The sequence below is a fragment of the Rutidosis leptorrhynchoides genome, chromosome 9, assembly GCF_046630445.1.
Source record: "Rutidosis leptorrhynchoides isolate AG116_Rl617_1_P2 chromosome 9, CSIRO_AGI_Rlap_v1, whole genome shotgun sequence".
NCBI classification, from domain to species: Eukaryota; Viridiplantae; Streptophyta; class Magnoliopsida; order Asterales; family Asteraceae; genus Rutidosis; species Rutidosis leptorrhynchoides.
Window position 1 is genome coordinate 346,266,154 of NC_092341.1, and position 72,089 is coordinate 346,338,242.

General features: G+C 34.2%; 1 protein-coding gene across 1 annotated transcript; it reads right to left on the reverse strand.

The window, feature by feature from the left end:
• Positions 1 to 22,060: 22,060 nt before the first annotated feature.
• On the reverse strand, positions 22,061 to 22,546 carry LOC139869162 (uncharacterized). The gene has a single exon (XM_071857484.1). It carries the CDS (start codon positions 22,544 to 22,546, stop codon positions 22,061 to 22,063), a length of 486 nt encoding a protein of 161 aa, XP_071713585.1.
• Positions 22,547 to 72,089: the final 49,543 nt, after the last annotated feature.

The following is a 72,089-nucleotide window of genomic DNA, read 5'->3' on the forward strand; positions in this document are numbered from 1 at the left end:
GGGTGGCGGTTTAATCATTTAACTAAAAACAGAAAAACATAAAAAAATTTCGAATAAATGGGTTTTGTATGGGTGGTCCTTGGGTGGTAGTGAAACAGAAACATAAATGTAGTAACAGAAATACTTCGGTTTGGGCTGTTGATTGTCGAGCAGTTGTAGGGACTGAAATAGTAGCAACAGTAACATGATTAAAGGTTGATGATATGGGTTTTGATGGTGGTTGAGAGTGTTGGTGGTTTTCATGATGAACAAGAAATGGAAAGGTGATGATGGGTTTACAAGGAAGAAGAAGAAACCGAGAGTAGCAAGACAATGGTTTCGGTTATGGTGTGTAATTTGAGTAATTGTTGGAGTTGTGTCGTTCATGGTGGTTTTGTGGTTTCAAGGTGATGGTCTAGTGCTATCAAACGAGCAACGAAAGCTTCAAAAGTGAGGGTATTTGTTTCTTGATCAAATGAGAGATAGAAAAAGAGAGGAACAAGAGTGATGGTAATAAAATGGGTGGGTGGATTTACAGAAAGTACCAATCAAACACAAATCGGACAGAAAAAAATAAATTAGATAGTGACATTAAACAAATTTGTATAATTGATTATAGCAGACAGAAGGATTAATTTGTTATGTAGTGAGATTGTGGATGATAAGCATCTACGAACAGGAAAAGTACTGATATAGATATGTAACCAATTTTGCAGCTTTATCTCTTTTTATATACGTAGTATATATTACCCTTAATATTAATAATTAATAAATCTAAATATATTAATAATAATACTTTTAATATTATTGATATTAATAAAAATAATAATGTTAATAATATTAAATAAAGAAAAAATATATTGATAATTGCTAATAATAATGTTAATAATAATATTACTAATAATAATTATATTAAAGACAATAATACAAGTTGTTTTATAATAACAATAATTGTAATAATTTTAACAATAACAATTTGAGTAATAGTAATAATATTAATATAACAACTTCATTATTCTGTATATTATTTTACATTTTTAATTCAGATGTTTAAATTATATTTTATTATTTCCAATTATTATATATACATACATATCTATTTACAAATAGTGGTTCGTGAATCGTCGGATATGGTCAAAGGTTAATTGAATATATGAAACAGTTCAAAATTTTTGAGACTCAACCTAACAGGCTTTTCTTATCGTGTCAAAAATATAATATCGTATCGAGATTTCGGTTTAAAATTAGTCGAAAATTTCCGGGTCACTACAGTACCTACCCGTTAAAGAAATTTCGTCCCGAAATTTGAGTGAGGTCGTCATGGCTAACAATAAAAATGTTTTCATGACGAATATGAGTTAGAGTTTTATCATTATTGATTAATATAGATAAAACATTTTGATTACGCGAAGAGCATAAGTGAAGCTATCACAAATTAGTGAAATGCGTAAATGTATATTCGTTTTAACCGATGACCTAGTTATGATTGATTTCCAGAATTCATGGGATTTTAAAGAAAATCTTTGCGATAAGATTTGGTTCTTCGGCGATTAAGGAAATTATGATCTCCTTTGATTAAATGCAATAATCTGTTTCGATTGCTCTGTCGGATATCTCACTATAAATCCACCCCCTTCGTTTTCTTATTTTCCACAACTCTCAATTTCTATTCTTTCTCCCTTGATTCATACTTTAAAACATTCGTTAATATGCTCCATCCCATTCTGATCCTTGATATCCTCTTAACTTTCATATCTGTCATTCTTCTCTTTCATCTACCACCGGAGGATTTTATTTACTTCTACTACTATCTTGGGGTTATAGTGTTATTAATTTTCCCGTGCCTTTACGTGGCAATACGTATTGGTATGCACAGTTTGTAATTTATGTGTTGTTGTCGAGCTTTATATTTTCTTTTATATTCAAGGGTTCCATACTTTTGTCTCCTCTTCCCGACTTCCAGTCAAGCGAATAATGGTCCAGAATTCGTATGGATTTTGAAATGAACATAGTTAATGTACTCAGAAAGAAATCGTAATGGCACGATCTTGCTTCGTCAAATTACCATAATTCAATGGAAAATATAGAACTATCAGGAAGATATGATCTTTATATGTTTGGAGGTTAGGTAGAATGTAAGAGTCGTGTAACATGGCACATGATGATGGTACTGTGAATCATCACATTCCATTAGAAACTCAGCATGACTTACTGTAATATAATCACGTTGATCAAGTGTCATTATATTATATTAACTCATGCATCAATTCCCAATATTACTTCAATTACATTCATATTTTAAGCTCGAAGTTTACAGAATATAGAAACTAACAGTTTCTATATGATATAACACTGATAGCACGAAGAGATTAATGATTTCAGATAAGAATAGTTATAAAAATATCTTCAGAAATATGAAGGATATTTATAATGAAAGATACGATGATATCTTGGAATTTCTAATACCGAAGGATGGTGAAGAAAATTTTTCGCAAGATTTTAACATGACTTCGGAGTAAGATATTCTCTAAAGATTTCAACGGATCCATAATTACCTGGATTCTTTGAATATAGGGTTTGGTCCTTGTATTTGTCCTTGATCTCCTTCGTGGTTAACTCAATCCGTTTTCCCGTTCCAACTTTTCTGAGCTTTTCCAACGTATCCTTCTTTATCATCAAACTTTTGACTGTTAAGGTCGTTTACAGTTTTTGCTGCTTCATTCAGCTTTTTCAAACTTTAAAGTATTGATTCGTAGACTGGGTGCTTTTCAGAATTTCAAAATGAAAGATCATAGTTCTAAGAAATAAATGTTATATGGATACATATAACTGTTGATGTGAAAACGTTGCGAGACTCACAATACAGATTTGCTGATTCCCGGTAATTGGTATGGCAATTCTTGTTACAAGATGCGGATGAGTACATGATGAGACTGCAATAGATAAATATAGTGATTTGTCAGAGAGATTTAAGCCAAGGAGCAACGAGGTTGCTGGTACATCTGTTGATAATATGGTAGAATATAAAAGGTTCCCCGGTAACAACAAAAGAGCACGCATATATATATCAAGATTATAATAAGGTTGTTTCGAACGAAAAGTCGAAGTTGATTTGCTGGAGCTGTGACAAAATTAGCTATCTCGAACAGGAGTTGCAAGATTATTTTCGGTAATAATAATGCCAAAGAAGCTAGCACAGATACGTGTTAAACGTTTACTCAGGTTTCGAGTATTTTCAGGTGCATGACTATATGCATCAATCTTTTCTTCCGTAGATGAAATGCGATTGGTTCATCCTCTCGATTGAGATGTTTTCAAGAATCGTGAAAGGTTTGAACGTAGATTGTAATCGTCAAGATACAAATGAGGTTTAAAATGAAATCAAGTGGCAAACTTGAAGAATTGTTTAGTTTCATATATTATAATCAATATTTTAATTCATTTTAATTATCCAATGTTATTAGTCCACAGTCGATAGTGCACAGTTGACAGTCCAATAATTCATATATAGTTTAATATATAATATTCGAATTAATTAATACGTATCATGACCCATGTACATGTCTCAGACTCGATCACAACTCAAAGTATATATATTATTATAGAGTCAACCTCAACCCTGTATAGAGAACTCGATCATTACTGCATATAGAGTGTCTATGGTTATTCTAAATAATAAATATATATATATATATATATATATATATATATATATATATATATATATATATATATATATATATATATATATATATATATATATATATGCGTCGATATGATATGTCAAAACCTTGTATACGTGTCCTGATATTTAAAGTGCATAAAATAAATAAAGAAATTAAATGACGATAAATAAAGTTGCGAGAATTAAAATTGCGATAATTAAATTGCGATAAATAAATTGCGATAAATAAAATGTAATACGGAATTAACAGTTAGCTAGGAACAGTTAGCTAGGATTTTGTTAGCGTGGATTCTTAACAGCATTTCTCATAGTTAATTTGTTTGTTTCTAACAAATTTTATTTTATCCAACGTTTTCTTCATTATGCCACTTGTTGGATTCTGATAGATCAAAATCCAAATATAAAATTGAATGGAAATGGTTATTCTGCGGTGAATGGATACGTATATATGTGAATGTAAGTAGGATAGTAAATGACCTTTGAATCAGATTCGAAGAATGTACAGTGTAACTTATTAATGTGAAATCTTAAATATTCCTCGGGTATTACCTACCCGTTAAAATATTTTCATCATTAACAGTTTGTACAAAAGAATTTTTTTAATTACAATCTTTATGAAAACATATTTACATATATATTTTCTTCAGATGTAATCATGGATTTAATGAGTCAATATGATATTAAACTCATTTGATTTACCGTTAGAACAAGGATATATAATCTCTAAAACATTAGAGATTACATAATCTCCATGAAGAACGAAGATAATTGATGTGGAACGATATGTAGAACGATGATTATACTCGAGGTACAGAATGAGATGTTGAGGCATGGATTGTTGATGGTACTGGTGCTGTTATTGATGGTACTGTTGGTGCCGGTGATGTTGCTGAAGCTGGTACTTTTTTTTTTTTTGCACCATGTTTTCCAAATTGATTACTCGAGAGCGAAGTTCGTTGACTTCTTCCATTATTTCGGGATGATTGTTGGTTCGGACGAGCGGATGAATAAGATTTAGAATTTTAGATAGAATATAATCGTAGCGTGGTATTCGGGATATGAGGTGAAAATGGTGTTTCAGACTGGTTCGCCGGTAAGTGTTTCAGGTTCTTCGCCAAGAGGTGAATTTGGTTGGTGGAAAGGATCGCCTTCTTCTATTCTTCATTGATTAAGTCGATTACGAACCCATCAGATGAATTAGGGATGGCTGACTGGTTGCTCCATTCCGGTTACACTGCTTTCAGAGTTCGAGTGGAAATCCATATCGGAATAGCTGTCGGAATAACTATCGGAATAGCTATCGGAATCTGAGGGACTCGAACTGGTTGAGGGATTTATCTCGTACTATCAGATGAAGGATTTTCGATAAGGAATAGATTATAGGATGTAGATTAGTACCTTACAATACATAGTTTACATATGCATATATAATAATAAAATCCCATAAGTTACGGAGGAATCTACAGAAGCTGTCAGACAAAGGTAACAATAACAGATACGCTAAGATATGAATTTATCTATACACTGTCTATACAATAGAGGCAGTAAGACATGTCTAGACTAAGAATGATAAGCAGGTAATTTCCTAAGGATGATAAGCAGATGATTTTCAACACAAAATGATAAACAAAACTTTTGACATGCAGACACGGTCGAAGTCCAGACTTACTAATGCATCCTAACAACTATCAGTTAGAGACACTAATGCAAGACCCGGTTCGCTAAGACCATCGCTCTGATACTAACTGAAAGGACCCGTCCTAATCCATCTGGACGAAGTCACCAACATCTGGTTCCATTGCGATGATCAACTCCAAATAATGTCTTTAAAATGAGCAAATGCACATCGGAATGTTTCTTTCATACCTGAGAATCAACATGCTTTCAAGTGTCAACTAAAAGGTTGGTGAGTTCATAAGTTTATCATAAAACAATAAAATTCATCATTTTGATAGACCACAAAATTTAAATGTGCATGGTACAAATGGGCCCGAATCTTATACCGACCTGTAATGTACATGCGATATCTTTTAAATACAGTACACCTTTCTCGTGTACGAAATCATCTTTCATAAATCTTAGTAACCGTACACATATCCTGTACAAAAAAAATAACATACACATAACCTGTGTATAAAATCATTCTCTCGATACATAACATTCACTTTTCATTACTTTCATAGCTTGGCTTGGTAACTGACCTTAACATATAATGCGCATAATAATATCCCCAAAACAGAACATCTCATCTGTATAATAATCATATAAACTTCGAAGTACTAAACACCACGCCCACTAGCCCTTCCGTCTAGTGAACATTCTGGGTGGGGGTGTTAAACCCGGTAGCTACCTTTAGGATTCGCGTCAATTAGGTGTGCACTAATTCTCAAAATTAGTGATGTTCCCTAATTCTTAGGTTACCAAGCAATAATAATCAGGAAAAAAATATTCATATCAATTGTGGCAATTATCACGTCCACATAATTCAATGGTGGTAATTATCACGTCCACATAATTCATTCGAGGAATGTTTTGCTTGTGTCTATCTCGTCAAACATTTATAAAAGCATTTCATGTATTCGCAGTTCAAAAATGTATTTCAAAAGAATTTAATAAAGCAGTTGTAAAAGTAGCGCATGTATTCTCAGCCCCAAAAATGTAAAGAGTAAAAGGGAATCAAATGAACTCACGCATATAAATATTGTAAATCAATTAATAAAGCATTTGCATGTACTCTCAGCCCAAAATTGTAATAAGTAAAAAGGGAGTAAATGAACTCACCATACTTATTTTGTAGTAAAAATACATATAATGACATTGAACAACTGAACAATGCAGGGTTGGCCTCGGATTCACGAACCTATATCATTTATATATATATTAACACATATAATGGTAATTGAACAAATTCGCATATTATTAGTGATATACTTTTTATATTAATAAATTTAAATGTTCCATTACTTAATTAACTATATTTATTTTATATACTTAAATAAATACTTAATATTTATCATAAAAATATTAATATAGTTTTGTTCTATAGATATAAATTATATTTTTATATAACTATTAATATATTGTTGTCGATTTCCAAAAGCAGCAAAAAAAATCGAAACTAACTCTAAATTTCGCTTTCATACACAGTATATCGAAAAGTATAACTCATGCAATTCCAAAGTCTTAGTCACCCACTTCTTTCTTTATAGAATATAAGGTCATACTTCTATTTGCTTTATATTAGTATTAATTAAAATTTCGAATTCATTGGCCATCTGTTTTTGTTTGTTTAATGGCCACGTACTATTAATCTTGTTTGTCACCAAGATTTTGAGTGGGTAATCCACCATCTATTCTCATAAAAAAAACACGGGCCTTTTGAGCCACCTTTTATGTCCACTAAAAAAAATATAACACTCCAATCATACTTCCCACTAAACTTTGTCATCTATAAATAAATCGTTATGGTTTATGCATTACCTTGGTAAGTTCGATCAAAAACAGAAATAGCGAAGTGGATGTAGCATTATGGGTATGGTTCAACTGATTTTATTCATGGATAACAACCATTAACTCAAGTGGTTTTTCGGTTAATAGAAGCGAGTAAGCAGCAAAAACAGTTTCATCTTCTTTACTTCCTTCGCTTGAACTGTAGCAAATACAGCAGTATCTCAGTGACAATTCTAGCAGTTTTTGGTGGTGGTTTAGGGTAGGTTATACTCGTGGGAATAGATGCTACAGCAGCTGCATATGTATATCAATTAACAATAGTTAGAATCCTAGATCATTTGAAGGTGTTGGGTGGCGGTTTAATCATTTAACTAAAAACAGAAAAACATAAAAAAAATTCGAATAAATGGGTTTTGTATGGGTGGTCCTTGGGTGGTAGTGAAACAGAAACATAAATGTAGTAACAGAAATACTTCGGTTTGGGCTGTTGATTGTCGAGCAGTTGTAGGGACTGAAATAGTAGCAACAGTAACATGATTAAAGGTTGATGATATGGGTTTCGATGGTGGTTGAGAGTGTTGGTGGTTTTCATGATGAACAAGAAATGGAAAGGTGATGATGGGTTTACAAGGAAGAAGAAGAAACCGAGAGTAGCAAGACAATGGTTTCGGTTATGGTGTGTAATTTGAGTAATTGTTGGGGTTGTGTCGTTCATGGTGGTTTTGTGGTTTCAAGGTGATGGTCTAGTGCTATCAAACGAGCAACGAAAGCTTCAAAAGTGAGGGTATTTGTTTCTTGATCGAATGAGAGATAGAAAAAGAGAGGAACAAGAGTGATGGTAATAAAATGGGTGGGTGGATTTACAGAAAGTACCAATCAAACACAAATCAGACAGAAAAAATAAATTAGATAGTGACATTAAACAAATTCGTATAATTGATTATAGCAGACAGAAGGATTAATTTGTTATGAAGTGAGACTGTGGAAGACAAGCATCTACGAACTGGAAAAGTATTGATATAGATATGTAACCAATTTTGCAGCTTTATCTCTTTTTATATACGTAGTATATATTACCCTTAATATTAATAATTAATAAATCTAAATATATTAATAATAATACTTTTAATATTATTGATATTAATAAAAATAATAATGATAATAATATTAAATAAAGAAAAAATATATTGATAATTGCTAATAATAATGTTAATAATAATATTACTAATAATAATTATATTAAAGATAATAATACAAGTTGTTTTATAATAACAATAATTGTAATAATTTTAACAATAACAATTTGAGTAATAGTAATAATATTAATATAACAACTTCATTATTCTGTATATTATTTTACATTTTTAATTCAGATGTTTAAATTATATTTTATTATTTCCAATTATTATATATACACACATATCTATTTACAAATAGTGGTTCGTGAATCGTCGGATATGGTCAAAGGTTAATTGAATATATGAAACAGTTCAAAATTTTTGAGACTCAACCTAACAGGCTTTTCTTATAGTGTCAAAAATATAATATCGTATCGAGAGTTCGGTTTAAAATTAGTCGAAAATTTCCGGGTCACTACATATATACCAATAGTATATACATCTAGAAGCTGTGTATTGTACGAGTACGAATACGGGTGCATACGAGTAGAATTGTTGATGAAAATGAATGAGGATGTAATTGTAAGCATTTTTGTTAAGTAGAAGTACTTTGATATGTGTCTTGAAGTCTTTCAAAAGTGTACTAATACATCTAAATACACTACATGTATATACATTTTAACTGAGTCATTAAGTCATCGTTAGTCGTTACATGTAAGTGTTGTTTTGAAACCTTTAAGTTAACGATCTTGTTAAAAGTAATTAATTCATTGTTATTATACTTAAATGAGATGTTAAATTGTTATGTTAACATGATAACATGGTGTATGAATATATCTTAACATCATATATATGTTAAAATACTATTACAATGATAATCGTTACGTATATATATTGTTTCGAAATTCTTAAGTTAGTAGTCTTGTTTTACATATGTAGTTCATTGTTAATACGCATAATGATATATGTAATTATCATTTCATGATGTTAAACATAGTGTATTAATATCTTAACATGATACATATGTATTTAGTAAGACGTTGTTGTAACGATAGCCGTTATACATATCGTTTCGCGTTTCTTAATTCACTACTTTCATTTTATGTATATAACTCATTGTTAATGTACTTGGTGAGATACTTACTCATCATAATATCATGTTAAATATATATATATATATATATATATATATATATATATATATATATATATATATATATATATATATATATATATATATATATATATATATATATATATATTTATATATATATATATATATCATGTTGTTTTTACAAGTTTTAACGTTCATGAATCGCCGGTCAACTTGGGTGGTCAATTGTCTACATGAAACTCATTTCAATAAATCAAGTCTTAACAAGTTTGATTGTTTAACATGTTGGAAACATTTAATCATGCAAATATAGTTTTCATTTAATATATAATCATGGAAAAGTTCGGGTCACTACAGTACCTACCCGTTAAATAAATTTCATCCCGAAATTTTAAGCTGTTGAAGGTGTTGACGAATCTTCTGGAAATAGGTACGGGTATTTCAGCTTCATTTGATCTTCACGCTCCCAGGTGAACTCGGGTCCCCTACGAGCATTCCATCGAACCTTGATGATCGGTAACTTATTTTGCTTGAGCCTTTTAACCTCACGATCCATTATTTCGATGGGTTCTTCAACGAATTGTAGTTTTTCGTTGATTTTAATTTTGTCTAAAGGAATAGTGAGATCTTCTTTAGCTAAGCACTTTTTCAGATTCGAGACGTGAAAGGTATTATGTACATTGGCGAGTTATTGAGGTAATTCAAGTCGGTAGACTACTGGTCCGACTTGATCTAAAATCTTGAATGGTCCAATGTATCTTGGATTTAGTTTCCCTCGTTTACCAAATCGAACAACGCCTTTCCAAGGCGAAACCTTAAGCATGACCATCTCTCCAATTTCAAATTCTATATCTTTCCTTTTAAGGTCCGCGTAGCTCTTTTGTCGACTCTGAGCGGTTTTCAACCGTTGTTGAATTTGGATGATTTTCTCGGTAGTTTCTTGGATTATCTCTGGACCCGTAATCTGTCTATCCCCCAATTCATTCCAACAAATCGGAGATCTGCACTTTCTACCATAAAGTGCTTCGAACGGTGCCATTTCAATACTTGAGTGGTAACTGTTGTTGTAGGAAAATTCTGCTCGTAGCATGTCTTCAAGCATTTGTATCGTCCTTTCTCTCTGCCCATCAGTCTGTGGATGATAGGCAGTACTCATGTCTAGACAAGTTTCTAATGCTTGCTGTAATGTCTGCTAAAACCTTGAAATAAATCTGCCATCCCTATCAGAGATAATAGAGATTGGTATTCCATGTCTGGAGACAACTTCTTTCAAGTATAATCGCGCCAATTTTTCCATTTTCTCATCTTCTCTCATTGGCAGAAAATGTGCTGATTTGGTGAGACGATCGACTATTACCCAAATAGTATCATAACCACTTGCAGTCCTTGGCAATTTAGTAATGAAATCCATGGTAATATTTTCCCATTTCCATTCTGGGATTTCAGGTTGTTGAAGTAGACCTGATGGTTTCTGATGTTCAGCTTTGACCTTAGAACACGTCAAACATTCTCCTACATATCTCGTAATATCGGCTTTCATACCCGGCCACCAAAAATGTTTCTTGAGGTCCTTGTACATCTTTCCCGCTCCGGGTTGTATTGAGTATCTGGTTTTATGTGCTTCCCCAAGTACCATTTGTCTCACATCTCCAAACTTTGGTACCCAAATTCTTTCAGCTCTATACCGGGTTCCGTCTTCTCGAATATTAAGGTGTTTCTCCGATCCTTTGGGTATTTCATTCTTCAAATTCCCTTCTTTTACAACTCCCTGTTGCGCCTCCTTTATTTGAGTAGTAAGGTTAGTACGAATAATTATATTCATAGCTTTTACCCGTATAGGTTCTCTGTCCTTTCTACTCAAGGCATCGGCTACTACATTCGCCTTCCCCGGGTGGTAACGAATCTCGAAATCGTAATCATTCAATAACTCAATCCACCTACGCTGCCTCATGTTCAGTTGTTTCTGATTAAATATGTGTTGGAGACATTTGTGGTTGGTATATATAATACTTTTGACCCCATATAAGTAGTGCCTCCAAGTCTTTAATGCAAAAACAACAGCGCCTAGTACCAATTCGTGTGTCGTATAATTTTGCTCGTGAATCTTCAATTGTCTAGACGCGTAGGCAATTATCTTCATTCGTTGCATTAATACACAACCGAGACCTTGCTTTGAGGCGTCACAATATATCACAAAATCATCATTCCCTTCAGGCAATGATAATATAGGTGCCTTAGTTAACTTTTTCTTCAACAATTGAAACGCTTTTTCTTGTTCATCCTTCCATTCAAATTTCTTCCCTTTATGCGTTAATGCAGTCAAGGGTTTTGCTATTTTGGAAAAATCTTGGATGAATCTTCTGTAGTAACTAGCTAATCCTAAAAATTGGCGTATATCTTTCGAAGTTTTTGGGGTTTCCCATTTTTCAACGGTTTCAATCTTTGTCGGATCCACCTGAGTACCTTCTTTGTTCACTATGTGATCGAGGAATTGAACTTCTTCCAACCAAAATTCACACTTTGAAAACTTAGCGTACAGTTTTTCTTTCCTCAATAACTCTAGCACTTTTCTCAAATGTTCTTCGTGCTCTTGATCATTCTTTGAGTAGATAAGTATGTCATCGATGAAAACAATGACAAACTTGTCAAGATATGGTCCTCACACTCGGTTCATAAGGTCCATGAACACAGCTGGTGCGTTAGTCAAACCAAATGGCATAACCATAAACTCATAATGACCGTAACGCGTCCTAAAAGTTGTTTTCGGAATATCATCCTCCTTTACCCGACGAGCCTTGTTGTAACAACCCAACTTCGATTTACCAAAAACACGCTAAAAAAAAATTTCTGCTGTAACACAACTGGACGGCGTCCAGCACTTAAGACCGGGACTGCATCCAGCATAGCTAGACGTCGTCCAGATTGCCTGGAAGCTGCTGTCCCCCGGGTCCAACTCACGTGAGCGGAAATGCCGCTTCCCGACACTTTTAAACTAAAACCTTTTTACAACGTATTACAATATAATAAAATAAGAGGTTTCCATCATCAAAACAAGTTTTACAACATTGGGCCCACAACGACCCGTCTTACGCGTTTTGATCAAAAATACAAGTTTCGACCAATACAAGTTTAATTTCCAAACGACACTAGAGCATGGTGTTTGGGGTTAAACTACCCAAATCTTGGTCGAACTTCCAAAAGCTAACCAAAAAGAATCCCCTATCAAAATAAGCGGGAGACCACTAATCCAACCGAATACCTTTGCCTTTGTCCACGCCGGAGCCTAAAAAGGTAAACAACGAGAGGGTAAGCTAACGCTTAGTGAATGCAATAGTTATACAGTTACATATATAAAGTACCTATTTGCACACTTACACAAATACCGCATACATGCTAGCAACACAAAGGGCTTAACATCTCAAGTACGAGGCTATTAACCTCCTATATCACAAGCTAGCATAACAAGGCATATATATATAACTCGAACCATATAATATGCTTACAACTCAACACAATAACCATGGTTAACCAATCGTACAAGGGAATGGCGCCCGCGAAAGGCCATCGGAGTTCACAACATCCATTAGTGTACTTAGCACCTCGTATCACTAACCCCCATGTGGCATCTTAACACCTCGATACTTCACCCTCGGGTGGCGTCTTAACACCTCAACACTTCACCCTTTATTATGGAGTAGCGTCTTAACACCTCGACACTTCACCCCTAGGTGGCATCTTAACACCTCGATGCTTCACCTCGAGTGGCATCTTAAGACCTCGATGCTTCACTCGTCATGTGAAACGTGGTGTCTTAATACCTCAACACTTCACATCTCATGCTACAACAAATAAATACATTATATACCTACGCATATAATTATTCCACTCACCTTAGAGTCTTTTGCGAAAGATAACCGAGCTCGCAACTTCAATGTAACGTACCTATTACATTTAGCACATAATCAATCACAACTCAAGTTGGTCAACCAACTTACTCCCCATTCTAGTGCCATTTTGACCCAAGATGCAATTCCGACCCATTTGCACCCCTAACCCTAATATTTGGGTCAACACCAACAAAACCCTAATACTAGCCAAAATATGGTCTTAAACACTTTATAATCACAAGTTTAGTGTGTTCTCATACACATTTAATAACCTAGGTCGCCCGAGACCCATTTGACCCATTTTGAGGTCAACACTCCCATTTGGGTCACCCACAACCCAAATGACACCCACTAACATTAACTACAAAAGTGCTAGCGATTTACTAAGCCTTTAAGACCCATTTACACACTTTAACTTTTCAAAACCCTAGGTTAGTCATCTTTTGGGTCTTCATGACCCAAACTTACCCAAAACCCCCAAATCACTAACAAATGGGTTTTAAGTGCAACACTAACCCAAACCTAACCCTTAACACAATTTAAAAAAATAAGTTAGGTTTTATAACTTACCAACACAATCACCACGTAGCTAGCGACTAGATGAACAACATTAGAACTCGCACTAAGACCCGATTCAACCTCTTTCTTCCTTTAATGGAGCTCTCTCACTCTAGAACCTCCTCTCTCTCTAGGATTTAATGGAAGATGATAAAGTAGATGGAAAAGGAGTAATGAGGCTCACCAAAACTGATCTAGGGTCTTAAAGTCGTCCACAAAGTGAAATTACCAAACTACCCCTTTTTAAATAACAAAATACCAAAGCTGGCTCGTCAGGCCATTTGGACGGCGTTCAGATTTCTGGATGGCGTCCAACACTTCAAAACTGGACGGCATCCCACCTTGTTGGACGGCGTCCAACTCAACTGACAAAAACTAGATCTTACACTTGTAGTTGATCAAATAAGTCGTCGATTCTCGGTAGTGGATAACGGTTCTTGATGGTAAGTTTGTTCAACTCTCGGTAGTCGATACACAACCTGAATGTACCATCCTTCTTTTTGACAAATAAAACAGGAGCTCCCCATGGTGATGTGCTTGGTCGAATGAAACCACGCTCTAAAAGTTCTTGTAATTGGCTTTGGAGTTCCTTTATTTCGCTGAGTGCGAGTCTGTATAGAGCACGAGCTATTGGTGTAGCTCCTGGTACAAGATCTATTTGAAATTCAATGGATCGGTGTGGAGGTAGTCCCGGTAATTCTTTCGGAAATACATCGAGAATTTTTTTGCGATGGGAACATCATTGATGTTCTTTTCTTCGGTTTGTACTTTCTCGACATGTGCTAAAACAGCATAGCAACCTTTTCTTATTAGCTTTTGCGCCTTCAAATTACTAATAAGATTTAGCTTCGCGTTGCTCTTTTCTCCATACACCATTAAGGGTTTTCCTTTTTCCCGTACAATGCGAATTGCATTTTTGTAACATACGATCTCTGCTCTCTCCTTTTTCAACCAGTCCATGCCAATTATCACATCAAAACTTCATAACTCTACTAGTATCAAATCAATCTTAAATGTTTCACTAACCAGCTTAATTTCTCGATTCCGACATATATTATCTGCTGTAATTAATTTACCGTTTGCTAATTCGAGTAAAAATTTATTATCCAAAGGCGTCAGTGGACAACTTAATTTAGCACAAAAATCTCTACTCATATAGCTTCTATCCGACCCGAATCAAATAAAACATAAGTAAATGTATTGTCAATAAGAAACGTACCCGTAACAAGCTCCGGGTCTTCCTGCGCTTCTGCCGCATTAATATTGAAAACTCTTCCGCGGCCTTGCCCATTAGTATTCCCTTGGTTTAGGCAATTTCTAATAATGTGGCCCGATTTTCCACATTTATAACAAACTACGTAGGCATTATTTGTTCCGACATTATTTGTTTCTTTATTTTTGTTGTTCTTTGGTCCGTAAACCTCATATTTTGCCACGCCATGCCCACTTCTCTTACACTTAGTGCAAAATGTTGTGCAGAACACATTCGGATGGTACTCTGCACATCTGAAGCATGGTTGTTTCTGTTGTTTATTGTTATTGAAATGGTTGTTGTTGCGATTGTTATTATTGTTGGGACGGTGGTTGTAATGGTTATTGTTGTTGAGATGGTTGTTGTTGCGAAATTTGGTGCGATTGAAGTTGTGATTGTTGTGTTGATTGTTAAAATTGTGACCCTTGTCACTGGTTTCTTCCCACTTTCTCTTGATTTGTTTCGTGTTAGCTTCTTCGGCCGCCTGCTCTTTAATTCTTTCCTCAATCTGATTTATGAGTTTATGAGCCATTCGAATCGCTTTTTGTATAGAGGCGGGCTCGAGTGAACTTATATCTTCTTGGATCCTTTCTGGTAACCCTTTTACAAATGCGTCGATTTTCTCCTCTTCATCTTCGAACGCTCTTGGGCACAATAAACATAACTCCGTGAATCGTCGTTCGTATTTGGTAATATCGAATCCTTATGTTCGTAATCCCTTAAGCTCTACTTTGAGCTTATTGACCTCGTTTTTGGGATGATACTGCTCAGTCATCAGATGGTTGAATGCTGACTATGGTAGTGCGTACACAGCATCTTGTCCCACTTGTTCTAGATAGGTATTCCACCATGTTAACGCAGTATCGGTAAAGGTATGCGTAGCGTACTTTACTTTGTCTTCTTCAGTACACTTACTTATGGCAAACACCGATTCAACCTTTTCGGTCCACCGTTTCAATCCAATTGGATCCTCGATTCCATCGAATTCCTGAGGTTTACAGGCAATGAATTCTTTGTAGGAACATCCTACACGATTTCTTGTGGCGTTATTTGCATTGCTAGATTCAGAGTTATTGTTGTTGTTTTGCATTGCAGCCTGTACTGCTGCTATGTTTGCTGCAAGGAAAACACAAAAGTCTTCCTCGCTCATGTTCAAATTCTGATGAGTCGTCGGTGCCATTTCCTTCAAAAATAGCCCAAAAGAATTATGTTAATCATATAGAATATTAAGAGTAGTCAATAGTATTTCGTAGCATAGTATGAACTCATTTATAAAAGCTTTTTCTTCATATTAGCGTTTTATAGTTTTAATTCGGGTAGTACCTACCCGTTAAGTTCATACTTAGTAGCTAATATACAATTCAACTACTACTTTTCTATATGAAAAACTGATTATAATAATATTTCGCGTTCAAACTATTATACAATATTTTACAAAATTACAATACCGCTATTATACATATAGCATGAAATATAGTACACAATAACTTTTATACAAAATAGTTGTGAACAATCCTAGTTAATACGCAAGTCGTTCAGCAAAGGCAATAAAAACACGTAATTCATAAGTCTAGAAACAAGTCATGCATTCTGGTTTTACTAAGACTACTTCCCATCCTTGGTCTTGTGGAACATAACCGTTGTGGCCGTTGACAAGACAGCATGTTGTAACATCGTCAAAGGGACGATTGTTTCGTAATGCCCAACAGCCCCGTAATAATTTAAAAACCTTATTTCTCACCCCAACTACTGAATCCGTCACTTGTGGGAAGGTTTTATTTAAAAGTTGTAATCCGATGTTCTTTTTCTCACTTTAGTGAGAAGCGAATATCACTAACCCGTAAGCATAACATGCTTCTTTATGTTGCATGTTAGAAGCTCTTTCTAACTCACAAAGTCCTACGTTGGGATAGGTTGAGTCAAAATAGGTTTTTAACCCGTAGCGTAAAATTGCATTTGGGTTCCCCGCATTTAACGCTTTAAAGAAAACACGGCGTAACTTACGGTGTCCCCAATGTGATATACCCCATCTTTCAAATGAAAGCCTTTTATAAACTAAGGCATGCCTGGAACGTTCTTTAAATGTTCTACAAACTAATTTTGCCATAAATAATTGTGCCGACGAATTCTGAGCGACTTTAGACAAGATTTCATCAATCATGTCCCCGGGTAGGTCTTCTAAAATTTTTGGTTGTCTATCCTTAACATCCATTGTGTTTTTATACTGTATAATAGACGAGAATTAGATTCGTAAAAGATAATTATCAAATAATACAAGCAATTTTTACATACAACATGAAAGTACAAGCACACTTATATTACATATATTACACCGCATGATTACAACTCTTTATTCCGACTCACTTATTTCTTCTTCTTCAGACTTGGTTTGTTTCGCTAATTTCCTAGGGATATATGGTGCTCCCCTAATACGAGCCGTTCTTTTCACAAATGGTCTAGAAGGACCCGGTGGCTTAGATGTTCCCGGGTTATAGCTAAAACTTAAGAAATACGGGTGTTGACAGTATTTTCCATCGGGACATTTCATGTTAACATAGAGGTCATCGGGGTTGGACTCGTATTTTTCTATTTTTATGTCTTTTCCCTTATTATTTTCTTTTGCCTTTTCAAATTGTGTCAGGGTAATTTCTATAAAATCATCGGAATCATCATCGGGATCTGATTCATCGAAAAATTGGTAATCTTCCCAATATTTTGCTTCCTCAACGGAAACACCATTGACCATTATTAATTTTGGTCCATTGGTTGAGGATTTTCTTTTATTTATCTGTTTTTCAGTGGTTTCTAATATTTCCTCCCCCGAAACCTCTTCTTCTTCGGGTTCCTCTTCTTTCGGTTCCTCTTCTTCCGGTTCCTCTTCGGGAATTTGTAAATCTTCCCAATATATATTCGACTCTTCATTATTATTAGGTGAGTCGATGGGATTTGTATTAGAGGTAGACATCTATCACACAATATCAAATACGTTAAGAGATTAATATATCACATAATATTTACATGTTAATAATATATAGTTTACAACAAAAAAATGTTAAGCAATCATTTTTAAAGAAAACACGGTCGAAGTCCAGACTCACTAATGCATCCTAACAAATTCGATTAGACACACTAATGCAAATTTCTGGTTCTCTAAGACCAACGCTCGGATACCAACTGAAATGTCCCATTCATATTGATTATAAACGTTCCATATTAATTGATTTCGTTGCGAGGTTTTGACCTCTATATGAGACGTTTTTCAAAGGCTGCATTCGATTTTAAAACAAACCATAACTTTTAAAATATTACGACGATGATCAAATAATGATAATCTAAAATATAGCGTTTTCACACGACCATTACATAATGGTTTACAATAATATTACACATCAATATATGCCTTCGAATGCAGTTTTTAAACAATATTATACAAGCATGGACTCCAAATCTTGTCCTTAATTTAGTATACAACAGCGGAAGCTCTTAACAATCACCTAAAAATAAACATGCTTAAAACGTCAACAAAAAATGTTGGTGAATTATAGGTTTAACCTATATATTTATCAAATTGTAATAATAGACCACAAGATTTCATTTTTATAACACATCTCATATTAGGCATTTCGCAAACTGCATAGAGATAAAAATCATCCATATGGTGAACACCTGGTAACCGACCTTAACAAGATGCATATAGAATATCCCCTATCATTCCGGGACTCCCTTCGGACATGATAAATTCGAAGTACTAAAGCATCCGGTACTTTAGATGGGGCTTGTTGGGCCCAATAGATATATCTTTAGGATTCCCGTCAATTAGGGTGTCTGTTCCCTAATTCTTAGATTACCGGACTAAAAAGGGGCATATTCGGTTTAATAATTCAACCATAGAATGTAGTTTCATGTACTTGTGTCTATTTTGTAAAACATTTATAAAACTGCATGTATTCTCATCCCAAAAATATTAGATTTAAAAAGTGGGACTATTACTCACTTTCACAGATTTTTACTTCGTCGGGAAGTAAGACTTGGCCACTGGTCGATTCACGAACCTATAACAAATATGTACATATATATCAATTTATGATCGAAATATATTCACAACATTTTTTATTACGTTTTTATGATTTAAGTTTGTTAAGTTAGCAGTCCTCGTTAGTAACCTACAACTAGTTGTCCACAGTTAGATGTACAGAAATAAATCAATATATATATCTTGAATCAATCCACGACCCAATGTATATACGTCTCAGGCTAGATCACAACTCAAAGTAGATATATTTTTGGAATCAACCTCAACCCTGTATTGCTAACTCAAATATTACTGCATATAGAGTGTCTATGGTTGTTCCAAATAATATATATAGATGGGTCGATATGATATGTCAAAACATTGTATACGTGTCTATGGTATCCCAAGATTACATAATATGTATAATACAATATAAATTAGTTAGGATATGTTTAGTCTAGATTTGTTACAAAATTTACGTAGCTAAAACTAGCAAATTTATCCAATTTTGTTTTACCCGTCATTTCTTCGTTTCAAATTCGTTTTGAGAGATTCAAGTTGCTATGGTTTCATAATGAACTGAAATTTATGAAACTAAACCAAAAAAGTATAAGTTTATAGTCAGAAATACAGGTTACAAGTCACTTTTAAAGAGGTAGTCATTTCCGTCAAAAAAACGACATCTTGATGACCATTTTGAAAAACATACTTCCACTCTGTGTTTAACCATTATTTTTGGATATAGTATCATATGAAATATGAAATATGATTTTTCCAGAAAACTAACTTCCAATTCAAAGATTAAGATACTTTTTTTTACCCAAAGCAGCCCCCGATTTCACTACGACTGCGTATGTCCGATTTTACGGTGTTCTTCGTGTTTCCAGGTTTTAAATTATTAAGTTAGCATATCATATAGATATACAACATGTGTTTAGTTGATTTTAAAAGTCAAGAAGGATTAACTTTGTTTGCGAACAAGTTTAGAATTAACTAAACTATGTTCTAGTGATTACATGTTCAAATCTTCGAATAAGATAGTTTGATATATATGAATCGAATGATGTTATGAACATCATTACTACCTCAAGTTTAGTAGGTAAACCTACTGGAAGTGATAAGAAATGATCTAGCTTCAAAAGATTCTTGGATGGCTTGAAAGTTCTTGAAGTAGAATCATGACACGAAAACAAGTTCAAGTAAGATTTCCACTCGAAATAAGATAGTTATAGTTATAGAAATTGAATCAAAGTTTGAATATGAGTATTACCTTATATTAGAAAGATATCTTACTGTAAATAAGAAAGATTTCTTGAGCTTAGATGATTACTTGGATTGGATTAGAAAGCTTGGAAGTAATCTTGCAAACTTGAAAATGTTCTTGGTTTTATGAAACTAGAACTTATAGAATATATGAAGAACACTTAGAACCTGAAGATAGAACTTGAGAGAGATCAATTAGATGAAGAAAATTGAAGAATGAAAGTGTTTGTAGGTGTTTTTGGTCGTTGGTATATGGATTAGATATAAAGGATGTGTAAGTTTGTTTTCATGTAAATAATTCATGAATGATTTATAATATTTTTTGTAATTTTGTGAGATATTTCATGCTAGTTGCCAAATGATGGTTCCCACATGTTTAATGACTCATATGGTCTGCTAAGGAGCTGATCATTGAAGTGTATATACCCATAGTATATACATCTAGAAGCTGTGTATTGTACGAGTACGAATACGGGTGCATACGAGTAGAATTGTTGATGAAAATGAATGAGGATGTAATTGTAAGCATTTTTGTTAAGTAGAAGTACATTGATATGTGTCTTAAAGTCTTTCAAAAGTGTACTAATACATCTAAATACACTACAAGTATATACATTTTAACTGAGTCGTTAAGTCATCGTTAGTCGTTACATGTAAGTGTTGTTTTGAAACATTTAAGTTAACGATCTTGTTAAATGTAATTAATTCATTGTTATTATACTTAAATGAGATGTTAAATTGTTATGTTAACATGATAACATGGTGTATGAATATATCTTAACATCATATATATATGTTAAAATACTATTACAACGATAATCGTTACGTTTATATATTGTTTTCAAATTCTTAAGTTAGTAGTCTTGTTTTACATATGTAGTTCATTGTTAATACGCTTAATGATATATGTAATTATCATTTCATGATGTTAAACATAGTGTATTAATATCTTAACATGATACATATGTATTTAGTAAGACGTTGTTGTAATGACAGCCGATATGCATATCGTTTAGCGTTTCTTAATTCACTACTATCATTTTATGTATATAACTCATTGTTAATGTACTTGGTGAGATACTTACTCATCATAATATCATGTTTAATATATATATATATATATATATATATATATATATATATATATATATATATATATATATATATATATATATATATATATATCAAGTTGTTTTTACAAGTTTTAACGTTCGTGAATCGCCGGTCAAATTGGGTGGTCAATTGTCTACATGAAACTCATTTCAATAAATCAAGTCTTAACAAGTTTGATTGCTTAACATGTTGGAAACATTTAATCATGCAAATATAGTTTTCATTTAATATATAATCATGGAAAAGTTCGGGTCACTACAGCATGTCTTTGACAACTTTTACAACGCTTAATTATTTTTGCAACATCGCGATATAGGGATGGCCAAAAGTAACCCATCCGCATAATTTTTCCGCGATGGTTTTATAGCCTGAATGCAATGCACAAGAACCGTTATGCACTTCATCAATGATCATTTCTGCTTCAATTGGGCCCACACATGGCATCATTGGACCACAATATGATTTGCGATATAAAATGTCATTTTGAATGATATACATTGGTGCTCGCTCTCTTACTAAGCGAGCTTCGCGCTTATCATTTGGCAAAATATCACTGCGGATGTATTGCAGGATTGGTTCCATCCAATTTGGCTGTTCTTCTACAACAGACGCCATCATTAAGTCATTATCTATTGACTTGCTTGGCAATTCCTCAACCCAAACTTGTTTTTGAAAAGAGCGACCAACTTACTCAAAGCATCCGCCTTCTTATTTTGACTTCTTGGCACTTGCGTAAGTTTAAAATGCTCAAACCGCACTGCCAATTCTTTCAACAACTGCAAATATTTCTGCATTGAGGAATCATGTGCCTCAAAAGAGCCATTAAACTGATTCGCCACTAACTGCGAATCTGTAAATGCTCGTAACTTGGTGATATCCATTTTCCGCGAAATATTTAAACCAGCAAGCAATGCTTCATATTCCGCCTCATTATTTGTTACATCAAAATTAAAACGTAATGCGTATGTATGCTCTTCACCACTTGGGCTTGCTAATACTAAACCCGCACCATCGCCTTCTGCACATGAAGCTCCATCGGTAAATAAATCCCAAGTTTCTCCAACCGCCAGTTTTAACTTTGTACGCTCATTAATCACCTCCAACTCCCCAGTCATTTGAAATGTCCCGTTCTTATTGATTAAAGTTGCGAGGTTTTGACCTCTATATGAGACGTTTTTCAAAGACTGCATTCATTTTAAAACAAACCATAACCTTTATTTCATCAATAAAGGTTTAAAAAGCTTTACGTAGATTATCAAATAATGATAATCTAAAATATCCTGTTTACACACGACTATTACATAATAGTTTACAATACAAATATGTTACAACGAAATAAGTTTCTTGAATGCAGTTTTTACACAATATCATACAAGCATGGACTCCAAATCTTGTCTTTATTTAAGTATTGGACAGCGGAAGCTCTTAATAATCACCTGAGAATAAACATGCTTAAAACGTCAACAAAAATGTTGGTGAGTTATAGGTTTAACCTATATATATCAAATCGTAACAATAGACCACAAAATTTCATATTTCAATATACATCCCATACATAGAGATAAAAATCATTCATATGGTGAACACCTGGTAACCGACATTAACAAGATGCATATATAAGAATATCCCCATCATTCCGGGACACCCTTCGGATATGATATAAATTTCGAAGTACTAAAGCATCCGGTACTTTGGATGGGGTTTGTTAGGCCCAATAGATCTATCTTTAGGATTCGCGTCAATTGGGGTGTCTGTTCCCTAATTCTTAGATTACCAGACTTAATAAAAAGGGGCATATTCGATTTCGATAATTCAACCATAGAATGTAGTTTCACGTACTTGTGTCTATTTTGTAAATCATTTATAAAACCTGCATGTATTCTCATCCCAAAAATATTAGATTTTAAAAGTGGGACTATAACTCACTTTCACAGATTTTTACTTCGTCGGGAAGTAAGACTTGGCCACTGGTTGATTCACGAACCTATAACAATATATACATATATATCAAAGTATGTTCAAGATTACATGATAGGTCGAAACATTGTATACGTGTCTATGGTATCTCAAGATTACATAATATACAATACAAGTTGATTAAGTTATGGTTGGAATAGATTTGTTACCAATTTTCACGTAGCTAAAATGAGAAAAATTATCCAATCTTGTTTTACCCATAACTTCTTCATTTTAAATCCGTTTTGAGTGAATCAAATTGCTATGGTTTCATATTGAACTCTATTTTATGAATCTGAATAGAAAAAGTATAGGTTTATAGTCAGAAATATAAGTTACAAGGTTTTTTTGTAAGAGGTAGTCATTTCAGTTGAAAGAACGACGTCTTGATGACCATTTTGAAAAACATACTTCCACTTTGAGTTTAACCATGATTTTTGGATATAGTTTCATGTTCATAAGAAAAATAATTTTCCCATAAGAACAACTTTTAAATCAAAGTTTAACATAGTTTTTAATTATCAAACCCAAAACAGCCCGCGGTGTTACTACGACGGCGTATGTCCAGTTTTACGGTGTTTTTCGTGTTTCCAGGTTTTAAATCATTAAGTTAGCATATCATATAGATATAGAACATGTGTTTAGTTGATTTTAAAAGTCAAGTTAGAAGGATTAACTTTTGTTTGCGAACAAGTTTAGAATTAACTAAACTATGTTCTAGTGATTTCAAGTTTAAACCTTCGAATAAGATAGCTTTATATGTATGAATCGAATGATGTTATGAACATCATTACTACCTCAAGTTTTGTGGATAAACCTACTAAAAAATAGACAAATGGATCTAGCTTCAAAGGATCTTGGATGGCTTGAAAGTTCTTGAAGTAGAATCATGACACGAAAACAAGTTCAAGTAAGATTTCCACTCGAAATAAGATTGTTATAGTTATAGAAATTGAATCAAAGTTTGAATATGAGTATTACCTTATATTAGAAATATATCTTACTGTAAATAAGAAAGATTTCTTGAGGTTGGATGATCACTCTACAAGACTGGAAGTAAGCTTGCAAACTTGGAAGTATTCTTGATTTTATGAAACTAGAACTTGTAGAATTAATGAAGAACACTTAGAACTTGAAGATAGAACTTGAGAGAGATCAATTAGATGAAGAAAATTGAAGAATGAAAGTATTTGTAGGTGTTTTTGGTCGTTGGTGTATGGATTAGATATAAAGGATATGTAATTTTGTTTTCATGTAAATAAGTCATGAATGATTACTCATATTTTTGTAATTTTATGAGATATTTCATGCTAGTTGCCAAATGATGGTTCTCACATGTGTTAGGTGACTCACATGGGCTGCTAAGAGCTGATTATTGGAGTGTATATATCAATAGTACATACATCTAAAAGCTGTGTATTGTACGAGTACGAATACGGGTGCATACGAGTAGAATTGTTGATGAAACTGAAGGAGGATGTAATTGTAAGCATTTTTGTTAAGTAGAAGTATTTTGATAAGTGTCTTGAAGTCTTTCAAAAGTGTATGAATACATATTAAAACACTACATGTATATACATTTTAACTGAGTCGTTAAGTCATCGTTAGTCGTTACATGTAAGTGTTGTTTTGAATCCTTTAGGTTAACGATCTTGTTAAATGTTGTTAACCCAATGTTTATAATATCAAATGAGATTTTAAATTATTATATTATCATGATATTATGATGTACGAATATCTCTTAATATGATATATATACATTAAATGTCGTTACAACGATAATCGTTACATATATGTCTCGTTTCAAAATCATTAAGTTAGTAGTCTTGTTTTTACAAATGAAGTTCATTGTTAATATACTTAATGATATTTTTACTTATCATAATATCATGTTAACTATATATATAACCATATATATGTCATCATATAGTTTTTATAAGTTTTAACGTTCGTGAATCACCGGTCAACTTGGGTGATCAATTGTCTATATGAAACCTATTTCAATTAATCAAGTCTTAACAAGTTTGATTGCTTAACATGTTGGAAACACTTAATCATGTAAATAACAATTTCATTTAATATATATATAAACATGGAAAAGTTCGGGTCACTACAGTACCTACCCGTTAAATAAATTTCGTCCCGAAATTTTAAGCAGTTGGAGGTGTTGACGTATCTTCTGGAAATAAATGCAGGTATTTCTTCTTCATCTGATCTTCTCGTTCCCAGGTGAACTCGGATCCTCTACGGGCATTCCATCGAACCTTAACAATTAGTTTTGCTTAAGTCTTTTAACCTCACGATCCATTATTTCGACGGGTTCTTCGATGAATTGAAGTTTTTCGTTGATTTGGATTTCATCTAACGGAATAGTGAGATCTTCTTTAGCAAAACATTTCTTCAAATTCGAGACGTGGAAAGTGTTATGTACAGCCGCGAGTTGTTGAGGTAACTCAAGTCGGTAAGCTACTGGTCCGACACGATCAATAATCTTGAATGGTCCGATATACCTTGGATTTAATTTCCCTCGTTTACCAAATCGAAAAATGCCTTTCCAAGTTGCAACTTTAAGCATGACCATCTCTCCAATTTCAAATTCTATATCTTTTCTTTTAATGTCAGCGTAGCTCTTTTGTCGACTTTGGGCGGTTTTCAACCGTTGTTGAATTTGGATGATCTTCTCGGTAGTTTCTTGTATTATCTCCGGACCCGTAATGTCTATCCCCCACTTCACTCCAACAAATCGGAGACCTGCATTTTCTACCATAAAGTGCTTCAAACGGCGCCATCTCAATGCTTGAATGGTAGCTGTTGTTGTAGGAAAATTCTGCTAACGGTAGATGTCGATCCCAACTGTTTCCGAAATCAATAACACATGCTCGTAGCATGTCTTCAAGCGTTTGTATCGTCCTTTCGCTCTGCCCATCAGTTTGTGGATGATAGGCAGTACTCATGTCTAGACGAGTTCCTAATGCTTGCTGTAATGTCTGCCAGAATCTTGAAATAAATCTGCCATCCCTATCAGAGATAATAGAGATTGGTATTCCATGTCTGGAGACGACTTCCTTCAAATACAGTCGTGCTAACTTCTCCATCTTGTCATCTTCTCTTATTGGCAGGAAGTGTGCTGATTTAGTGAGACGATCAACTATTACCCAAATAGTATCAAAACCACTTGCAGTCCTTGGCAATTTAGTGATGAAATCCATGGTAATGTTTTCCCATTTCCATTCCGGGATTTCGGGTTGTTGAAGTAGACCTGATGGTTTCTGATGCTCAGCTTTGACCTTAGAACACGTCAAACATTCTCCTACGTATTTAGCAACATCGGCTTTCATACTTGGCCACCAAAAATGTTTCTTGAGATCCTTGTACATCTTCCCCGTTCCAGGATGTATTGAGTATCTAGTTTTATGAGCTTCTCTAAGTACCATTTCTCACATATCTCCAAATTTTGGTACCCAAATCCTTTCAGCCCTATACCGGGTTCCATCTTCTCGAATATTAAGATGCTTCTCCGATCCTTTGGGTATTTCTTCCTTTAAATTTCCCTCTTTTAAAACTCCTTGTTGAGCCTCCTTTATTTGAGTAGTAAGGTTATTGTGAATCATTATATTCATAGATTTTACTAGAATGGGTTCTCTGTCCTTCCTGCTCAAGGCGTCGGCTACCACATTTGCCTTCCCCGGGTGGTAACGAATCTCAAAGTCGTAATCATTCAACAATTCAATCCACCTACGCTGCCTCATATTCAGTTGTTTCTGATTAAATATGTGTTGAAGACTTTTGTGGTCGGTATATATAATACTTTTGACCCCATATAAGTAGTGCCTCCAAGTCTTTAATGCGAAAATAACCGCGCCTAATCCCAAATCATGCATCGTATAATTTTGTTCGTGAATCTTCAATTGTCTAGATGCATAAGCAATCACCTTCGTTCGTTGCATTAATACACAACCGAGACCTTGCTTTGATGCGTCACAATAAATCACAAAATCATCATTCCCTTCAGGCAATGACAATATAGGTGCCGTAGTTAGCTTTTTCTTCAATAACTGAAACGCTTTCTCTTGTTCATCCTTCCATTCAAATTTCTTCCCTTTATGCGTTAATGCTGTCAAGGGTTTTGCTATTCTGGAAAAGTCTTGGATGAACCTTCTGTAGTAACCAGCTAGTCCTAAAAACTGGCGTATGTGTTTCGGAGTTTTCGGGGTTTCCCACTTTTCAACAGTTTCTATCTTTGCCAGATCCACCTTAATACCTTCTTTTTTCACTATGTGACCGAGGAATTGAACTTCTTCCAACCAAAATGCACACTTTGAAAACTTAGCGTACAATTCTTCCTTCCTCAATACTTCTAACACCTTTCTCAAATGTTCACCGTGTTCTTGGTCATTCTTTGAGTAAATAAGTATGTCATCAATGAAAACAATGACAAACTTGTCAAGGTATGGTCCACACACTCGGTTCATAAGGTCCATGAACACAGCTGGTGCATTAGTTAAACCAAACGGTAAGACTATAAACTCGTAATGACCGTAACATGTTCTGAAAGCAGTCTTTGGAATATCATCTTCTTTCACCCGCAATTGATGATACCTGGAACGTAAGTCAATCTTTGAATAAACAGACGAGCCTTGTAGTTGATCAAATAAGTCGTCGATTCTCGGTAGTGGGTAGCGGTTCTTGATGGTAAGTTTGTTCAACTCTTAGTAGTCGATACACAACCTGAATGTACCATCTTTCTTCTTGACAAACAAAATAGGAGCTCCCCACGGTGATGTGCTTGGTCGAATGAAACCACGCTTTAAAAGTTCTTGTAATTGGCTTTGCAGTTCTTTCATCTCGCTGGGTGCGAGTCTGTAAGGAGCACGAGCTATTGGTGCAGCTCCTGGTACAAGATCTATTTGAAATTCAAAGGATCGATGTGGGGGTAATCCCGGTAATTCTTTCGGAAATACATCGGGAAATTCTTTTACGACGGGAACATCATTGATGCTCTTTTCTTCTGTTTGTACTTTCTCGACGTGTGCTAGAACAACATAGCAACCTTTTCTTATTAGTTTTTGTGCCTTCAAATTACTAATAAGATGTAGCTTCGTGTTGCCCTTTTCTCCGTACACCATTAAGGGTTTTCCTTTTTCTCGTATAATGCGAATTGCATTTTCGTAACAAACGATATCTGCTTTCACTTCTTTCAACCAGTCCATACCGATTATCACATCAAAACTCCCTAACTCTACTGGTATCAAGTCAATCTTAAATGTTTCACTAACCAGTTTAATTTCTCGATTCCGACATATATTATCTGCTGAAATTTATTTACCATTTGCTAATTCGAGTAAAAATTTACTATCCAAAGGCGTCAATGGATAACTTAATTTAGCACAAAAATCTCTACTCATATAGCTTCTATCCGCACCCGAATCAAATAAAACGTAAGCAGATTTATTGTCAATAAGAAACATACCCGTAACAAGCTCCGGGTCTTCCTGTACCTCTGCCGCATTAATATTGAAAACTCTTCCGCGGCCTTGTCCATTCGTATTCTCCTGGTTCGAGCAATTTCTAATAATGTGGCCCGGTTTTCCACATTTATAACAAACTACATTGGCATAAATTGCTCCGACACTACTTGCTCCGCCATTACTCGTTCCGACACCATTTGTTCCTTTCGTTCTGTTAACCCCTGGTCCGTAGACCTCACACTTCGCTGCGCTATGACCATTTCTTTTACACTTGTTGCAAAATTTAGTGCAGAACCCCGAGTGATACTTTTCACACCTTTGGCATAGCTGCTTCTGATTGTTGTTGTTGTTGCGGTTGTTATTGTTGTTGGAATGATTGTTGTAGTTGTTGTTGTTGTTTTGCCGTTTGTTGTAGTTGCGATTGATTTTGCGATTGTTGGGATAGTTTTTGTTGTTTTGGTGACTCTTATCACCGTTTTCCTCCCACTTTCTTTTGACTAGCTTCACGTTGGCCTCTTCGGCCGCCTGTTCTTTAATTCTTCCCTCAATCTGGTTCACTAGTTTGTGAGCCATTCTACATGCCTTTTGTATGGAGGCAGGCTCATGTGAACTTATATCTTCTTGGATTCTCTCCGGTAACCCTTTCACAAACGCGTCGATCTTCTCTTCCTCATCTTCGAACGCTCTCGGACACAATAGGAACAATTCTGTGAATTGTCTTTCGTACGAAGTAATATCGAATCCATGTGTTCGTAACCCTCTAAGTTCTGACTTGAGCTTATTGACCTCGGTTCTAGGACGGTACTTCTCGTTCATCATGTGCTTGAATGCTGACCACGGTAGTGCGTAAGCAGCATCTTGTCCCACTTGCTCTAGATAGGTATTCCACCATGTTAACGCAATACCTGTGAAGGTATGCGTAGCGTACTTCATTTTGTCTCCTCCAGCACACTTACTTATGGCAAAGACCGATTCAACTTTCTCGGTCCACCGTTTCAATCCGATTGGTCCTTCGGTCCCATCAAATTCTGAAGGTTTGCAGGTAGTGAATTCCTTGTAGGAGCATCCTACACGATTTCTTGCGCCGTTAGCTGTATTGCTAGATTCAGAGTTATTGTTGGTATGTAGCGCGGCCTGTACTGCGGCTATATTTGAAGCAAGAAAGGCACGAAATTCCTCTTCGCTCATATTCAAGGTGTGTCGAGTAGTCGGTGCCATTTTCTTCAAAATAGTCAAATGAAACGAGTTAATCATATAGAATATCAAGAGTAGTCAATAGTATTTTGTAGCGTAATATGAACTTATTTATAAAAGCTCTTTCTTCATATTAGCGTTTTATACTCTTTAATTCGGGTAGTACCTACCCGTTAAGTTCATACTTAGTAGCTAACATACCATTTCAACTACTACAATTCTATATGAAAAACTAATCATAAAAAAAAAAATATATCATATTCAAACCTTTATACAATAACTTGCAAACTTACAATACCGCTATTTTACATATAGCATGAAATATAGCACATAAAACTTTGATTCAAAGTAGTTGCGAAGATAATTCTAGTTAATAAATAAGGCGTTCTGCAAAGGCAATAAAGACACGTAATTCATACGTCCAGAAACAAGTCATGCATTCTGGTTTTACTAATACCACTTCCCATCCTTGGTTTTGTGGAACATAACCGTTGTGACCGATAGTAAGACAATGTGTTGTAACATCGTCAAAAGGATGAAGGTTACGTAATGACCAACAGTCTCGTAATAACCTAAAAACCTCATTTCTTACCCCAATTACCGACTCCGTCACTTGTGGGAACGTTTTGTTTAATAGTTGTAGCCCAATGTTCTTGTTCTCACTTTGGTGAGAAGCGAACATTACTAACCCGTAAGCATAACATGCTTCTTTATGTTGCATGTTAGCCGCTTTTTCTAAATCGCGAAGTCCTATATTCGGATATATTGAGTCAAAATAATTTCTTAACCCGTTGCATAAAATAGCATTTGGGTTCCCCGCAATATATGCGTCAAAGTAAACACATCGTAACTTATGGATTTCCCAATGTGATACCCCCCATCTTTCAAACGAAAGCCTTTTATAAACCAAGGCATTCTTGGAACGTTCTTCGAATGTCTTACAAACTGATCTCGCCTTAAATAGTTGTGCCGAGGAATTCTGACCGACTCTAGACAAGATTTCATCAATCATGTCTCCGGGTAGGTCTCTTAAAATATTAGGTTGTCTATCCATTTTGTATTTTTATACTGTAAAATAGACAAGAGTTAGATTCATAAAAAAATACTTATTAATACAAGCAATTTTTACATATATCATAAATCATAAGCACACTATATTACATATATTACACCACACGAATACAACTATCTTATTCCGACTCGCTCGTTTCTTCTTCTTCGGTTTTGGTTCGTTTTGCCAAGTTTCTAGGGATATATGATGTTCCCCTAATACGAGCCGTCATTTTCCACATTGGTTTAGAAAAACCTGGTGGTTTAGAGGTTCCCGGGTTATTGTCACAACTTAAGAAATACGGGTGTTGACGATACATATAAAGTTCATCGGGTTTGGAATCAAATTTCTCTATTTTTATGCCCTTTCCCTTATTGTTCTCTTTTGCCTTATTAAATTGTGTTAGGGTAATTTCTATAACATCATCGGAATCCTTGTCTAGATCCGATTCATCGGAGAATTGGTAATCCTCCCAATACTTTGCTTCCTTGGCGGAAACACCATTGACCATAATTAACTTTGGTCGGTTGGTTGAGGATTTTCTTCTGCTTAACCGTTTTATTATTTCCCCCACTGGTTCTATTTCTTCTTCCGGTTCTGATTCTTCTTTCGGTTCCGACTCTTCTTCCGGTTCCGACTCTTCTTCCGGTTCCTCTTCGGGAACTCGTGAATCAATCCACGAATCATTCCAATTTACATTTGACTCTTCATTATTATTAGGTGAGTCAATGGGACTTGTTCTAGAGGTAGACATCTATCACATAATATCAAACACGTTAACAAATTAATATATCACATAATATTCACATGTTAAAAATATATAGTTTCCAACAAAATTTGTTAAGCAATCATTTGTCAAGTAAACACGGTCGAAGTCCAGACTCACTAATGCATCCTAACAAACTCGATAAGACACACTAATGCAAAATTCTGGTTCTCTAAGACCAACGCTCTGATACCAACTAAAATGTCCCGTTCTTATCGATTAAAAACGTTCCATATTAATTGATTTCGTTGCGAGGTTTTGACCTCTATATGAGACGTTTTTCAAAGACTGCATTCATTTTAAAACAAACCATAACCTTTATATCATCAATAAAGGTTTAAAAAACTTTACGTAGATTATCAAATAATGATAATCTAAAATATCCTGTTTACACATGACTATTACATAATTGTTTACAATACAAATATGTTACAACGAAATAAGTTTCTTGAATACAGTTTTTACACAATATCATACAAGCATGGACTCCAAATCTTGTCCTTATTTAAGTATTGGACAGCGGAAGCTCTTAATAATCACCTGAGAATAAACATGCTTAAAACGTCAACAAAAATGTTGGTGAGTTATAGGTTTAACCTATATATATCAAATCGTAACAATAGACCACAAGATTTCATATTTCAATATACATCCCATACATAGAGATAAAAATCATTCATATGGTGAACACCTGGTAACCGACATTAACAAGATGCATATATAAGAATATCCCCATCATTCCGGGACACCCTTCAGATATGATATAAATTTCGAAGTACTAAAGCATCCGGTACTTTGGATGGGATTTGTTAGGCCCAATAGATCTATCTTTAGGATTCGCGTCAAATAGGGTGTCTGTTCCCTAATTCTTAGATTACCAGACTTAATAAAAAGGGGCATATTCGATTTCGATAATTCAACCATAGAATGTAGTTTCACGTACTTGTGTCTATTTTGTAAATCATTTATAAAACCTGCATGTATTCTCATCCCAAAAATATTAGATTTTAAAAGTGGGACTATAACTCACTTTCACAGATTTTTACTTTGTCGGGAAGTAAGACTTGGCCACTGGTCTATTCACGAACCTATAACAAATATGTACATATATATCAAAGTATGTTCAAAATATATTTACAACACTTTTAATACATTTTGATGTTTTAAGTTTATTAAGTCAGCTGTCCTCGTTAGTAACCTACAACTAGTTGTCCACAGTTAGATGTACAGAAATAAATCGATATATATTATCTTGAATCAATCCACGATCCAGTGTATACACGTCTCAGGCTAGATCACAACTCAAAGTATATATATTTTTGGAATCAACCTCAACCCTGTATAACTAACTCCAACATTACTGCATATAGAGTGTCTATGGTTGTTCCAAATAATATATATACATGGGTCGATATGATATGTCAAAACATGTGCATACGTGTCTATGGTATCCCAAGATTACATAATATATTAGAATACATGTATATTACAATATAAGTTAGCTAGGATATGATTTGTATAGAATTGTTAATATTTCCCGTAGCTACAAAAATAAAAAATATCCAATCTTGTTTTACCCATAACTTCTTCATTTTAAATCCGTTTTGAGTGAATCAAATTGCTATGGTTTCATATTGAACTCTATTTTATGAATCTGAATAGAAAAAATATAGGTTTATAGTCGGAAATATAAGTTACAAGTCATTTTTGTAAGAGGTAGTCATTTCAGTCGAAAGAACGACGTCTTGATGACCATTTTGAAAAACATACTTCCACTTTGAGTTTAACCATGATTTTTGGATATAGTTTCATGTTCATAAGAAAAATCATTTTTCCAGAAGAACAACTTTTAAATCAAAGTTTATCATAGTTTTTAATTATCAAACCCAAAACAGCCCATGGTGTTACTACGACAGCGTATGTCCAGTTTTACGGTATTTTTCGTGTTTCCAGGTTTTAAATCATTAAGTTAGCATATCATATAGATATAGAACATGTATTTAGTTTATTTTAAAAGTCAATTTAGAAGGATTAACTTTTGTTTGCGAACAAGTTTAGAATTAACTAAACTATGTTCTAGTGATTTCAAGTTTAAACCTTCGAATAAGATAGCTTTATATGTATGAATCGAATGATGTTATGAACATCATTACTACCTCAAGTTTTGTGGATAAACCTACTAGAAAAGAGATAAATGGATCTAGCTTCAAAGGATCTTGGATGGCTTGAAAGTTCTTGAAGTAGAATCATGACACGAAAACAAGTTCAAGTAAGATTTCCACTCGAAATAAGATTGTTATAGTTATAGAAATTGAATCAAAGTTCGAATATGAGTATTACCTTATATTAGAAAGATATCTTACTGTAAATAAGAAAGATTTCTTGAGGTTAGATGATCACTCTACAAGATTGGAAGTAAGCTAGCAAACTTGGAAGTATTCTAGATTTTATGAAACTAGAACTTGTAGAATTTATGAAGAACACTTAGAACTTGAAGATAGAACTTGAGAGAGATCAATTAGATGAATAAAATTGAAGAATGAAAGTGTTTGTAGGTGTTTTTGGTCGTTGGTGTATGGATTAGATATAAAGGATATGTAATTTTGTTTTCATGTAAATAAGTCATGAATGATTACTCATATTTTTGTAATTTTATGAGATATTTCATGCTAGTTGCGAAATGATGGTTCCCACATGTGTTAGGTGACTCACATGGGCTGCTAATAGCTGATCATTGGAGTGTATATACCAATAGTACATACATCTAAAAGCTGTGTATTGTACGAGTACGAATACGGGTGCATACGAGTAGAATTGTTGATGAAACTGAAGGAATATGTAATTGTAAGCATTTTTGTTAAGTAGAAGTATTTTGATAAGTGTCTTGAAGTATTTCAAAAGTGTATGAATACATATTAAAACACTACATGTATATACATTTTAACTGAGTTGTTAAGTCATCGTTAGTCGTTACATGTAAGTGTTGTTTTGAAACCTTTAGGTTAACGATCTTGTTAAATGTTGTTAACCCAATGTTTATAATATCAAATGAGATTTTAAATTATTATTATATTATCATGATATTATGATGTACGAATATCTCTTAATATGATATATATATACATTAAATGTCGTTACAACGATAATCGTTACATATATGTCTCGTTTCAAAATCATTAAGTTAGTAGTCTTGTTTTTACAAATGAAGTTCATTGTTAATATACTTAATGATATTTTTACTTATCATGATATCATGTTAACTATATATATAACCATATATATGTCATCATATAGTTTTTACAAGTTTTAACGTTCGTGAATCACCGGTCAACTTGGGTGATCAATTGTCTATATGAAACCTATTTCAATTAATCAAGTCTTAACAAGTTTGATTGCTTAACATGTTGGAAACACTTAATTATGTAAATAACAATTTCATTTAATATATATATATAAACATGGAAAAGTTCGGGTCACTACATCATTTCAGCGAGGTAATCCGCCAAAACCTTGCCCTATACAGCACTGTGCGCAAGGTAAGAAATTTGATAAGTACCCAACTCTACTGCCCACAACGCAAGTCTACCAGATATCTCTGGTTTTGTTAAGACTTGCTTGACCGGCATATTAGTTAACACGTGCACTGGATGCCCTTGAAAATATCTTCTTAACCTTTGCGGTGTTAATATGAGCGCATACACAAACTTCTTAATCGACGCATAGTTTATCTTCTTAACTTTTTGGGTTTTTTAATATTTTTGGCATACTTTAATTCAATAATATTAAAAATAATGATAATAAAAGTTCTCGCCCCTCTCTTGGGTAGAGCAATTTCAGTTCAACGACATAGTTTTCAACTCACGACGAATTTTTAAATATCAAATTTTTAACTTAGTGAAATAAAGTAAATTTTTGTTTTTAAATTCACACCAAACTTAAATTTAAAATGCATAAAATTAAAAATTCATATTATTAATATTTTTATACATACAAACTTTATATTAAAAATATTAATTTTTTTCAAATATTCACAAACTTAAATATATTGATTTAAAAAAAAATTTACAATAATAATTTAATTTAATATTAATTTTAAAAACAAAGTAAAAATAAAATTAAAAATCTTTTTGGTCTTTTATCCCACTTTAATCAATCAAATATTATCAAAAATATATGCCCCTCTCTTCGGTAAAATAATTTCGGCTATATTACCTAGTTTTACTCCTGACGAATTTCTGAAATATTTTGGGTTGATTGATTAAAGATATTTATACCTTAAGAATAAACGGTAAATTTCGCAGTGATGTAATAAATTTTTGTATGATATCAATAATTTCGGTTACGCATACCTAATTTTATTGAATGCCAATTTAATACTTTATAGAGAACGATTCAGCGTTTATTATCAAAAGGTTAAAAGCAATAAAAATAAAAATAAAAACTGTACATACTTACCTGTGAGATAGAATTCTCAGTGACCAGCTTTAGCCCACTCATAAGATAGTCGGACTAATTGGTTTTCCATAGCTACATAGGCATAACCTCGAGCATTCAACGATTTTTCTTCGAAACATATGAACGGTCCTTCTATACATAAAGTAACGAACTCGGTATTGGAATATGTCTGATTCGTCGAGCATTTTCCTTCGTGTGACCATTTTCCGCATTTGTGACATCTTTCAAGGTGTCGTGCTCTTCTTTTCGCTGCGGATTTTGATTTTCCTTTACCACAAAGTAACTTATTATGATCGTTTCTGAGTTCTTTTCTTACTCCGTCCAATTTGGCTCTTATTACTGATGCCAGGTCACTCGGGAGTGTGTCATTATTACGTTTAGTGATCAAAGCGTGTAGCATTAGACCATGGTTCAGATCAAAGGAATTCTTCATTTTGTAATACCTAAAAAAAATAAAAATTCAGAATGGGGGGAGAAGACTAGTTCTTTAGGGTCTGCTAGGGAAAGACCATTCGAATTCCATTCTCGAGAACTACACGAAAACAGAATATCTGACTCTAACAGAAATACATATTACCCTAAAAGGATTTGAATCTCCCCACACTTAGTTAGCTGTGGTGTCAAAATTATGATTAACTTCGTTGTCAACTTCCATCGGACCATGTATGTAATGTTTAACTCTGTGACCATTAACTTTAAATTCAATCCCATTTGAATTTATTAACTATATTGTTCCGTACGGAAAAACTCTTTGACTATGAATGGTCCAGACGATCTTGATTTCAATTTTCCAGGAAATATCTTGAATCGTGAATTGAAAAGAAGAACTTTATCTCCTTCCTTAAATTCTTTTGAACTTCGAATTCTTTTATCATGCCATTTCTTTGTCTTTTCTTTATAGATTAACGAATTTTCATATGCTTCATGTCTTAATTCTTCTAATTCATTTAGCTGACTTAATCATAGACGTCCGGCTTCATGTAAATCAAGATTACATGTCTTCAAAGCCCAAAATGCTTTGTGTTCAATTTCTACTGAAAGATGACATGCTTTTTCGTAAACGAGTTTAAAAGGTGTGGTTCCAATTGGAGTTTTGTAGGCTGTTCTAAAAGCCCAGAGTGCATCCTCCAATTTCATGGACCATTCCTTCGGATTTGATCCTACGGTTTTCTCTAGAATACGTTTTAAAGCTCGGTTGGTATTTTCAACTTGTCCACTTGTTTGTGGATGATAAGCGGTTGAGATTTTATGAGTTACTCCATATCTTTTGAGAACTTTCTCAAGTTGATTATTACAGAAATGAGTACCCCGATCACTTATTAAAGCTTTCGGTGTTCCAAACCATGCAAAAAGACGTTTTAAAAAGTTGACTACAACTCGTGCATCGTTAGTTGGGAGAGCTTGTGCTTCCGCCCATTTAGATACATAATCAATGGCAACAAGAATGTAGAGATTATTATGAGATTTTGGAAATGGACCCATAAAGTTAATACCCCAAATGTCAAATACTTCACATACTTGAATGACATTTTTTGGCATTTCATCACGTTGACTTATTTTTCCGACCCTTTGACATGCATCACAGGATTTGCAAAAAAGGTGTACGTCTTTGAAAATTGTAGGCCAATAGAATCCAACGTCGTAAACTTTTCTTGCTGTAAGCTGAGGCCCATAATGCCCTCATGTTGGTCCTGTATGACAATGGTTTAAGATTTTACTAGCTTCATCTCCGAATACACATCGGCGTATTATTCCATCGGGACAACTTTTAAACAAATGTGGATATTGTAGTGACCCGAACTTTTCCATGTTTATATATATTAATTGAGATTGATATTTACATGATTAAATGTTCCCAACATGTTAAGCAATCAAACTTGTTAAGACTTGATTAATTGAAATATGTTTCATATAGACAATTGACCACCCAAGTTGACCGGTGATTCACGAACGTTAAAACTTGTAAAAACTATATGATGACATATATATGGATATATATATAGTTAACATGATACTATGATAAGTAAACATATCATTAAGTATATTAACAATGAACTACATATGTAAAAACAAGACTACTAACTTAATGATTTTTAAACGAGACATATATGTAACGATTATCGTTGTAAAGACATTTAATGTATATATATCATATTAAGAGATATTCATACATGATAATATCATGATAATATAATAATTTAAAATCTCATTTGATATTATAAACATTGGGTTAACAACATTTAACAAGATCGTTAACCTAAAGGTTTCAAAACAACACTTACATGTAACGACTAACGATGACTTAACGACTCAGTTAAAATGTATATACATGTAGTGTTTTAATATGTATTTATACACTTTTGAAAGACTTCAATACACTTATCAAAATACTTCTACTTAACAAAAATGCTTACAATTACATCCTCGTTCAGTTTCATCAACAATTCTACTCGTATGCACCCGTATTCGTACTCGTACAATACACAGCTTTTAGATGTATGTACTATTGGTATATACACTCCAATGATCAGCTCTTAGCAGCCCATGTGAGTCACCTAACACATGTGGGAACCATCATTTGGCAACTAGCATGAAATATCTCATAAAATTACAAAAATATGAGTAATCATTCATGACTTATTTACATGAAAACAAAATTACATATCCTTTATATCTAATCCATACACCAACGACCAAAAACACCTACAAACACTTTCATTCTTCAATTTTCTTCATCTAATTGATCTCTCTCAAGTTCTATCTTCAAGTTCTAAGTGTTCTTCATAAATTTCAAAAGTTCTAGTTTCATAAAATCAAGAATACTTTCAAGTTTGCTAGCTCACTTCCAATCTTGTAAGGTGATCATCCAACCTCAAGAAATCTTTGTTTCTTACAGTAGGTTATCATTCTAATACAAGGTAATAATCATATTCAAACTTTGGTTCAATTTCTATAACTATAACAATCTTATTTCAAGTGATGATCTTACTTGAACTTGTTTTCGTGTCATGATTCTGCTTCAAGAACTTCGAGCCATCCAAGGATCCGTTGAAGCTAGATCCATTTTTCTCTTTTCCAGTAGGTTTATCCAAGGAACTTAAGGTAGTAATGATGTTCATAACATCATTCGATTCATACATATAAAGCTATCTTATTCGAAGGTTTAAACTTGTAATCACTAGAACATAGTTTAGTTAATTCTAAACTTGTTCGCAAACAAAAGTTAATCCTTATAACTTGACTTTTAAAATCAACTAAACACATGTTCTATATCTATATGATATGCTAACTTAATGATTTAAAACCTGGAAACACGAAAAACACCGTAAAACCGGATTTACGCCGTCGTAGTAACACCGCGGGCTGTTTTGGGTTAGTTAATTAAAAACTATGATAAACTTTGATTTAAAAGTTGTTATTCTGAGAAAATGATTTTTATTATGAACATGAAACTATATCCAAAAATTATGGTTAAACTCAAAGTGGAAGTATGTTTTCTAAAATGGTCATCTAGACGTCGTTCTTTCGACTGAAATGACTACCTTTACAAAAACGACTTGTAACTTATTTTTCCGACTATAAACCTATACTTTTTCTGTTTAGATTCATAAAATAGAGTTCAATATGAAACCATAGCAATTTGATTCACTCAAAACGGATTTAAAATGAAGAAGTTATGGGTAAAACAAGATTGGATAATTTTTCTCATTTTAGCTACGTGAAAATTGGTAACAAATCTATTCCAACCAAAACTTAATCAACTTGTATTGTATATTATGTAATCTTGAGATACCATACACACGTATACAATGTTTCAACCTATCATGTCGACACATCTATATATATTTCGGAACAACCATAGACACTCTATATGTGAATGTTGGAGTTAGCTATACAGGGTTGAGGTTGATTCCAAAATATATATAGTTTGAGTTGTGATCAATACTGAGATACGTATACACTGGGTCGTGGATTGATTCAAGATAATATTTATCGATTTATTTCTGTACATCTAACTGTGGACAACTAGTTGTAGGTTACTAACGAGGACAGCTGACTTAATAAACTTAAAACATCAAAATATATTAAAAGTGTTGTAAATATATTTTGAACATACTTTGATATATATGTATATATTGTTATAGGTTCGTGAATCAACCAGTGGCCAAGTCTTACTTCCCGACGAAGTAAAAATCTGTGAAAGTGAGTTATAGTCCCAGTTTTAAAATTTAATATTTTTGGGATGAGAATACATGCAGGTTTTATAAATGATTTACAAAATAGACACAAGTACGTGAAACTACATTCTATGGTTGAATTATCAAAATCGAATATGCCCCTTTTTATTAAGTCTGGTAATCTAAGAATTAGGGAACAGACACCCTAATTGATGCGAATCCTAAAGATAGATCTATTGGGCCTAACAAACCCCATCCAAAGTACCGGATGCTTTAGTACTTCGAAATTTATATCATATCCGAAGGGTGTCCCGGAATGATGGGGATATTCTTATATATGCATCTTGTTAATGTCGGTTACCAGGTGTTCACCATATGAATGATTTTTATCTCTATGTATGGGATGTGTATTGAAATATGAAATCTTGTGGTCTATTGTTACGATTTGATATATATAGGTTAAACCTATAACTCACCAACATTTTTGTTGACGTTTAAAGCATGTTTATTCTCAGGTGAATATTAAGAGCTTCCGCTGTTGCATACTAAAATAAGGACAAGATTTGGAGTCCATGTTTGTATGATATTGTGTAAAAACTGCATTCAAGAAACTGATTTCGATGTAACATATTTGTATTGTAAACCATTATGTAATGGTCGTGTGTAAACAGGATATTTTAGATTATCATTATTTGATAATCTATGTAAAGCTTTTTAAACCTTTATTTATGAAATAAAGGTTATGATTTGTTTTAAAAATGAATGCAGTCTTTGAAAAACGTCTCATATAGAGGTCAAAACCTCGCAACGAAATCAATTAATATGGAACGTTTTTAATCAATAAGAACGGGACATTTCAGTTGGTATCCGAGCGTTGGTCTTAGAGAACCAGAAAATTTGCATTAGTGTGTCTTATCGAGTTTGTTAGGATGCATTAGTGATTCTGGACTTCGACCGTGTTTTCTTTAAAAATGATTGCTTAACATTTTTGTTGGAAACTATATATTTTTAACATATGAATATTATGTGATATATTAATCTCTTAACGTGTTTGATATTATGTGATAGATGTCTACCTCTAGAACAAGTCCCATTGACTCACCTAATAATAATGAAGAGTCAAATGTAAATTGGAATGATTCATGGACTGATTCACAAGTTCCCGAAGAGGAACCGGAAGAAGAGTCGGAACCGGAAGAAGAATCGGAACCGGATGAAGAATCGGAACCGGAAGAAGAATCGGAACCGGTGGGGGAAATAATAAAATGGTTAAGTAAAAGAGAATCCTCAACCAACCGACCAAGGTTAATTATGGTCAATGGTGTTTCCGCCAAGGAAGCAAAATATTGGGAGGATTACCAATTCTCCGATGAATCGGATTCCGACGAGAATTCCGATGATGTTATAGAAATTACCCCAACTGAATTTAAAAAGGCAAAAGAAAATAATAAGGGAAAGGGCATAAAAATAGAGAAATCTAATTCCAACCCCGATGAACTTTATATGTATCGTCAACGCTCGAAGTTCTTAAGTTGTAACAATGACCCGGGAACCTCTAAACCACCAGGTTTTTCTAAACCAATGTGGACAACGACGGCTCGTATTAGGGGAACATCATATATCCCTGGAAACTTGGCAAAACGAACCAAAACCGAAGAAGAAGAAACGAGCGAGTCGGAATAAGATAGTTGTATTCGTGTGGTGTAATATATGTAATATAGTGTTCTTATGCTTTATGATATATGTAAAAATTGCTTGTATTAATAAGTATTTTTTTATGAATCTAACTCTTGTCTATTTTACAGTTTAAAAACACAAAATGGATAGACAACCCAATATTTTAAGAGACCTACCCGGAGACATGATTGATGAAATCTTGTCTAGAGTCGGCCAGAATTCCTCGGCACAACTATTTAAGGCGAGATCAGTTTGTAAGACATTCGAAGAACGTTCCAAGAATGTCTTGGTTTATAAGAGACTTTCGTTTGAAAGATGGGGGATATCACATTGGGAAACCCATAAGTTACGATGTGTTTACTTTGACGCATATATTGCGGGGAACCCAAATGCTATTTTACGCAACGGGTTAAGAAATTATTTTGACTCAATATATCCGAATATTGGACTTCGTGATTTAGAAAAAGCGGCTAACATGCAACATAAAGAAGCATGTTATGCTTACGGATTAGTAATGTTCGCTTCTCACCAAAGTGAGAACAAGAACATTGGACTACAACTATTAAACAAAACGTTTCCACAAGTGACGGAGTCGGTAATTGGGGTAAGAAATGAGGTTTTTAGATTATTACGGGACTGTTGGACATTACGTAACCCTCGTCCCTTTGACGACGTTACAACACGCTGTCTTATCAACGACCATAACGGTTATGTTCCACAAGACCAAGGATGGGAAGTAATCCTAGTAAAACCAGAATGCATGACTTGTTTCTGGACGTATGAATTACGTGTCTTTATTGCCTTTGCTGAACGACTTGTGTACTAGCTAGAATTATCTTCACAACCATCTTGTATCAAATTTATTGTGTGCTATATTTCATGCTATATGTAAAATAAGCGGTATTGTAAGTTTGTAAAATATTGTGTAAAAGTTTGAACGCGAAATATTATTATAATCAGTTTTTCATATAGAATTGTAGTAGTTGAATTGTATATTAGCTACTAAGTATGAACTTAACGGGTAGGTACTACCCGAATTTAAACTTATAAAACGCTAATATGAAGAAAAAGCTTTTATAAATGAGTTCATATTATGCTACGAAATACTATTAACTACTCTTAATATTCTGTATGATTAACTTGTTCCATTTAACTATTTTGAAGGAAATGGCACCGACTACTCGACACACCGTGAATATGAATGAAGAGGAATTCCGTACTTTTCTAGCTTCAAACATAGCCGCAGTACAGGCTGCGCTACATACCAACAATAACCTTGGATCTAGCAGTACAGGAAATCGTGTAGGATGCACCTACAAAGAATTCACTGCCTGCAAACCTTTGGAATTTGATGGAACCGAAGGACCGATCGGATTGAAACGGTGGACCGAGAAGGTCGAATCGGTGTTTGCCATAAGTAAGTGTACTGAAGAGGACAAAGTAAAGTACGCTACGCATACCTTCACAGGTTCTGCGTTAACATGGTGGAATACCTATCTAGAGCAAGTGGGACAAGACGATGCGTACGCACTACCGTGGTCAGCATTCAAGCACTTGATGAACGAGAAGTACCGTCCCAGAACCGAGGTCAATAAGCTCAAGACAGAACTTAGAGGGTTACGAACCCAAGGATTTGATATTACCACGTATGAAAGACGATTCACAGAATTGTGCCTATTGTGTCCGGGAGCATTCGAAGATGAGGAAGAGAAGATCGACGCATTTGTGAAAGGATTATCGGAAAGAATCCAAGAAGATATAAGTTCACACGAGCCCGCCTCTATACAACAGGCATGTAGAATGGCTCACAAACTAGTGAACCAGATTGAAGAAAGAATTAAAGAACAGACTGCTGAAGAGGCCAATGTGAAGCAAGTCAAAAGAAAGTGGGAGGAAAACGGTGATAAGAATCACCAATACAACAACAACAGCAATTACAACAATAATCGCAACAATTATCCCAACAATCGCAACATCAATCGCAACTACAACAAACGGCCCAACAATAATAACAACAACAACAACAGCAACAACAACTACAACAATCATCCCAACAACAATAATAACCGCAACAACAACAACAACAACAATCAGAAGCAGCTATGCCAAAGGTGTGAAAAGTATCACTCGGGGTTCTGCACCAAATTTTGCAACAAGTGTAAAAGAAATGGTCATAGCGCGGCGAAGTGTGAGGTCTACGGACCAGGGGTTAATAGAACGAAAGGAACAAATGGTGTCGGAACGAGTAATGGCGGAGCAAGTAGTGTCGGAGCAAGTTATGCCAATGTAGTTTGTTATAAATGTGGAAAACCGGGCCACATTATTAGAAATTGCCCGAACCAGGAGAACACGAATGGACAAGGCCGCGGAAGAGTTTTCAATATTAATGCGGCAGAGGCACAGGAAGACCCGGAGCTTGTTACGGGTACGTTTCTTATTGACAATAAATCTGCTTACGTTTTATTTGATTCGGGTGCGGATAGAAGCTATATGAGTAGAGATTTTTGTGCTAAATTAAGTTGTCCATTGACGCCTTTGGATAGTAAATTTTTACTCGAATTAGCAAATGGTAAATTAATTTCAGCAGATAATATATGTCGGAATCGAGAAATTAAACTGGTTAGCGAAACATTTAAGATTGATTTGATACCAGTAGAGTTAGGGAGTTTTGATGTGATAATCAGTATGGACTGGTTGAAAGAAGTGAAAGCAGAGATCGTTTGTTACAAAAATGCAATTCGCATTATACGAGAAAAAGGAAAACCCTTAATGGTGTACGGAGAAAAGGGCAACACGAAGCTACATCTTATTAGTAATTTGAAGGCACAAAAACTAATAAGAAAAGGTTGCTATGCTGTTCTAGCACACGTCGAGAAAGTACAAACTGAAGAAAAGAGCATCAATGATGTTCCCATTGCAAAAGAATTTCCCGATGTATTTCCGAAAGAATTACCGGGATTACCCCCACATCGATCCGTTGAATTTCAAATAGATCTTGTACCAGGAGCTGCACCAATAGCTCGTGCTCCTTACAGACTCGCACCCAGCGAGATGAAAGAACTGCAAAGCCAATTACAAGAACTTTTAGAGTGTGGTTTCATTCGACCAAGCACATCACCTTGGGGAGCTCCTGTTTTGTTTGTCAAGAAGAAAGATGGTACATTCAGGTTGTGTATCGACTACCGAGAGTTGAACAAACTTACCATCAAGAATCGCTACCCACTACCGAGAATCGACGACTTATTTGATCAACTACAAGGCTCGTCTGTTTATTCAAAGATTGACTTACGTTCCGGGTATCATCAAATGCGGGTGAAAGAAGATGATATTCCAAAGACTGCTTTCAGAACACGTTACGGTCATTATGAGTTTATGGTCATGCCGTTTGGTTTAACTAATGCACCAGCTGTGTTCATGGACCTTATGAACCGAGTGTGTGGACCATACCTTGACAAGTTTGTCATTGTTTTCATTGATGACATACTTATTTACTCAAAGAATGACCAAGAACACGGTGAACATTTGAGAAAGGTGTTAGAAGTATTGAGGAAGGAAGAATTGTACGCTAAGTTTTCAAAGTGTGCATTTTGGTTGGAAGAAGTTCAATTCCTCGGTCACATAGTGAACAAAGAAGGTATTAAGGTGGATCCGGCAAAGATAGAAACTGTTGAAAAGTGGGAAACCCCGAAAACTCCGAAACACATACGCCAGTTTTTAGGACTAGCTGGTTACTACAGAAGGTTCATCCAAGAATTTTCCAGAATAGCAAAACCCTTGACTGCATTAACGCATAAAGGGAAGAAATTTGAATGGAATGATGAACAAGAGAAAGCGTTTCAGTTATTGAAGAAAAAGCTAACTACGGCACCTATATTGTCATTGCCTGAAGGGAATGATGATTTTGTGATTTATTGTGACGCATCAAGGCAAGGTCTCGGTTGTGTATTAATGCAACGAACGAAGGTGATTGCTTATGCGTCTAGACAATTGAAGATTCACGAACAAAATTATACGACGCATGATTTGGAATTAGGCGCGGTTGTTTTTGCATTAAAGACTTGGAGGCACTACTTATATGGGGTCAAAAGTATTATATATACCGACCACAAAAGTCTTCAACACATATTTAATCAGAAACAACTGAATATGAGGCAGCGTAGGTGGATTGAATTATTGAATGATTACGACTTTGAGATTCGTTACCACCCGGGGAAGGCAAATGTGGTAGCCGATGCCTTGAGCAGGAAGGACAGAGAACCCATTCGAGTAAAATCTATGAATATAATGATTCATAATAACATTACTACTCAAATAAAGGAGGCGCAACAAGGAGTTTTAAAAGAGGGAAATTTAAAGGATGGAATACCCAAAGGATCGGAGAAGCATCTTAATATTCGGGAAGACGGAACCCGGTATAGGGCTGAAAGGATTTGGGTACCAAAATTTGGAGATATGAGAGAAATGGTACTTAGAGAAGCTCATAAAACCAGATACTCAATACATCCTGGAACGGGAAAGATGTACAAGGATCTCAAGAAACATTTTTGGTGGCCGGGTATGAAAGCCGATGTTGCTAAATACGTAGGAGAATGTTTGACGTGTTCTAAGGTCAAAGCTGAGCATCAGAAACCATCAGGTCTACTTCAACAACCCGAAATCCCGAAATGGAAATGGGAAAACATTACCATGGATTTCATCACTAAATTGCCAAGGACTGCAAGTGGTTTTGATACTATTTGGGTAATAGTTGATCGTCTCACCAAATCAGCACACTTCCTGGCAATAAGAGAAGATGACAAGATGGAGAAGTTAGCACGACTGTATTTGAAGGAAGTCATCTCCAGACATGGAATACCAATCTCTATTATCTCTGATAGGGATGGCAGATTTATTTCAAGATTCTGGCAGACATTACAGCAAGCATTAGGAACTCGTCTAGACATGAGTACTGCCTATCATCCACAAACTGATGGGCAGAGCGAAAGGATGATACAAACGCTTGAAGACATGCTACGAGCATGTGTTATTGATTTCGGAAACAGTTAGGATCGACATCTACCGTTAGCAGAATTTTCCTACAACAACAGCTACCATTCAAGCATTGAGATGGCGCCGTTTGAAGCACTTTATGGTAGAAAGTGCAGGTCTCCGATTTGTTGGAGTGAAGTGGGGGATAGACAGATTACGGGTCCGGAGATTATACAAGAAACTACCGAGAAGATCATCCAAATTCAACAACGGTTGAAAACCGCCCAAAGTCGACAAAAGAGCTACGCTGACATTAAAAGAAAAGATATAGAATTTGAAATTGGAGAGATGGTCATGCTTAAAGTTGCACCTTGGAAAGGCGTTGTTCGATTTGGTAAACGAGGGAAATTAAATCCAAGGTATATTGGACCATTCAAGATTATTGATCGTGTCGGACCAGTAGCTTACCGACTTGAGTTACCTCAACAACTCGCGGCTGTACATAACACTTTCCACGTCTCGAATTTGAAGAAATGTTTTGCTAAAGAAGATCTCACTATTCCGTTAGATGAAATCCAAATCAACGAAAAACTTCAATTCATCGAAGAACCCGTCGAAATAATGGATCGTGAGGTTAAAAGACTTAAGCAAAACAAGATACCAATTGTTAAGGTTCGATGGAATGCTCGTAGAGGACCCGAGTTCACCTGGGAGTGTGAAGATCAGATGAAGAAGAAATACCCGCATCTATTTCCAGAAGATTCGTCAACACCTTCAACAGCTTAAAATTTCGGGACGAAATTTATTTAACGGGTAGGTACTGTAGTGACCCGAACTTTTCCATGTTTATATATATTAATTGAGATTGATATTTACATGATTAAATGTTCCCAACATGTTAAGCAATCAAACTTGTTAAGACTTGATTAATTGAAATATGTTTCATATAGACAATTGACCACCCAAGTTGACCGGTGATTCACGAACGTTAAAACTTGTAAAAACTATATGATGACATATATATGGATATATATATAGTTAACATGATACTATGATAAGTAAACATATCATTAAGTATATTAACAATGAACTACATATGTAAAAACAAGACTACTAACTTAATGATTTTTAAACGAGACATATATGTAACGATTATCGTTGTAAAGACATTTAATGTATATATATCATATTAAGAGATATTCATACATGATAATATCATGATAATATAATAATTTAAAATCTCATTTGATATTATAAATGATGATGTAGCGTGAGGGTACGAAATAGTATTATTTTTACTAGGAAATACTACAAAATATGACACAAGTTTTATTAATTTACGGATGGGATATACCTAAACCTTGCTACAACACTATAGGCAGTGTACCTAATCGTAGAGTAGTGTAGTTTTTAGTAAGTCCGGTTCGTTCCACAGGGAGCTGGTGAAGTTAACGCTATATTATTAAGTTTATTTGTAAAAATATATATATAAATAAGTAGTAGTATTATTATAAAATGGGGGTTTTACCGTTTAATGACCGGTTTGTCGATTTTAAGCGTAAAAATAAATGACAAAAATTAAAGTGCGTAAAATAAATTGCGATAAATAAAATGACAGAAAATAAAATTGCGAGTAATAAAATGACAGTAAATAAAGATACGATGAGAAATATAATAAAAGAATTATGCTTATTTAAACTTCCGTAATCATGATGTTTGACGTGTTGATTTTAATTTATTACCATGGGTTAATTGTCCTTTGTCCTGGTTTATTTGATACGTCTATCTGGTTTTTGTCCATAATAGTCCATCGGTCATAAATATAAAGTGCGAGTATCCTCGTCAAATTACCCTTATACCCGAAGTCAAATATTCCAACTGATTAAGGATTTAAACTGTGACGCAGTTATCACTTCTGTCAACAATTACACCAGTTATCACTGTATGTAATCCACCCCTGTTTTAATTAGTTTATGAATATTAATTCATCCACTTGATCAGAATGAATAATCAATTACCCAACCCAATTGATTAATTAAATGATTATAACAGATTCCATATGAACATCACTAAATAGGACAACCATAATCATTATTAATTATTAGGTTAATTAATTTGAAGATAGGTTTGACAGACTCCAATGAGTTGTCACTCAATTAGACAATACCCCCCATCTATTAATAGTCAATAGTTCAATTTCCACAAGTGTCGGTCTTTTGCCCAAACCTTAATTATGGTACAAAGTTCAATAACCCCGTCTTAATATTTTAGCCCAACATCACGATTACTTCGGCTCAAATAAGCATAATAATAACTTAGCTACGAGACATTAATGTAAAAAGGTTGAACATAACTTACAATGATTAAAAATAGCGTAGCGTTACACGGACAGAATTTCGACTTACACACTCAAATGATCTCTATCATAAATCTTATTATTATCATAATTTAAACTTAAAATTAAGATTATTGTTATATCTTATTACATTAACATTATGATAGAGATATAGAATATAGATATTGATAATTGATATTGATAATTGATCGAAGAAAAAAAGATCGGAGAAAAATTCTCCTGGCATTCATCGAACATAGATCCCTTTTATAGCGAAATATGAAAATTGAATTTTCATTTACGACCCCTGAACTATGCTCAATTAACAACTTTTTATTATTTAATATTATTCTTATTATGAATTATTTAAATATTATATTTTATTCTTGTGCATAGTTGACTCGTAATTTTTACACCGTTGCGTCGAGCGTTGAGAGTTGGTTCATGTCCTGGTTTCGGATTTTCGAACGTCCTTGCGTACGCTGAGATATTTTGTACTTTGCGTTTCGTAACTTGTACTCTTGTCATTTTTAGACGTTCCTTATCAATAAATTGAACCTTTTTAATTGTATCTTGTACTTTTGAGCTTTTTGGATGTTTTGGTCTTTCAAATCTTCGTTTTTGTCTTTAAATCTTCATTTTCGAGCGATTTGCGTCTTTCGTCTTCGCACTTATTTATTTAACTATTACAACTAAAAATAAGGAAATTACATTTAAAAACTTTACATATTGGAACGATATTGCTACTAAATATATGTTCATTTGGAGCACTATCAAATATCCCCACACTTGAGCGTTGCTTGTCCTCAAGCAATACAGAACTTGAAATAAAAACATACATGAATCACTTTTTTATTCATCACATTTTGTACATCATTGATTTTGATATAGCGGTATAAACAATGATAGTAACGATATGGTTAAAGGTGGGTGTGTCATCCACAGTTGCCTTGGGTTTAGGACAACGACACTTGCAATCAAATAGCCGATTTACTTTCGGTTTCCAAAGCAAAGTGCACATTTGAAAGGCGGTTTACAGTCCCACATGACTATAAAAATTTAGATCCTTTAGGAAATAGGATCTTTATGAAAACATTTGATCTTTTGAAAATTCAATCTAGCTTTTACCCTAGATAAGTTTTCTGATTTGATCCACCATTGGTGTTGCAAAATATATTTGTGGATCAATATTTTGGCTAAAAACATTTAGGTTCGTGTAATCCACTGCTATCCCGGTATCGGAAAGCACACATCCAGTTTACTTGTTCCGTATATTACCTTTCGGTAAACTACCGTCCGGTTGTAAAGGAAAGCGATGAACAAGAAACTGTTAAGGCAATGTCCCGTGACATGCAGATGATTATGGTCTTTTAACATGTCGGATGCTAGAACTATCCTTGGTAGGAGCGATAGTAAAGATCATCCTATGATTTTTCGGTCTGGCACAAGGTCCTGTCTCTGACCATGCTATGCAACCACCGTTCTTACGGTTGACACCCGATTTGGTTCAGGTGACCTAATGAATTCCAGGTGAATTTCTTAGGATTTTACGTTCAATGGTAATGAACGCATTGAAAATGGTTTTTCAGAAAACAAATCGGTTTGTATTTTTGATCAAAATATTTTCTCGTTCATGCTCGAGTTTAGATATCATTGAATTCCATGAGTTTGAATTCTCAATCTTTAAGGTCAATCTCTAGGATTGAGTAATATCAGTCTTAAAAGCTGATTTTTAATCTTTAAGGAGATTATCCTTTCTGGGGATCTGATTCATTAGTCTTATCAAGCTAATTTGCACGGTGCCTCCCCATTGTACGAGATAAATCCTTCTCATGGTTAGGATAAATCTGACCACTTGGCGACCCTGTTTGATGCTGAGGTCCGTGGATTTCCTGCTGATTTTAGAGATGACTTTTCTAGATTTTTCGTCAACCTACAGCTGGTCTGGACGACAACTTCATGACCTAAATCAAGAAGCGCGTTTCTTTTTCGGAAGACTTTACTTCCTTTTAATGATGGAATTGATTCATCGTGTAGATCCATCTTTCTTTCAAATGTATTACAGTAAACCGGGTAAAACTGATTAGTATCGTCCAAAGCAAAAGTACCTGCAATAATCTTGTACAAAAATATGTGATATTTGTTTTAAATTGAATAACTTGGTACATTCTTCCCACACTTAGTTTCTTTCTTTGCCTTTTTATTTTCTTTTATTTCATTTTAAATGAATTCAAGCGTTTTAGGGTGTTTCTCAATTTATGTCCTTTTCGAGGTAATGATAATTTCGGTATTATCACCTAGTTTTCACCGTTCATAAATATGTATAAACATGATTTTAAATTCATTTAGTTGAAAATTTTTCAAATTTTTACAAAATTTGGCAAATAAACCAAGTGTAAACCCGAGAGAATTTATAACCCTTCTCCACACTTGAGATCATGCAATGCCCTCATTTGCATGAAATCAGACTACAATTATAAATTCATGAGGGTGATTAGCGTAGAAAAGTTATTAAAAATACCCAGTTTGTAATTACAAAGCTCGTCGAATGATAGATGGCGCGCCTCATCGTTCATTCCTTCATTTATTATATCACATTTGTTGTTTTGCATCTTGTCGTCAAAATCAGTACCTTTTGCTGAACTTAATGTTAGTCTTTGAAAGTGCGTTGTTTTACCTTGTTGTTTACATGATAAAATACGAACATATATACATATTTTTAAAGTTGGGTATATTACCCCACGTTCAAAAATTTATAAAATCAAATATATTTTTTTTTTTGGCATACTTTAAATCAATAAAATTAAAAATAATGATGAAAAAAAATTTCGCCCCGCCCTCGGGTAAAGTAATTTCGGCTCAACGGCCTAGTCTTCAACTCACGACGAATTTTAGAAATCATTTTTTTTTCAACTTAATGAAATAAAGTAAATTTTTGTTTTTAAATTCACACAAAACTTAAAAAGAAAACATATTAATTTCATATAAAACCTAAAAAACAAAAAAAAATTCAGAATGGGGGGAGAAAACTAGTTCTTTAGTGTCTGCTAGCGGAAAAGACCAATCGAATTCCATTCTCGGAACTACACGAGAACAGAACAACTAACTCCAAACAGCATTTTCTTTTTAAAATATTTGAATCTCCTCACACTTAGGTAGATGTGGTGTCGAAATTGTGATTAACTTCATCGTCAATTTCTCTTGGACCATAATCAACTTGCATATCTGTGACTTTTGCTTTAAGCCAGTGACCAGCTTTTTCCGTAATATCCACAAATTCAACTAGCTTCGCCTTTTCTTTAGGCGACAGATTGGATACTAACCGGTTATATAACCTAAAGTTTCCCTTACTTTTAGCATCAATAACCCGTTTAAAAAGTTTCTTCATTGAACTGTTAATAACGGGGTCATCTAATTTCGTATCAACAACGGGGTCCTTTGTTATTGGGTTATCATTAGGTGTTACTTCATTTTTCCCACACTTAGGCGTTTCATTATTGCTAAGCACTGCCGTTGGAGTTGGTAAAATAACATGGTTATTACCAATCGTTTTTATTGGTTCAACGGTTTTGGTTGGTGGAGATTTAGACTTTCGAATCATAAAGGTGATCGATTTGTCACCACTTTTAAGTGTCATTCTTCCATTTCCTACATCAAATAACGCCCCGGTGGACGCAAAGAATGGTCGACCTAAAATTAGAGGAATGTTTGGGTCCTCTTCTATGTCAATGACAATAAATTCGACTAGAAAGGTTAAATTGCCTACTTGAACGGGTAGGTTGTCAGCAATTCCAACTGGGTGCTTAATGGTTTGATCAAAGAGTCGAACACTCATATCCGTTGGAGTTAACTCACCTACACCTAATCTCTTATATAAGGAAAGAGGCATAACACTCACACTTGCACCTAAATCTGCTAGTGCATCATACATGACACAATCACTAAGTAGACAAGGAACAATAAATTCACCCGGATCACCTACCCTAGGTGGAGGTTTTGGTGGAACTGTATTCACCGGGTTTATATTTACGGCTTTTGTTTCTTGCACTTTCTTATTCTTTTTCTTCTTCTTCTTTCCAGAGGTATCACAATCTTTATTACCTATCACTTGCTCATACTCAACTCCTTTTCTTGGAAACGGGATGGGTGGTTTGTATGGTGCCACCACTGGCTTTACATACTCGGGTGGTGGTGGTGTAACTTCTTCATTGTTACTCTCATCTAAAACCTTCCCATCTTCTGGTGCTGGTTTTTCAGAATTCGTTGAAACCATATTAACATTCTCATTCCGAGGATTTACTTCAGTATTACTCGGTAGCTTTCCTTGTTCCCTCTCACTCATCATGCTAGCAAGAGTACCTACGTGTTTTTCTAGATTCAAAATGGAAGCTTGTTGAGTTCTTAATGACTGATCAAATCTCTCGTTCGTTTGGGTTTGAGTTTCAATAAATTGTGTTTGAGATTCAACTAGCTTGAATACCACGTCTTCCATATTTGACTTTTTCTCTTCGGTTTGTTGTTGTGGTTTATATAAGCCAGGTCTTTGTTGATTGAAAGTGTTGTTTTGAGTTGGTTGGTTATTCGGACCTTGTTGGTTATACCAGTTATTTTCGGGTCCTTTTGGATTGTAAAGAATGTTTTGATTTCGATTGAAGTTTAGCTTTGGCGGTTGATAATTATTTTGATAATTATTTCCAGGCCTTTGGTTCATATAGGAAACATTCTCTCGTTGTTCCATCGTTGGTTCAATGTGACAATCTTTCAATAAGTGTGGTCCACCGCATTGCTCACAACTGATTCGTATTGCGTGAATATCTTTATTCATCTTTTCCATTCGTCTTTCGAAAGCATCTATTTTTGCGGAAACGGAATCAAAGTCATGGCTAGAATCGGCTCTAGCCGCTTTAGATGATCGAAAGATATCTTTTTCTTGGTGCCACTCATGCGAGTGGGAGGCTGTGTTATCAATAATTTTGTAAGCTTCAGTTGCGGTTTTCTTCATAATGGAACCACCAGCTGTTATGTCGATGTCTTTTCTTGTAGCGATGTCTACGCCTTTATAGAAGATTTGCACTATTTGAAAAGTATCTAATCCGTGTTGAGGACATCCTCTCAACATCCTTCCGAATCTTGTCCACGCCTCATATAATGTTTCATTTGGCTTTTGCGCGAACGTAACAATTTCTCCTTGAAGTCTCACGGCTTTAGATGCCGGAAAGAATTGTTTAAGAAATTTTTCAACTAAAACATCCCATGTATCAATCGCCCCTTCAGGTAACGATTCTAACCAATCTTTGGCTTCTCCCTTTAAAGTCCAGGGAAACAACATGAGATAGATCTGCTCATCTTCCACTTCTCGGATTTTGAATAGTGTACAAATTCTTTTAAACGTACGAAGGTGTTCGTTAGGATCTTCATTCGGTGCACCACTGAATTGGCATTGGTTAGTTACCATGTGTAGGATTTGTCCTTTAATTTCATAATCTGGAGCATTAACTTCTGGTTTAATAATGGCATGACCTTGGCCCGTGCGTGTGGCTCTCATTCGATCTTCCATACTTAGAGGTTCCGTTACTTCCATAATTGAATTTGTTGAATACGACTCACTAGAGGATTCTGATTTAATGGTTTGTGGCTCAGGAGGAATAATTAGTGGTTCAAGATCTTGGAATTGTCCTTGAATATGCTCCGGGTTCTTAATTGTGAAGTCGGGTTCAAAAGATGGATTATCGAAAATTTGAGTTGGAGTTCTTGTTCGACTAGATGACGATTCTAAAGAAAAATTAACGGCGACAATATTTGCTAGATGTCTTGATCGAGTTACAGGTGGTGAACGTATGACCGGCGGCGAACGTCTTGCTCGGTGCATTCACTGAATATCCTATTAGTTTTAAAAAGGAAAGAAAAATTATAATAAGTTATCCAACCAATAGACTTTTCTGATTTTGCCCACGTTTCGAATAGCCAAAAGATGCAGCAGAGGGGCAGGATTCGTTTGGTCTCAATATAATTGAGGACTGTTTGGCTCCAATAACCCGGTCCACGTACAAATCCAACTATTACTACGAACCAGAAAATTTTGATGTCTATCAATTTAACCACTTAAAATAAATTTTCGTAATTTTAAGAAATTTAGAGAAGAAGTAGAAAAAATTCTAAGTCCTAAAAACTAGAATGGCGAGAAATAAGAGAGAAAAAGATTGCGCGTCGAAAAGTGTCGAAAAATGAAAAAGACGAAGAGTGGTTTGTAAACACGCGGTTAATCCAACCTTATAACGATCACTATCTTAAAATTAAAACTACAAATAGAGATTACTAATTGGAATTGTAATTGATACATAGGTAAAAAGCGTCGAAAAATAAAAATAAGAAAATAACTATGGCAAAACTAAACTTAATACTAAAAGTTGCGACTATAGTCTAAAAATCTAAAGGTAATAAAACTAAAAAAAAACATTTTTTTTTATAGACAAAATTTTAAAAATATATAATTTTTTTTTTAATAATTTTTTTTTTTTTTTTTTTTTTTTTTTTTTTTTTTTTTTTTTCGTTTTTTTTTTTTTTAAATTTTTAAAAAAAAACGATTTTTTTTTTTTTTACAAATTTTTTTTTTAAAACGAATTTTTTTTTTTTTTAAAAAAAAAACGATTTTTTTTTTTTACACAAATTTTTTTTTTTTTTTTTTTTTTTTTTTTTTTAAAAAAAAACGATTTTTTTTTTTTTTTTTTTTTTTTTTTAAAAAAACGATTTTTTTTTTTTAAATTAATAATTTTTTTATAATTATAAATTTTTTTTTTTTTCAAAACTTTTTTTTTTTTTTTTTTTTAATTCATTTACTATTCATGAATAGTAAATGAAAATAAATTAATTAATTTACTATTCACATGAAAGCGACATGATAGCAATTATTAATTATAAGTTACATAATATACCCCTGAAGTATTTAATAAATACTACTTTTTTAAAATTTAAAGATCTAAATGAGCTGGATATAGATTCATACGTCGACAGAGGCTCTCAAGGCAACAGGAGGTTTGAAGAAAAAAATAAAAGGACAAACATTGATATCCATAAATTACGCTTGATGGTTATATTATATAATTTTTTTTTTTTTTTTTATAATTAATAATTAATAATAATAATAATAATGATAATTCTTAAATATTATTATATTATTATATTCTATTTCAATATTATTATAATTAAAAATATAGCGTTTTAGCACTCCCCGGCAGCGGCGCCAAAAACTTGATGATGTAGCGTGAGGGTACGAAATAGTATTATTTTTACTAGGAAATACTACAAAATATGACACAAGTTTTATTAATTTACGGATGGGATATACCTAAACCTTGCTACAACACTATAGGCAGTGTACCTAATCGTAGAGTAGTGTAGTTTTTAGTAAGTCCGGTTCGTTCCACAGGGAGCTGGTGAAGTTAACGCTATATTATTAAGTTTATTTGTAAAAATATATATATAAATAAGTAGTAGTATTATTATAAAATGGGGGTTTTACCGTTTAATGACCGGTTTGTCGATTTTAAGCGTAAAAATAAATGACAAAAATTAAAGTGCGTAAAATAAATTGCGATAAATAAAATGACAGAAAATAAAATTGCGAGTAATAAAATGACAGTAAATAAAGATACGATGAGAAATATAATAAAAGAATTATGCTTATTTAAACTTCCGTAATCATGATGTTTGACGTGTTGATTTTAATTTATTACCATGGGTTAATTGTCCTTTGTCCTGGTTTATTTGATACGTCTATCTGGTTTTTGTCCATAATAGTCCATCGGTCATAAATATAAAGTGCGAGTATCCTCGTCAAATTACCCTTATACCCGAAGTCAAATATTCCAACTGATTAAGGATTTAAACTGTGACGCAGTTATCACTTCTGTCAACAATTACACCAGTTATCACTGTATGTAATCCACCCCTGTTTTAATTAGTTTATGAATATTAATTCATCCACTTGATCAGAATGAATAATCAATTACCCAACCCAATTGATTAATTAAATGATTATAACAGATTCCATATGAACATCACTAAATAGGACAACCATAATCATTATTAATTATTAGGTTAATTAATTTGAAGATAGGTTTGACAGACTCCAATGAGTTGTCACTCAATTAGACAATACCCCCCATCTATTAATAGTCAATAGTTCAATTTCCACAAGTGTCGGTCTTTTGCCCAAACCTTAATTATGGTACAAAGTTCAATAACCCCGTCTTAATATTTTAGCCCAACATCACGATTACTTCGGCTCAAATAAGCATAATAATAACTTAGCTACGAGACATTAATGTAAAAAGGTTGAACATAACTTACAATGATTAAAAATAGCGTAGCGTTACACGGACAGAATTTCGACTTACACACTCAAATGATCTCTATCATAAATCTTATTATTATCATAATTTAAACTTAAAATTAAGATTATTGTTATATCTTATTACATTAACATTATGATAGAGATATAGAATATAGATATTGATAATTGATATTGATAATTGATCGAAGAAAAAAAGATCGGAGAAAAATTCTCCTGGCATTCATCGAACATAGATCCCTTTTATAGCGAAATATGAAAATTGAATTTTCATTTACGACCCCTGAACTATGCTCAATTAACAACTTTTTATTATTTAATATTATTCTTATTATGAATTATTTAAATATTATATTTTATTCTTGTGCATAGTTGACTCGTAATTTTTACACCGTTGCGTCGAGCGTTGAGAGTTGGTTCATGTCCTGGTTTCGGATTTTCGAACGTCCTTGCGTACGCTGAGATATTTTGTACTTTGCGTTTCGTAACTTGTACTCTTGTCATTTTTAGACGTTCCTTATCAATAAATTGAACCTTTTTAATTGTATCTTGTACTTTTGAGCTTTTTGGATGTTTTGGTCTTTCAAATCTTCGTTTTTGTCTTTAAATCTTCATTTTCGAGCGATTTGCGTCTTTCGTCTTCGCACTTATTTATTTAACTATTACAACTAAAAATAAGGAAATTACATTTAAAAACTTTACATATTGGAACGATATTGCTACTAAATATATGTTCATTTGGAGCACTATCAATAAACATTGGGTTAACAACATTTAACAAGATCGTTAACCTAAAGGTTTCAAAACAACACTTACATGTAACGACTAACGATGACTTAACGACTCAGTTAAAATGTATATACATGTAGTGTTTTAATATGTATTTATACACTTTTGAAAGACTTCAATACACTTATCAAAATACTTCTACTTAACAAAAATGCTTACAATTACATCCTCGTTCAGTTTCATCAACAATTCTACTCGTATGCACCCGTATTCGTACTCGTACAATACACAGCTTTTAGATGTATGTACTATTGGTATATACACTCCAATGATCAGCTCTTAGCAGCCCATGTGAGTCACCTAACACATGTGGGAACCATCATTTGGCAACTAGCATGAAATATCTCATAAAATTACAAAAATATGAGTAATCATTCATGACTTATTTACATGAAAACAAAATTACATATCCTTTATATGTAATCCATACACCAACGACCAAAAACACCTACAAACACTTTCATTCTTCAATTTTCTTCATCTAATTGATCTCTCTCAAGTTCTATCTTCAAGTTCTAAGTGTTCTTCATAAATTTCAAAAGTTCTAGTTTCATAAAATCAAGAATACTTTCAAGTTTGCTAGCTCACTTCCAATCTTGTAAGGTGATCATCCAACCTCAAGAAATCTTTGTTTCTTATAGTAGGTTATCATTCTAATACAAGGTAATAATCATATTCAAACTTTGGTTCAATTTCTATAACTATAACAATCTTATTTCAAGTGATGATCTTACTTGAACTTGTTTTCGTGTCATGATTCTGCTTCAAGAACTTCGAGCCATCCAAGGATCCGTTGAAGCTAGATCCATTTTTCTCTTTTCCAGTAGGTTTATCCAAGGAACTTAAGGTAGTAATGATGTTCATAACATCATTCTATTCATACATATAAAGCTATCTTATTCGAAGGTTTAAACTTGTAATCACTAGAACATAGTTTAGTTAATTCTAAACTTGTTCGCAAACAAAAGTTAATCCTTATAACTTGACTTTTAAAATCAACTAAACACATGTTCTATATCTATATGATATGCTAACTTAATGATTTAAAACCTGGAAACACGAAAAACACCGTAAATCCGGATTTACGCCGTCGTAGTAACACCGCGGGCTGTTTTGGGTTAGTTAATTAAAAACTATGATAAACTTTGATTTAAAAGTTGTTATTCTGAGAAAATGATTTTTATTATGAACATGAAACTATATCCAAAAATTATGGTTAAACTCAAAGTGGAAGTATGTTTTCTAAAATGGTCATCTAGACGTCGTTCTTTCGACTGAAATGACTACCTTTACAAAAACGACTTGTAACTTATTTTTCCGACTATAAACCTATACTTTTTCTGTTTAGATTCATAAAATAGAGTTCAATATGAAACCATAGCAATTTGATTCACTCAAAACGGATTTAAAATGAAGAAGTTATGGGTAAAACAAGATTGGATAATTTTTCTCATTTTAGCTACGTGAAAATTGGTAACAAATCTATTCCAACCAAAACTTAATCAACTTGTATTGTATATTATGTAATCTTGAGATACCATAGACACGTATACAATGTTTCGACCTATCATGTCGACACATCTATATATATTTCGGAACAACCATAGACACTCTATATGTGAATGTTGGAGTTAGCTATACAGGGTTGAGGTTGATTCCAAAATATATATAGTTTGAGTTGTGATCAATACTGAGATACGTATACACTGGGTCGTGGATTGATTCAAGATAATATTTATCGATTTATTTCTGTACATCTAACTGTGGACAACTAGTTGTAGGTTACTAACGAGGACAGCTGACTTAATAAACTTAAAACATCAAAATATATTAAAAGTGTTGTAAATATATTTTGAACATACTTTGATATATATGTATATATTGTTATAGGTTCGTGAATCAACCAGTGGCCAAGTCTTACTTCCCGACGAAGTAAAAATCTGTGAAAGTGAGTTATAGTCCCAGTTTTAAAATCTAATATTTTTGGGATGAGAATACATGCAGGTTTTATAAATGATTTACAAAATAGACACAAGTACGTGAAACTACATTCTATGGTTGAATTATCAAAATCGAATATGCCCCTTTTTATTAAGTCTGGTAATCTAAGAATTAGGGAACAGACACCCTAATTGACGCGAATCCTAAAGATAGATCTATTGGGCCTAACAAACCCCATCCAAAGTACCGGATGCTTTAGTACTTCGAAATTTATATCATATCCGAAGGGTGTCCCGGAATGATGGGGATATTCTTATATATGCATCTTGTTAATGTCGGTTACCAGGTGTTCACCATATGAATGATTTTTATCTCTATGTATGGGATGTGTATTGAAATATGAAATCTTGTGGTCTATTGTTACGATTTGATATATATAGGTTAAACCTATAACTCACCAACATTTTTGTTGACGTTTAAAGCATGTTTATTCTCAGGTGAATATTAAGAGCTTCCGCTGTTGCATACTAAAATAAGGACAAGATTTGGAGTCCATGTTTGTATGATATTGTGTAAAAACTGCATTCAAGAAACTGATTTCGATGTAACATATTTGTATTGTAAACCATTATGTAATGGTCGTGTGTAAACAGGATATTTTAGATTATCATTATTTGATAATCTACGTAAAGCTTTTTAAACCTTTATTTATGAAATAAAGGTTATGGTTTGTTTTAAAAATGAATGCAGTCTTTGAAAAACGTCTCATATAGAGGTCAAAACCTCGCAACGAAATCAATTAATATGGAACGTTTTTAATCAATAAGAACTGGACATTTCAGATATTCCCAGAAATAGTGTTTTATATCACTAAAGAATTTCTTTCGTTTTTGGTACGACAACCCTTTTTCAAGGAATCTACATACTAAGTAGTTTGCATAGTCTGCAAACCATAGAATTTCACTATAATCTATCTTCAATAGATATTCATCAGGAAAGTTGTCTTGTATGGCCGATTCATTTAGAACTTCTAATTCAGGATTTTCAAGACGAGAAAGATGATCAGCGGCGAGATTTTCTGCTCCCTTTTTATCTCAGATCTCAATATCGAACTCTTGTAAGAGTAAGATCCAACGGATTAATCGTGGTTTGGCATCTTGTTTCAAAAATAGGTATATAAGAGCAGAATGGTCAGTATAGACCACCGTTTTAGCTAGAACGAGATATGAACAAAATTTGTCAAAAGCAAAGACAATAGCAAGGAGTTCTTTTTTAGTAGTTATGTAGTTCGTTTGTGCTCCTTGTAACATCTTACTAGCGTAATAAATAGGTTGAAATCGTTTTTCAATCTTTTGTCCTAAAACGGCTCCCATTGCAAAATCACTTGCATCACACATAAGTTCAAATGGTAGATTCCAATTTGGAGTTATCATGATCGGCGTATTAGTGAGTTTTTCTTTAAGAATATTAAAAGATTTGATGCATTCATCTGAAAAGATGAATGGAGCATCTTTTTCTAGGAGTTTATTCATAGGAGTGGCAATTTTAGAAAAATCTTTTATGAAACGTCGGTAAAAACCGGCATGCCCTAGAAAACTCCTAACTCCTCTAACATTGGTGGGATGTGGAAGTTTAGCAATTACATCTACTTTAGCTCTATCCACTTCAATTCCTTCCTTTAAGATTTTATGACCAAGAACGATGCCTTCTTTATCCATGAAATGGCATTTCTCCCAATTAAGTACTAGATTTGATTGTTCGCATCTAATAAGCATTCGTTCAAGATTAACTAGACATGTTTCAAATGTATCATCGAAGACTGAAAAGTCATCCATGAAAACTTCCATGCATTCTTCTATCATGTCGTGAAAAATAGCCATCATGCACCTTTGAAAGGTTGTAGGGGCATTGCAAAGTCTAAATGGCATGCGTTTGTAAGCAAAAGTACCATAAGGGCACGTGAACGTGGTTTTCTCTTGGTCCGCAGGTGCTATTGGAATTTGAAAGTATCCGGAAAAACAATCAAGAAAACAATAGTAACTGTTTTCGGCTAATCTTTCCAACATTTGATCAATGAAAGGTAAGGGAAAGTGATCTTTTCTGGTGGCGTCATTTAATTTTCTATAATCAATACAAACACGCCATCCTGTTACAGTCCTAGTTGGAATAAGCTCATTTTTCTCATTTGTGATGACAGTCATGCCACCCTTCTTAGGTACGCATTGAACTGGGCTTACCCATGGACTATCAGAGATTGGATAAATTAAACCTGCATCAAGCAGTTTAATAATTTCTTTCTTAACAACATCTTGCATATTCGGATTTAGTCTTCGTTGGCGTTGCACATACGTTTTATGACCTTCTTCCATAAGGATTTTATGTGTGTAATACGAAGGACTTATTCCTTTAATATCATGAATCTTCCATGCAATAGCTGGTTTATGAGCTTTTAGCACAGAAATGAGTTGAGATTTTTCATTTTTAGTAAGAGAAGATGATATTATTACAGGTAATTCAGATTTAACATGTAAATAAGCATATTCTAAATGGTTTGGAAGTGGCTTTAACTCTAATATCGGTGGTTATTCTATCGATGATTTATATCGATATCTGTCTTCTTCTTTTAGCATTTGAATTTCTTCTGTTGTTGGTTCATATCCATTAGCCATAAGTGTAGCTAACATTTCAGTTTCATCAATTGGTTCAGTTCCTTCTCCTAAAGAACATTCCCCTGTTCCTTGTAATTCTGGAAATTCTTCTAACAATTCTGCATGTGAATCTATAGTTTGAATATAATAACATGTATCATCTGCAGATTGCGGTTGTTGCATTGCTCTATCAACAGAAAAGGTAACACTCTCGTCCTTTATACTTAGGGTCAGTTTCTTACCGAACACGTCTATTATTGCTTTAGCCGTATTTAAGAATGGTCTTCCTAATATGAGAGGAACTCAAGAATCTTCTTCCATGTCCAGAATAACAAAATCTACTGGAAATACTAAAGTACCAACTTTAACTAGCATGTTCTCCATTATCCCTCTAGGATATTTTACTGATCGATCTGCTAGTTGTATACTTATTCGTGTTGGTTTCAATTCTCCAAGGTCTAGTTTAGCGTATAGTGAATACGGCATTAAATTTATACTAGCACCTAAGTCTGCCAATGCTTCTATTGAACTAAGACTACCCAGAAAACATGGAATTGTGAAACTTCCTGGATCTGATAATTTTTCTGGTATCTTATTCAACAGCACTGCAGAACAATTAGCATTCATAGTAACAGCCGAGAGTTCTTCCATTTTCTTTCTATTTGTGATTAGATCTTTCAAGAATTTAGCATATCTAGGCATTCCTGAAATCATATCAATGAAAGGAAGATTTACATTTATTTGTTTAAACATATCTAAGAATTTGGATTGCTCGGCTTCAAGTCTCTCTTTTCTCATTTTACTCGGGTAAGGAAGTGGTGGTTGGTATGGTTTAATATAAGGTTTTGCCTTAACTGTGTTATCTTCATTAACCTTTTCAACTACCGGTTCTGTTTCCTTATCTTGCTCAGATTGTGGTTCTTGTGGAGTAGGAATAGAGTCATCAGAAATTACAGGCATTTCAGGTGGTTTAAGTGTAATACCACTTCTCGTGGTAATGGCTTTAGCTGTTTCATTCCGGGGGTTAGCATTTGTATCACTAGGTAGACTTCCCGGTTTTCTTTCACCTATCAACCTTGCTAGGTTGCTCACTTCTTGTTCCAGATTTTGAATAGAAGCTTGTTGATTTCTAAATGCTTGAGCATTTTGTTCATTAGTTTGTTTCTGAGATGTGAAAAATTGCGTTTGAGATTCAACTAGCTTCGACATCATTTCTTTAAATTTGGCTTTTTATCATCGGTTTGTGGTGGTTTGTTTTGAAAATTAGGTCTTTGCTGATTGTAAGTATTGTTGGATACTTGTTGATTGCTAGGACCTTGTTGGTTATTGTATGGAACATTTCGGTTATAATTTTGGTTTTGATTGTAAATTGGTCTTGGCGGTTGATAATTATTCTGATAATTATTTCCAGGCCTTTGGTTTAGATATGAAACATTCTCTCTTTGTTCCATTGTTAGTTCAATACTGAGATAATCTTTTGTCAAATGTGGTCCTCCACACTGCTCACAACTAATTCGTATTGAATGAAAATCTTTAGTCATCTTTTCCATTCATCTCTCGACAGCATCTATCTTTGCGGAAATGGAATCAAAGTCATGGCTAGAATCGGCTCTAGCTGCTTTAGATGATCTAACGATATCTTTTTTTTGGTGCCACTCATGTGAGTGGGAAGCAGTGTTATCAATAATTTTGTAAGCGTCAGTTGCGGTTTTCTTCATAATGGAACCACCAGCTGCTATATCGATGTCTTTTCTTGTAGTGATGTCGCATCCTTGGTAGAATATTTGTACTATTTGACAAGTGTCTAAACCATGTTGCGGACATCCTCTCAATAACTTTCCAAATCTTGTCCACGCTTCATATAGAGTTTCATTTGGCTTTTGCGTGAACGTAACAATTTCTCCTTGAAGTCTCACGGCTTTAGATGCCGGAAAGAATTGTTTAAGAAAATTTTCAACTAAAACGTCCCATGTATCAATCGCCCCTTCAGGTAACGATTCCAACCAATCTTTGGCTTCTCCCTTTCAAGTCTAGGGAAATAACATGAGATATATCTGTTCATCTTCAACTCCTCGAATTTTAAATAGTGTACAGATCCTATTAAAGGTACGAAGATGTTCATTTGGATCTTCCTTCGGTGCACCACTAAATTGGCATTGATTAGTCACCATGTGTAGAATTTGTCCTTTGATTTCATAATCTGGCGCATTAATGTCAGGTTGAGTAATTGCGTGACTTTGACCAGTGCGTTTAGCTCTCATTCGGTCTTCCATACTTAGAGGTTCCAGATTTTCCATGATTGATTTTGTTGTATCTGAATCACTAGAGTATTCTGATTTAATGGGTTGTTCCTCGACAATTTCTGATTGAATGATTGGTGGTTCCGGAGGAAATATTAGTGGTTCAGGATCTCTGAATTGTCCCTGAATATCCTCCAGATTCTCATTGTGAGGTCGGGTTCAAAAAATAAATTATCGAAAATTTGAATTGGAGTACTTGGTTGACTGGATGACGATTCTAAAGAAAAATCAACGGCGACAATATTGGCTAGATGTCTTGATCTGGTTACAGGTGGTAAACGTATAAAAGGTGGTGAACGTTTTGCTCGGTGCATTCACTGAATATCCTATTAGTTATAAAAGAAATTAAAAATTATATAAGTTATCAAATTAATAGACTTTTCTGTTTTTGCCCACGTTTCGAATAGCCAATAGATGCAGCAGGGAGCTAGAACCCTTTAAATCGGAAGCTCACAACTCAGCCACTAACAAATCCAACTATTACTACGAAACAGAAAATTTGGATGTCTATCAATTTAACCACTTAAAATAATTTTTCGTTGAAATTTAAAGAAATTTTAGAGAAGAAATAGAAAAAAAAATTTAAGTCCTAAAAACTAGAGCGGCGAAAAATAAGAAAGAAAAAGAGTGCGTCGAAAAACGTCGAAAAATAAAAGGTTGAAAAATAATAAAAAGAACGTAGCTCGAAACTTAAAAGTCTAAAAACTAAGAATTAAAAGTTGCGTATAAAGATATTAAAGCTTAAAAGAAATTCTATATCCAAAACGGCAATTACTTAAAAAGTACTAAAATCTTAAAACGGCATCGCAAAATTCTAAAGCATATAAATCTTAGTCTAAAGAAAAAGTACTTAAGAGATTTTACGGCAAAGCCTAAGAGTCTAGAAATAAAAATAACTATGGCAAAAACTATGACTTAAAACTAAATACGAACGAAAAATACAAATATTACGCTAAAACAAATAAAAAGATACAAAATATAAAAATAAACTTAAAGTTGTAAAAAGTACAATTTTTATAAAAATATTATTTTTATATTATTTATTTTATAAAAGTATTAATTTTTATATATTTATAAAACTAAATAAACATAAAATACAAATTAATTAATAACTAAAATTAAATAATTAAAAACACTAACCCTAATTAGGGTTTTAATTAAATAATAATAACATACACATAACTTGTGTATAAAATCATTCTCTCGATACATAACATTCACTTTTCATTGCTTTCATAGCTTGGCTTGGTAACCGACCTTAACATATAATGCGCATAATAATATCCCCAAAATAGAACATTGATGTGCGTAGAGGTGTATACAAAATAGTTATATTTTTACAAGAAAATACTATTAAATACGATACAATTTTACACAAGTTATTTATTTATTTATTTATTTATTTATAGAGTGGATATACCTAATCCTTGCTACAACACTTATAGGCAGTGTACCTAATCGTACAGTAGTGTAGTTTTTAGTAAGTCCGGTTCGTCCACAGGGAACTTTAGCCAAGTTTAACGCTATATTTTTAACTTATAATTGTAAAAATACAAAAATATATATAAGTAGTATTATTATTATAAAAGGGGGTTTTTACCGTTTAATGACCGGTTTGTCGATTTTAAAACTTAAGTCGCAGTTAAAACCTAATGTAAAATATTAAATATATAAAAGTGTAACAACCCAAACCAACCCTCGACCAAACCACGAAAAAATACAAAATAAAAAAAAAATTCCTGTGCAGCATACCCGCGCGGCGCGCCAGGTAGGGGCCCGGCGCGCCAAAGTTGTCTGTCCGGAAAGTTTAAAAATGCGAAAAAGATCGGCTAGTTCCTGACATTTTTAGACGACACGCTTTTAACCACATATTCAAATATGTAAAACTATCACGATTCAAACATAAAAATGATGTTTTACAAGTGGGGCCCACATCGGCCATTTTACGAGTTTAATACAATTTACGAGTTTCGACCACCAAAAAGTTTAAGTTCCAAACTACACAATGAGCATGGTGTTTGGGATTAAACTACCCAACTATCGGTCAAACTCCAAGAGCTACTATAGCCAAAAGCGTCCCCTAGCATCAAGCGGGATCTCTAGTCCAAAACGATGCCTTTACCCTTGTCCAAAACCGAACCTATAAAATGGTAAACAACGAGAGGGTAAGCAAAGCTTAGTGAATGCAATAATTATACGAATACATATATAATTATACCTACTTGCATACACTTACACACCAAACCGCAAACACGCTAGCATACATATTTAGCTTACCGTCACATAACGAGCTATAAATCACCAATACTACAAGTTAGCATAACAACCGCATATGAATATAACTCGAATAATATAATATGCTTACAACACAAATAACCATGGTTAACCAATAGTACAAGGGAACGGCGCTCGCGAAAACGCCATCGGTGTTCACAACATCCGTTAGGGCACTTAATACCTCGCACCACTAACCCCTAGGGTGGCACCTTAACACCTCAGCACATCACCCCGAGTGGCATCTTATCACCTCGATGCATCACTCATTATTTTACGGAGTGGTGTCTTAACACCTCGACACTACACTCCTAGGTGGCATCTTAACACCTCGATGCTACACCCGAGTGGCATCTTAACACCTCGATGCTACACTCTTCACGTGAAACGTGGTGTCTTAACACCTCGAAACTACACCTTTCACGCTACAACAAATAGATACATTATATACATACGCATATAATTATTCCACTCACCTCAAAGTCTTGTGAAAAGATACCCGAGCTTGCAAGACCTCAAAGTAACGTACCTATCATATTATACACATCATCAAACGCAAACTCAAGTCGGTCAACCAAACCCTTTCACCATTCTAAGCCATTTTGACCCAATGGTGCAATTTCAACCCATTTGCACCCTTAACCCTAAATTGGGTTAACACACACCAAAACCCTAATCATTCGTCAAGATGGGTTTAAAACACATTTAGGTCACAAGGCTAACTCGTTTTCATAATTGCTAGGCCACTTAGGTCATTAAAGACTCATTTGACCCATTTCAAGGTCAACACACCTATTTGGGTCATCCATACCCAATAACACCCATTTACATATTATTAAAGTGTTCTAGCACTAACTAACTAAATTTAAGACTCAAAAGTCCAATTAACACATTCAACCCTAGGTTAGTCATCAATGAGCCTTCATAACCCATATTCACCTAAAATCCCCAAAATACTAACAAGATGGGTCTTTGGTTTATCACTAGCCCAAACCCTAACCCTTAAAGCAATTAAAGTATGAAATTGGGTTTTATAACTTACCAACACAATCACCACGTAGCTATCGACTAGATGAACGACTTTAAAAATTGCATCAAGACCCGATTCAACCTCTTTCACCCTTTAATGGAGCTCTCTCTCTCAAGGATTGCACTCTCTCACTAAAATTCAATTGGAGGAGATAAGGTTGTTGTGGGAGTAGTAAATGAGCTCCCCAAAACTGATCTAGGGTATTAAATTCGGCCCCAAAGTGAAATTACACAATTGCCCTCAAAATATCTATTTTAAAAGAAGATGAGAATCTGTCGCAGACAGATGGCGCGGCGCGCCACCTAGCCGCGTGGTGCGCGACCTCCCAGTTCAGCATCTTTTGTCTTTTTTAATTATGTGCAACAAAAACCCCAAACTTGAGTAACTTTTATACACATATGTACAATACAAATATTCGGGTCTTACAACTCTCCCCCACTTATTCGGATTGCGTCCTCACAATCCAAGCCGCATGACACGAGGGAAGATAAACTAACACGAACTCTTCGGGCTCCCAAGTGAACTCGGAACCTTTACTTCGTCGCCATTGAACTTTAAAGGTCCTCACCTCTTTATTCCTCAACATTTTCACCTTCTCGTCAAGGATAGCAATCGGTTCCTCGACATATTCTAACTTGTTGTTTAGCTCGATCTCGTCTAAAGGCATCCATGAGGAATCATCCGCAAGACTTGTAACGACCCGACCAAAACCGTTATTGACGGCGCCGTTAACTTAGGTCCCGTTGCGTGGTCGTAGTCCCTACATGAGACTCGTTTGACCAAAATTATGTCGCATTCATTTGAAAGGTACAAGACTTGCAAAGCTTAGTTTAACAACGGATCGACACAAGTTTAAGTTTACAAAAGTTATAAAGTACGAATGAAATATTTAGCGACATAATTAGTTTAAATCACAGTTGCTATAAATAGCGTAAATATGTAGACCAAGGTTTAAATCCAAAAGTGCTATCCCTAGCGTATGCATGCATGGTTGACTCCAATCAAGAAATCAAAGAGTGCGGAAGCATGTATCAAGTAGCCAAGTATGAACCTGAGAAAACATGTAGAAAACTGTCAACGCAAAAACGTTGGTGAAATCATAGGTTTGAGTAAGTGAGTAAAAGTAAAGTAAGTCGAACCACAAGATTTGCAAAGTTGAATAATAGTACATTCTAAAAGTTAATATTCACGAGCACCCAATTATCAAAGCTTAACATTCCATCCATTGTATACCCCATCCATAGTGCTAGAACAAACACTGATTCTCGAAAATATATTTCATCCGTAGACTGTAGCGAACCGTCAGAGATGAGGGTTGTCAACCCATATGGCCATATAACATAAGTTCTCGCTTACACCATCTGATGTAACTAATGATAATCGGATTGAGGATTTTCGTTCTAAACTCGTATGTAGAATGTTTGTTTTCCCGTTCTTGTGTTCACTTAGTTCAAAAGAATCGTTTATGTTTTCTCATCCCAAAAGTAAGTTCAAAAGAGTAGAAAGTGGGACTATGATCTCACCTCGAGTGCACGAGTATAAAAGTACTTCACAAAGTAAACGTGTGCATGAAAGTTGCTTAGCCTTGACCTAAACAAGTAAGTTATATCAATTAACCGGTTACGACACAAGGTCGGGTGAAATGTGTTCAATTAGTCCTATGGCTCGTTACGACTCGATTAATATAGCATGTGAATCAATTTGTCAAGTTTCATGCACGATACAAGTAGTTAAGTATGTTAGAACGATTGTATAATCGTTTGGTTAAGTTTGACTAAAAGTCAAACTTGGTCAAAGTCAAAGTCAACGGGGTCGGGTCGGGTATCCGACAATTTTCCCAAGACGAGAAGTCATATAAGAGCCTAATAGTCAAGTTTCATGTTAAACGGAGTTTTAGTTAAGCGGAAACATTTTTGTGACATTTAAAAACAAAAGAGAGTGGCCTGGGGCTTTTGCGCGGCGCGCACTGGGTTGCGCGGCGCGCACCCAAGTGCAATTTCTGGTCAGAACTCAACCAAGAAGGCAAACATCTGGGATCTCTGATTCTGCGCGGCACGCGGGTAAATGCGCGGCGCGCAATACCTGGGAATCATGCAGTTTGCAGAAAAAAATGGTCCAAGTCACGAACCAAAATACAAACAATCACATTTTATGATCCGCAAACAATTAGAACATGTATCTTATATCATCGGAAAGGTATTTTTACAAGGAATACAACTAAACACAATTCATCAATCACAAACATCATTTACAATAGTCGAAATCTCATCAAGTGATCAATAAAAGTCCATTTTCAAAGTTTCAAGTTCATCAATCGCATTTTAAGTTTCGGGAATCCAATTCACACATATGATATGCCGTTTTGAGGGTAATGAAGCATACATTACTACTAAACACTAACAATTAACATTTCATGGCATTCAAGCATCAAAAGTTCATGTCAAGAACTATCAAACCCTAGTCAAACATCACAAAATCATTAATCGGGTTTTTGAAGTTTTCTTAATCAACCTACACATCAAAATGTGACTAATGATACTAGTAACACAATTAAAACATGCACTTTAACAATCTAACAACATTAACTCATCCAAAATCAAGGATTAAGCAAACCCATTTCAAAAACTCAAACTAGTTACTCCAAACCACAAATCGAGCAAACAAAACATATATTCATGTTACACACGAGCCATAGACACTAACTAACACAATTTCAAGTATATAAAACGAATTTAGAGAAATTTAGTGTTTTAGAAATGTTACCCAAACTTGATGAAATTGGTATCAAAATGTAGAGGATGAAGAGAGGATCACGAATATGTAATTTGTTTTGAAGTTTGCTTCCCGATCCGAATTTAGATGATGAATGTTTGAATTGGGTGTTTGTGTGTGTGTTCTTGCTAGAGAGAAAGAGAGAGAGATGGAGGTGATTGAATGGTGGTGATTGGGGTGGACTAGTTGACTTAGTCAACTAGTTAGCCCCGCGTCAATTTTAGTCCCTCGAGTTTAGAAGCGGGTGCGGGATTTAACCGATCGAATATTTTTAAAACGCTCGAGTAAACGGGTGATGTCAAAATTAAATAGCGGGAATATAATGAACGTTACTCACGGAAACTATTAATTTAAATACGAAAGATTATGTTTTAAAAAAAAAAAGACGGTGTTAAAATTAAATTTAACGGAAAAACGCGGGATGTTACATTATCCACGCCTCAAAAGAAATTTCGTCCCGAAATTTAGTTGGAAGTAGTAGTTGTTGAATCTTCCTCGAGATCTTG

Bases quoted from the DNA above. Each gene is read 5' to 3' on its own strand.
- LOC139869162 (XM_071857484.1), bottom strand. From the start codon at position 22,546: ATGACTGGGGAGTTGGAGGTGATTAATGAGCGTACAAAGTTAAAACTG.